Source organism: Tamandua tetradactyla, chromosome 22 (assembly GCF_023851605.1).
Source record: "Tamandua tetradactyla isolate mTamTet1 chromosome 22, mTamTet1.pri, whole genome shotgun sequence".
Taxonomy (NCBI): Eukaryota; Metazoa; Chordata; class Mammalia; order Pilosa; family Myrmecophagidae; genus Tamandua; species Tamandua tetradactyla.
The window spans coordinates 41,891,683-41,963,771 of record NC_135348.1 but is presented as its reverse complement, the minus strand read 5'-3'; the positions used below and the strand labels follow the sequence as shown (position 1 = coordinate 41,963,771).

At 37.2% G+C, this 72,089-nt stretch overlaps 1 pseudogene; it reads right to left on the bottom strand.

Annotated features, from left to right (window-relative positions):
• Positions 1 to 28,667: 28,667 nt before the first annotated feature.
• LOC143666145 (peroxisomal membrane protein 11A-like) lies at positions 28,668 to 53,002 on the bottom strand (annotated as a pseudogene).
• Positions 53,003 to 72,089: the final 19,087 nt, after the last annotated feature.

Sequence of the window (72,089 nt, the reverse complement as noted above, 5' to 3'; positions counted from 1 at the left end):
ACCTGATTCTCCTCCTCACTCCTCTTCTGATTTGCTTAACAATTTTGCATTCTTCTCTCATGTCTTTGCCTAGAGGTCCCTTTTGAAATGATTGTTATAAAGATGAATAAGATATTTTCTGCAACGTACTTAGAGGTGGCAAGCAAAAGCTATGAGGAAACACACTACATTATTGCCATCAAAAGTACCAACAAATAAGGCCAGATTTTCTTGTAACATTCCTAACGTCTTGACATACTATTATGCCACACTTTTCACCAGCATAGATGCACACTTGTCTTTTTTTTTTCCTGCAAAAGCACAAGTGTGTATGATTTTGTGTATGTGCACCCTATGTGCTTTGTTCCTTGAATACTTTTTTCTTTTAATTAACTTTCTGTATTCTATGGAAATATAAAATAGTGGTGGCAAAGTGACTTTTCTAGGTCACAGAATATGAAATGAAAAATACAACAATAACAAATGCAATGGTGTGTACCCAGATGGGTGTTCTCTTCAAGAATATTATACAAATTTTACCATTAGCCATTCTTAACTGACATGACGTACATCTACCTCCCACACAGGGAAATTTACCTCTAATGGAAGTATAAGGAAAGTATATTCAGTTAAATATTAAACTATGTTTCATTTAGGAAATCATGCATGAATGGAGAAGGAGGTTTTTAATATTGTTTAATAATTCTAAAATATCTGAAGCACATTAGCACATCAGTATAAGAATGAGAAGGATCAACTTGGCAAAAAGCTATGCTACAAATTGCTTGGGGCAGATATGCATGTTGGATTGATGACTTCATCTGCCATATGCTAAGAAAATAATATTTCATAACCTCCTTAGATTTTTACATATTAACATTACTAACATACCAGTCTTTCATAGACTGTCATAGACACCGATATTTCATACCACAGAAAGATCTCATTTTATCACGTTAATATTTAACAATGTGAGTTTTCAAAACCTAATGCCATAAGCAAGCTCCTCTTGTAATTACTATTTGTTAATGGGTATGTAATGGAATCACTGCAAAGAAATTCCAAAATATCTACTGGCAAAAAAATCAAATAAATAAATAAAATGAAAAAGTCATGGACTCGTCGAATGCACACCAACATTTCACAAGATTAAGGAGCCAAACTTAATTTCCATTCCAATACATGGAACAGATGCCGCAACATATATTTATGGTACAAGGGTCAGGCTCTGCTTTAAACCATGTCCACAATAACTCATCATGTTGACAGTTTTCGAGAGATACAAGTGGCTAAGCTTCACTCGAAGTTAGTTGTCAACTGATTAATCAGTTAATTATTGTGTGTCAACCAACTAAATAAAATACACTTAAACATGCTGCAGAGAAGTCTGAAGGGAGAAAGGCTGTTTCAAACATTTTCAAGAGTTAAGTGAAAATTATCTCCTTCAGCATGATGAAAACCTCATTAATGTTTTTTTTCATTTCAGGAAAAGCACATCCTGCAAAGCTGCATCTTCACTTTTTCTTCAGTTTGAAGAAAAGCCAAAGAAAACCTAGAAGCAGGGAACTAAATATAAGACTTTATTACTTTTTTCTCTTTCTTCAGATTTTGGGCATAATTTAGTCAGAGAGACACCAGAAAATGGAAATCATGGCTATTGAGAAAACTAAATTTGTTTCAGCAAGTTTATTTTGTGCCAGACACTGTTTCAGATGAGCCTGAAATGTTCAGTGACATCCCGTCCTCTGAGCTGCTATGGAATAAAGGCACACGCAGTCTAAAGAACAGTTTTGCCCATCCACCTTGAAATCAGAAATGCTACTGCTGCTACAAGCTGCAAGAAGATTTGATTCTTTAGTTAGCTCGATGATGTAGAAAGTCAAGTGTTATATCCAAAGAACAAGGAGAGATATTAAAGAGAATACAGAGAAATCTAAATGTAAAGATTGCATTAGTCCCCTCCACACTTTGTCCACTACACAGCTTCATTTTGAAATGACATAGGTTCTATAAAACCGTCATTAATCTTGTGACCATTGAGTCCTTATAATGTTTTCTACCAAGTGGTTTAAGAACTGCCAGGGGCTTCCAAAATTGTCCCCCTGGCTTGGGCACTCAAAGATAGTAAAGGCATCAATTTCAATATCATGTTTTTAATAAATAAAATAAATGTCTTCAATGTTATTTCCATGTGTGCATGCATTTGATGGCACCCAAGTGTATTTAGAGCACACCAGCGTGTGTTCTGTGTTCAGTCAGGTTTACTGATCACTCACTCACAATGAACACTATTAACAGTTAGTCATTAATTGGTATAATTATTTCATTCTTATGCATATACCGCAGAATTTAATTTCGTAGCCATTCAAAATTTACATGCTTAAAGATCGAAAGCATAGGAAACAGTAATTGCTACTTATAAGTTAATAATGAAAATGAAAAATATTTTGCAAACTCACCTAAAGTTCCTTTCCACTTCAAATTGTGTTCACTTGATGAAAAAAGTATATAGCACATTAAGATGTGTCTAGTACTTCAAAATGCACATTCTAAAGAGAGAAAGCAATGTGACTTTATTTCCCGTGGGGCCTACTTCCAATGGAACAACCATGAGCAGTGGGGAAGCTGCAGTGTTGCATGTCATTACATAGAAATGGCAGGCATATTTCAAATATAAACCTCTTTTTGCTTGAAACATGCAAAACAACTGAATATAAGGTTAAAAAAAAAGTTGATTTTTCTTCACCTTTAGTTATAGCATGATTAAATTTCAATGTTTTAGGATACATACTTGTCCACACAACTTAACTCAACATATACCAATTATTTAAAAATTTCTTGCAACCGTCTGTCTTTTTTGTGCAATTCTAAGCAAATTAAAAGTGCCTGTCTATTATACGTTAAAGAAGTCTTTATATTTTTATACGCATTATATAAAATTATATTTTAAATTAAATTTACAGTACAATTCCATTCATTCGACTCTTGAATGTAAATATATTCCACTTACACTTTTTCATCAGATGATGTGCATACATGATAAAATCAGATGGAACTAACCTGAAGAAAACAATCATTTGACTGGTTTTACTCAACAATAACTAAGAAAACTGAAATAGCAAGATCATTACTTGCAGGCAATAAATAAATCAATGTCTAAAACAATTAATTTCCTCTTGTTGGACATCTGAGCTGGTGGCTTGAGCTCCAGCTGGAGTGGTCAGGCAGAATCAGCCTCACTGAGCTCCCCGGTTCCTTCTTTTACTGTATCCTTCCTTTTCCTTTCCCCCTCAGACTGGGAAAAGGTGGGGCAGAGGGATCAGAGATTCTAACCCTTCTCTGGAAGCTCATGAGTGGATTCCTGCAGTGCTCTTCTATAACACACAAAATTTAGGTAATTTTCAACCTCTTGCCCCTCAACCAGTGCAGGTACATCAATAGCCCCAATCCTTCCCTAGATAATCTCCACAAAAAGCACCTGTCAGCCTCCTTTTCCCGTTTGATGCATCTGTGTGAAGGTCTTGATTCACCATTTTATAAGATGAGGAAAATAGTGCTTTCATGCCTCACATTGATTATTTTTTTTTTTGGGGGGGGGGGGAGTGCATGGTCTGGGAATGAGACCGGGTCTCCTGCATGGAAGGTGAGCATTCTACCACTGAACCACATGTGCACTCCTTACATTGAATTTTATTACCACTTTCCAAGTTCCAGCAGCTATATCCTAAATTTTATTTTGTAAAAGTTGATGTGTTTACATTAATTTTATCAGAATTAAGCATCTTTGAGTTTTCTAGTACAGTTTCAGTGTTTTTCTGCATACATGAGTGTGAGTGCATGAAAGCAGATGGAGTGTCTGAACACATGCCATTCTTTATGGATCTAACTCTACAAACTACAAGCCACCAAAAGCAAAGTCACAGGCTAATTGCTACTTGTTACACTTCACTGAATCTTCAAACTCACATCTTCCACTTTTCTAAGGTCTCAGTGATTGTTCCTATTCTCTATCAACTCCATTTCCCCTCAGATCCGTCTCCTCTATGAAGCCCTATCCGACAAGCACTGAGTTGTTTTCCCTGACCCCAAGTCTTGCTGTGCAGATTATTGAATAAAAACACAACACTGCACCCTAGGTTGGATCCACTGTTTCCCAAATTGTTTGACTTTATTGTGTTGATTTACTCCTTTATATTACTGAAGCTTACCTTGAAATAGTTTCCTTAAAACGAGTATTTGAAAAATGTAAGCTGAAAATGCCTAATTCTCTCCTTACATTTAATTGACAAGTTGCTTAGGTAGAGGATTCTAGACTACAAATCAGTTTCTGTCTGAAATTTGAAATTATGAGACCGTTTTTTAAAGCACTTAATCTTGCTACTGGGAAGACAGATGCCTAAACAGTTCAGTACCCTGAAATATGACTTCCTTTGGTTGTCCACTTTCCTCTCCACTGTTCACTCTCACCTCTTACATGGTGTCACTTCCTGTTTCACTTTCTTCTTGTTGTTTTGAACATTCAGAATGGTGTATTGAAATGACAAAAATACTCAAGTTTTTACTTTGGAAAATTAGTTTGTATTAGCAATTTCTTTTAATTTTCTTTCTTCTGTCATGTTGGACAAAACTCCTCTTATTTTAATGGAGGACCTCTTGAAATGAATTGATCCTTATCTGAGTTTTATATTTTCTTCATAATTACCGCATTCGTCTTTTTGTTCTACTTTTTGTGACGTCTCTGATTTGATCTCTCTCCCTCTTTGTTGTCATAATTATTGTTGCTTAATATTTATTTGTACATTTGTTTTAATTCCAGTATTTACACCTTTAGTTTTCATGAAACGTCTCCTATTCTGATATTCTTTTCATAAGATTTTATTATTTTAAAAATGAATTCTCTGATAATGCTGATATTACATAACATTTAACTTATTTGTTAGACTTTGTGTTACTGTTGTTTCTGCTATTACTTTAAGTCATATCTCACTCACATATCTATTTCCTCTAGTAACATTTTCATTTGTATTGATCATTCTCTCTTTTGTTCCTGTTTTCTTCAAACTAATGGTTGTCCTAGGTTGTTCATTCTTATTTAATAATATGGCGATCAAAATACTTTCGTGAGTTTTTATATGTGACTGTAGCTTGTTTACTGGTGGGCAGTTATACTCCAGTAGGTATTTAAGAATCAGGCCTTAATTTTGCCTAAGTTAGAAGGAACTGTTACTTTGGACATCCAACATTCATACTAGGTCTCATCAGAATGTCCATTTATTTGGAGAAGCATCTCAGTTTTGGGTCAGCCTGCGAGCAAAGACAAGTGTGAACAATTCATACAGAGTTTCCAAACACTCGGTGCCTTTCTCTTCAGTCTCATGAACTGTATCTGCTCTTCATACGGGACAATGCTGACACCTGGCAAGGTTCATAGATTCTTTGGGACAGGTCGCCTCCTTGTGGGAACACACAACATCACTAGACTACCCTTTTCACTGTGGATTCCAATTTTCTCTTCAGCCATCCCTCCATTACTTTCATGCATTACCTGGAATCTGGCTGATATTTTGGCTCCATGTGTTTTAAAACTCTAGAAATTTTTACGCTGCCAAATTAAAAAAAAAAAATTCCCAAAGCCTAAGTCTTTAAGCACCCCACCCCCATCTCTTGGTTAGAATGTATCTTACAGGTAACTCAATAAAGCAAAATATCACTGTACAATGCATTCACTATGAGTGCAGCTTTCTGAATCCATATGGAATGGCTCTAAGTGCAAGAATGGAAATGATCTCTTTGCTATTAGTATATCACCTGGGTTCACACGATTTGCTATGAGAGATCATCCCTCCTGGCCCCGCCTCCTACACCTTGGAAAGTAAAATAGCAGTGCCTATATAGTATGAGGGTATGCCCCTCTGCTTCATTTCTCAGTGGGTCACTTGGTTAAGCCACATGGTTTTTCTTAATACATCAGGTATTTATCTTACATTCTATGCTGGTGTGGCCAATTATCATGGCCAATTAAAAATAGGGGTTATTTGCCTTGAGTATCATTTTCCCGCTGAAGATTTCTAAAACATAATATGTTGTTCCTGTACTGATTACTTCTAGTATCTTTATTTACTCATTTATTATGTAATATTTTATTTTAGCTCATGAACTAAAACAAGTTTCTATGATTCTTGTAGTAGTATGCTTGTGCTTTGAAAGGAAACTTTCACCTTCATTACCAGAAAGGATATGTTTTTTTCTGAGATTAGCCTCCAGTTTAAATATTCTGACTATGTTCCAAAATGCTTTCCTACCTCCTCTCTGTGGAGCAAAGATGAATTTAGGGCTACATAATTCTTGCCTGCTATGCACACAGCCTCTCAGCCTAGCCTCAGATTCCACTCTTAGCACGTCCTTGCCTCCAGAGAGGGCATTTGTACATCTGTATTTCATCCCACACGTCTTACACCCTTCATAGAAAGGGGTCAGTGCCTGGTGAGGTGGGACTTCCCAAAGAACATCTCAGCTGCTTTATTATGATCACTCTATACTGAAACTTTAGTTACTAAAGAGACTTTTATATATTCACTCTAGTTTCAGCAAAGATATGGTGAGAGCCTTTTATCAGTCTACATTCTTTTTGAACTTCAGTCATGTTAGGATTTCCTAAGTGTTAGAGATTCAGTGGAACATCAGACAAAGCCCCTGTCCCTGCAGGCTTACGTTCTTGTGGTGCAGACAGAAAATGTAAAACAAATAAAAAATAAAATGATCTAGCTGTAGTATATGCTATTTAAAAAGTAAAATAAAGCAGGGTAATGGATAGAAAGTGATGGAAAACATATTACATTGGTTCATCAGTAAACAGGATGTTGAGACAAAATCCTGCATGAAATGGGAAGTGAACATTTTGAAGATTGTGAGATCGAGCACGCCAGGCAGAGAAAGTAGCAAGGACAAAGTTCTGAGATGAGAACAAATTTGGCATTTTCAGATGAATTAGAAGGTAAGTACAACTCAAGCAGAATGAGTGAGGTAACTGTGGTGAGAGGTATGGAAAAACCCTAGGGCAGTTAAGATCTTATTCTGAATGATACACTAAGCCAACTAGAAGTGCTTCCCTCCCTAAGGGAGTGACACATCTACTGTATGTTTTAAAGGAAAAAATCCATCTAAGATGCTTTGAGAAAAATTGTCCAAGGGATGCTAAAGTAGAAGCAGGAAATTAATGATGGCTTTGACTAGAGCGATAAAACATTAAATCTATGATGAACTGTCATCATTTATGGAACATATTTTGAAGATAGTGGTGATAGAACTTGCTGGTACATTTTAAATAGTTACGATAGAATGAGAGGAAGCAAGGGTGTTTTTTGCTTGTTTGTTTGTTTGTTTTTGTCCAGAGCAAATGGGTGGTGCCACATTTGGTAAAGAGTGGAAGGCTTGGAGAGCAAGAGGGTTATTAGTAGAGCATAAAGAATTCTGGTTTGACTTGTTGAACATTTATTAAATATCTAAATGAAGGTGCAGGTTGGGAAATGGGGTGTCTGATAGGACCAGAAGATGAACTCAAGATTCCCTGACATGATGATGAGGTGAAGTCTTCCCCATCATTAAAATAGTGTTTGTGAATTCCGGAGAAGATGGCGGCTTAGTAAGACGCACGGATCTTAGTTCCTCCTCCAGAACAGCTACTAGGGGAGTAGAAACGATACAGAACAGCTCCCGGAGCCACGACAGAGATCAAAAAGACAGCGTACAACATCCTGGAACGGCTGACTGGCTGAGAGAACCTGCTCCGGTGAGATCGCCGAGGGGCGTGGGCTTCCCCGGGCCGGGGCAGCAAGTGGCCGGAGTCCCTCCCTTCCTCCTAACCGGGCCAGCTGGGACAATTGGACAGGCGGTCCCCTCAAGTTGCGGTGGCTGGCGCCCCCCCACATGTGGCCCCCCGGACCAACTGAGAGAATTGGATTGGAAATCCCCAGGCCGTGGAGAACGGTGACGGGGGGTCCCTTCCAAACACGTGAATCCCTAGGCCGGCTAGCACTCTTCCAAGACGCTTCGGTTGGTGAACCTCCCCCATGGCGAGAGTTTTCCAAAGTTAAAGGACCCACAGCACCTTTTACTGGTGGGAACCGCAGACAAACGTGTGCCACGAGCGCCACCTACTGGGCAGGATAAGAAAAACAGAACCCAGAGATTTCACAGAAAAATCTTTCAACCTGTTGGGTCCAACACCCAGGGAAATCTGACTAAATGCCCAGATGCCAGCAGAAGATAATGGATCAGGCTCAGAAAATTGAAAGTATGGCCCAGTCAAAGGAACAAACCAATAGTTCAAATGAGATACAGGAGCTGAGACAACTAATGCTGAATATACTAACAGAAATGGAAAACCTCTTCAAAAATGAAATCGATAAATTGAGGGAGGACATGAAGAAGACATGGGCTGAACAAAAAGAAGAAATAGAAAAACTGAAAAAACAAATCACAGAACTTATGGAAGTGAAGGATAAAGTAGAAAAGATGGAAAAAACAATGGATACCTACAATGATAGATTTAAAGAGACAGAAGATAGAATTAGTGATTTGGAGGGTGGAACATCTAAATTCCAAAAAGAAACAGAAACTATCAGGAAAAGAATGGAAAAATTTGAACAGGGTATCAAGGAACTCAAGGACAATATGAACCGAACAAATATATGTGTTGTGGGTGTCCCAGAAGGAGAAGAGAAGGGAAAAGGAGGAGAAAAACTAATGGAAGAAATTATCACTGAAAATTTCCCAACTCTTATGAAAGACCTAAAATTAGAGATCCAAGAAGTGCAGCGCACCACAAAGAGATTAGACCCAAATAGGCATTCTCCAAGATACTTACTAGTTAGAATGTCAGAGGTGAAAGAGAGGATCTTGAAAGCAGCAAGAGAAAAACAATCCATCACATACAAGGGAAACCCAATAAGACTATGTGTAGATTTCTTAGCAGAAACCATGGAGGCTAGAAGACAGTGGGATGATATATTTAAAATACTAAAAGAGAAAAACTGCCAACCAAGACTCCTATATCCAGCAAAATTGTCCTTCAAAAATGAGGGAGAAATTAAAACATTCTCAGACAAAAAGTCACTGAGAGAATTTCTGACCAAGAGACCAGCTCTGCAAGAAATACTAAAGGGAGCACTAGAGTCAGATATGAAAAGACAGAAGAGAGAGGTATGGAGAAGAGTGTAGAAAGAAGGAAAGTCAGATATGATATATATAATACAAAAGACAAAATGGTAGAGGAAAATATTATCCAAACAGTAATAACACTAAATGTTAATGGACTGAATTCCCCAATCAAAAGACATAGATTGGCAGAATGGATTAAAAAACAGGATCCTTCTATATGCTGTCTACAGGAAACACACCTAGGACCCAAAGATAAACATAGGTTGAAAGTGAAAGGTTGGGAAAAGATATTTCATGCAAATAACAACCAGAAAGAGCAGGAGTAGCTATACTACTATCCAACAAATTAGACTTCAAATGTAAAACAGTTGAAAAAGACAAAGAAGGACACTATCTACTAATAAAAGGAACAATTAAACAAGAAGACATAACAATCATAAATATTTATGCACCGAACCAGAATCCCCGATAATACGTGAGGAATACACTGCAAACACTGAAAAGGAAAATAGACACATATACCATAATAGTTAGAGACTTTAATTCACCACTCTCATCGATGGACAGAACATCTAGACAGAGGAATAATAAAGAAATAGAGAATTTGAATATTACTATAAATGAGCTAGACTTAACAGACATTTATAGGACATTACATCCCACAACAGCGGGATACACCTTTTTTTCAAGTGCTCATGGATCATTCTCAAAGATAGACCAAATGCTGGGTCACAAAGCAAGTCTTAACAAATTTTAAAAGATTGAAATCATACACAACACTTTCTCGGATCATAAAGGAATGAAGTTGAAATCAATAAGAGGCAGAGTGCCAGAAAATTCACAAATACGTGGAGGCTCAACAACACACTCTTAAACAACGAGTGGGTCAAAGAAGAAATTGCAAGAGAAATTAGTAAATACCTCGAGGTGAATGAAAACGAAAACACAATATATCAAAACTTATGGGACGCAGCAAAGGCAGTGCTAAGAGGGAAATTTATTGCCCTAAATGCCTATATCAGAAAAGAAGAAAAGGCAAAAATTCAGGAATTAACTGTCCACTTGGAAGAACTGGAGAAAGAACAGCAAACTAATCCCAAAGCAAGCAAAAGGAAAGAAATAACAAAGATTAGAGCAGAAATAAATGAAATTGAAAACATGAAAACTATAGAGAAAATCAATAAGACCAGAAGTTGGTTCTATGAGAAAATCAATAAGATTGATGGGCCCTTATCAAGATTGACAAAAAGAAGAAGAGAGAGGATGCAAATAAATAAGATCAGAAATGGAAGAGGAGACATAACTACTGACCTCACAGAAATAAAGGAGGTAATAACAGGATACTATGAACAACTTTATGCTAATAAATACAACAATTTAGATGAAATTGACAGGTTCCTGGAAAGACATGAACAACCAACTTTGACTCAAGAAGAAATAGATGACCTCAACAAACCAATCACAAGTAAAGAAATTGAATTAGTCATTCAAAAGCTTCCTAAAAAGAAAAGTACAGAACCAGACGGCTTCACATATGATTTCTAACAAACATTCCAGAAAGAATTAGTACCAACTCTCCTCAAACTCTTCAAAAAAATCAAAGTGGAGGGAAAACTACCTAATTCATTCTATGAAGCCAACATCACCCTCATACCAAAACCAGGCAAAGATATTACAAAAAAAGAAAACTATAGACCAATCTCTCTAATGAACATAGATGCAAAAATCCTCAATAAAATTCTAGCAAATCGTATCCAACAACACATTAAAAGAATTATACATCATGACCAAGTAGGATTCATCCCAGGTATGCAAGGATGGTTCAACATAAGAAAATCAATTAATGTAATACACCATATCAACAAATCAAAGCAGAAAAATCACATGATAATCTCAATTGATGCAGAGAAGGCATTTGACAAGATTCAACATCCTTTCCTGTGGAAAATACTTCAAAAGATAAGAATACAAGGGAACTGCCTTAAAATGATAGAGGGAATATATGAAAAACCCACAGCTAATATCATCCTCAATGGGGAAAAATTGAAAACTTTCCCCCTAAGATCAGGAACAAGACAACGATGTCTATTATCACCACTGTTATTCAACATTGTGTTGGAGGTTCTAGCCAGAGCAATTAGACAAGAAAAAGAAATACAAGGCATCAAAATTGGAAAGGAAGAAGTAAAACGATCACTGTTTGCAGACGATATGATACTATATGTCGAAAACCTGGAAAAATCCACAACAAAACTACTAGAGCGAATAAATGAGTACAGCAATGTAGCAGGTTACAAGATCAACATTCAAAAATCTGTATCATTTCTATACACTAGTAATGAACAAGCTGAGGGGGAAATCAAGAAACGAATCGCATTTACAATTGCAACTAAAAGAATAAAATACCTAGGAATAAATTTAACTAAAGAGACAAAAAACCTATATAAAGAAAACTACAAAAAACTGCTAAAAGAAATCACAGAAGACCTAAATAGATGGAAGGGCATACTGTGTTCATGGATTGGAAGACTAAATATAGTTAAGATGTCAATCCTACCTAAATTGATCTACAGATTCAATGCAATACCAATCAAAATCCCAATAAGCAAATTTATCTGGAAGGGAAGGGTGTTCTGAATTGCTAAAAACATCTTGAGGAAAAAAAACGAACCTGGAGGTCTCGCGCTGCCTGACTTTAAGGCATATTATGAAGCCACAGTGGTCAAAACAGCATGGTATTGGCATAAAGATAGATATATCGACCAATGGAATCGAATAGAGTGCTCAGATATAGACCCTCTCATCTATGGACATTTGATCTTTGATAAGGCAGTCAAGCCAACTCACCTGGGACAGAACAGTCTCTTCAATAAATGGTGCCTAGAGAACTGGATATCCATATGCAAAAGAATGAAAGAAGACCCGTATCTCACACCCTATACAAAAGTTAAATCAAAATGGATCAAAGATCTAAACATTAGGTCTAAGACCATAAAACAGTTAGAGGAAAATGTAGGGAGATATCTTATGAAACTTACAATTGGAGGCGATTTTATGGACCTTAAACCTAAAGCAAGAGCACTGAAGAAGGAAATAAATAAATGGGAGCTCCTCAAAATTAAACACTTCTGTGCATCAAAGAACTTCATCAAGAAAGTAGAAAGACAGCCTACACAATGGGAGACAATATTTGGAAACGACATATCAGATAAAGGTCTAGTATCCAGAAGTTATAAAGAGATTGTCCAACTCAACAACAAAAAGACAGCCAACCCAATTACAAAATGGGAAGAAAACTTGAACAGACACCTATCAGAAGAGGAAATACAAATGGCCAAAAGGCACATGAAGAGATGCTCAATGTCCCTGGCCATTAGAGAAATGCAAATCAAAACCACAATGAGATATCATCTCACACCCACCAGAATGGCCATTATCAACAAAACAGAAAATGACAAGTGCTGGAGAGGATGCGGAGAAAGAGGCACACTTATCCACTGTTGGTGGGAATGTCAAATGGTGCAACCACTGTGCAAGGCAGTTTGGCGGTTCCTCAAAAAGCTGAATATAGAATTGCCATACGACCCAGCAATACCATTGCTGGGTATCTACTCAAAGGACTTAAGGGCAAAGACACAAATGGACATTTACACACCAATGTTTATAGCAGCATTATTTACAATTGGAAAGAGATGGAAACAGCCAAAATGTCCATCAACAGACGAGCAGCTAAACAAGCTGTGGTATATACATACGATGGAATATTATGCAGCTTTAAGACAGAATAAACTTATGAAGCATGTAATAACATGGATGGACCTAGAGAACATTATGCTGAGTGAGTCTAGCCAAAAACTAAAGGACAAATACTGTATGGTCCCACTGATGTGAACCGACATTCGAGAATAAACTTGGAATATGTCATTGGTAACAGAGTTCAGCAGGAGTTAGAAACAGGGTAAGATAATGGGTGATTGGAGCTGAAGGGGTACAGACTGTGCAACAGGACTAGATACAAAAACTAAAAAATGGACAGCACAATAATACCTAATTGTAAAGTAATCATGTTAAAACACTGAATGAAGCTGCATCTGAGCTATAGGGTTTTTTTTTTTGTCTGTCTGTTTGTCTTTTTTTTTGTACTATTATTATTATTTTTATTTTTTTCTCTATATTAACATTCTATACCTTTTTCTGTTGTTTTGCTAGTTCTTCTTCTAAATCGATGCAAATGTACTAAGAAATGATGATCATGCATCTATGTGATGATATTAAGAATTACTGATTGCATATGTAGAATGGAATGATTTCTAAATGTTGGGTTTATTTCTTTTTTTTCTTTAATTAATAAAAAACAAAAGTAGTGTTTGTAAAGGCCAGCGTCAAGACCCTGAAACACTCTACTGTCTAGAGGTGAAGAAGAGAAGGAACCAGTGAAAAATATCAAGAAGTCATATCTAGGAAATGTACCTATCAAGTCCTATCTTCAAGATGAAACTCAAGTTTCTAAAAGGAGTCTACAGCTTCTTTTTCGGATAAATTCTGACGAGACCAGGGCTCTATCTTTCACAGAATTCTAGTGGAATCTTATGGCCCTTAAGACTTCCCTATTGGGGTCACTGAGTAATATAAAGCATCTGTAGGAATTTGCAAAAATTACTGTAGGAACAGTTACAAGCAGGGTCCCAAGGTTTTTCTAACTTTTTAAATTAAGGCTTATTCTATACACATTAAATATATGAAGTGCACTTGTCTTTAGTATGAAACATGGTGATCGTTTGCACATGATATACTTGTGTGAAGCAAATCTCAGCTCTGGATAGAGAATGTTTTGGAAATGAACTCATCCCATAAAGAGATGCCTCTTTTAGGTCTATTTCATCCAATCCCCAACCTCAACAACCCCAGAAAGCCTACACTCTTTTGCATACCCAAGGATTCTTCTGGCAAAGCCAAACTTAGATTCTAGTGACTTCTCAAAAGGAGAAGAGGTTTGGTCCATCAAATTTTCTGTAATACATGTGAAATCACCAAAAGGTCATTACTTCTCTACAGTAGGAAGGCCAGAGAAGACAAGGAGAGAGTTTTCTGAATCAGTTTACCTTATGTTCGGAGATCATCTATTCCACGTAAAAATCACAGCACTACAAGACAGCACCTGCCCACCAAAGATTCCAACCTTATATCATTAAGGAAAATTATCAATTTAAGTGCATTTTTATAGTTTTGTTAAGTTCTCTAGAATATTGTTCAAATATGCCAAGACTCCCACTTCTATCATACCCCCAACTACTTTGTTTATTTTCCATAAGGATGACCAAAGAAAAGATTATTCTCTACCCAACATTATATGGTAATACTCTCTCCCTAACCCCGACTGTGCCTGAGGAAACTAAGAATTATTAGGTCGTTTGAGGCTGCTTGAATTTGAAGCACACTCTTTGTCCCATTTTCTCTATTACTGTAACTATTACTATCTGTTTTTCTCCTTATTTATTATCCACCCTTTTTTTGCCCTGCTCTGTGGCTTGAAGTGGGGAGGGGTGTAACTTTAAAGACTATATTTCCCCAGCTTCATTGCTTTTTCTTTTTTTACTTTCAGTGGATCAACAAATGAAGGTTTAGGTACAACAGCAGAAGGGAGAAGAGTCAGCAGTGGCATAAGTGCCCACAGTAACTCAGTGTCCTTGTATTGTCACATTAGCCCTAGCTTTAGCAATGGTTTTCCACTGTTGCTAGTGCCTAGGTGTCTTAGCATCCCTTATTGTCCCCAAGTCCTGCCCATATCTTTTCAAATAAGGCTAAATATATTTTCTTTTACCTATTAGGGTTCTAACTAGTAGAGTTGTATCGGTTTGAGGCTTTTACGTACCCCAGAAAAGCCATGTCTTAATCCTGACCCATTCTTCTGGTGGCAGATCTATTGTTTAGGGTGGAAACCTTTGATTGGATTGTTTCCATGGCAATTGACCTACTCAATTGTGAGTGTGAGTTTTTGGCTGTATTAAGTTCATGAAGATGTGACTTCACCCATTCAGGATGGGTCTTACTTGGTTGATTGGAGTCCTTTGAAAGAGGAAACATTTTGGAGAAACCTCAGATGCGTGGCTTAGACAAAAGAAGCAACAGAGCCAACACAAGACCCAGGCTTTTGGAGATGCAGAAAGTAAATGCCCTGGAGTAGCTGTTTGAAACAAGAAGCCAAAGGGTCCAACAGATACCAGCATCATGTCTTCCCAGCTGACTGAGGTGTTCTGGATCCATTGCCCTTTCTTGAGTCAAGGTATTTTCTCTGGATGTCTTAGTTTGGACATTTTTATAGTCTTAGAACTGTAAACTTATAACTTAATAAATTCCCTTTATAAAAGCCAATCCAGGATGGTGCAATGGAGGCCCAGTGATAGAATTCTTGCCTGCCATGCCAGAGACACAGGTTTGATTCCTGGAGCCTCCCCATGTGGAAAAAAAAAAAAAAAAGCTGAAAAGCCAATCCATTTCTGGCATATTGCATTCTGGCCCTATTAACAAACCAAAACAAGAATCTTTTAGCCTACATTTAACCACAAAACCAGAAATGCTAATGGGCATGAGGACCAAATAAATTGTCACTGATTAACAGTTTCTTAATATTGTCCCTTACATCACTGTATCTCAGGGAGTTCCATATAGGACACTGCCTAAAGATTCTTGGGTCTTCTAAATCTATTTGGGCTACTCCTTATTTTCACAATCTATGTCCCACTGATGAGTAGAGAAAATTTTCCTCCTTTTGTATAGATTTGCTTTTAACTTATCATTCCTTGACCCTGGACCCTTCTGCATATTTCCCTAGTAAGTGAACAAAACCCTGTAGCTGACCTGGGCTTCATAATTTCCATCCCATAGGAAGCATAACCATAGAGGAAGTTGCTGTCAAGTAGTGAATCTACTATGGAGAACTGTCCTTTGGTCCAGTACACTGATCCTGACAACCCCTTAGAAATTTCATTTTTTGTGCTCATTTAACATTTGAATTTTTTTACCTCCTCACAGGTTCCACATTCTCGCATAAGATTTGAGGGGTTAAATCTGTTTCCTAGGGTTGTTGTAGCAAAGTAGCACAAAATCAATAAAACAACAAAGTTTTCCTCTCACATTTCTAGAAGCTAAAAGTCTGAAATCAAGGTTTCAGCAAGACCATGCTCTCTCTGGAATCTCTAGAGAAGAACACTGCATTGCTTCTTCCTAGTTTCTGCTTCGGTCCAGCAATCCTTGGTGGTTCATGGCTAGTAGTTCTGTAAGTTGAGCCTCTGCCTCCATTTTCACATGACCTTCTCCCCCGTGTGTCTCCTTCTCTCTTCTACAGTGACCCTATTTCCAAATAAGGTCCCAATCTGAAGTATAGGGATCAGGTTACAATGTCTATTTTCCAAGGACATAACCCACAATAGTATGTGAAAAATCAAAACAGGTAGACTTACATGTGTGTCCAATTGATGCTTCATATCTTTACTTGGTTCAGTGGATTTGAATGTAGGCAGAGATCCTTCTAACAATTGATGATATGCCTCACAGAATTTCAAAAAGCTGGAGTAATCCAATCTTATTTTAAAAATCTAGGTTTTTCAATATAATGACAATGACCTTTATTCACAGACAATAGTCCTTGGATAAATTCCACTATAAATTTACTATGGGGCTCATTATTACAAATTCAAGCAGCAAAATATAGGCCAAACCCTGGGTTAAAACATACTTTTAAGCTTATCTTTTCAAACCCTAAACCCTTATCCCACTCCTTTAAGGGTTTAGTATGTCCAATACATCCTTCTCCATGGTACATTTCTCCCCATGAGAGGTTATTCCTCCTCCAAGACTGCTTACCTTGGACTGACTCCTAGTTCTGGAAATCATCCCAATGACACTTTGTTGATAGGATGCAGGATATTTAGCTTGTTTCTACAGTGGACATTGATTTAGCCATGCCAGACAATCATGCTAACGCTAAGAACCTTCAATGGCAGTCCCCAAAATATCACCCATCCATTATGAACAATAAATTCTGGAAACATATGCAGGTACAGTTCTTTCCAGGGGGGAAATAAGAATATGCAGGGATCACAAACATATGCAGAGCCAGGGGAAGGTCCAAACTTTTCTCTCCCACCTATATCGAATTAACTTTCATATATAAATGGAAGCATTCATTAAATAAATAGGTTTAACTTTTCCCTTTGATCTGCCTCCTTCTTGTGTAGAGTCAAGTCCAAGCAGAGCTGAGTGATGCTCCTTCCTGGGAAGACAATGATGGATATTTACAGTAAGTTAAAGAATACCATATTTATGTCTTCAGAAGAGAGACAAGAACAAACATTCTATTGTACTTAAAGTGTCCATTCATTCACCAAAGCAGAAGGACCAAAGGGTATAGGCAGAAGAGAAAATCCAGTGCTGCAGCATATGATTAAGGCAGGAATAATATTGTGAAAGAATTAAAAGATTGTTAGCTCATTCCCCATTAACGATAATTTTATTGTTATTCCAAAATTGAATATTTAGTATGTGGTTTGTTAATAGGTCAAAATATACTTAAAAAAACTTAAATAATGAAAACTTGGCTAATCCCTCAAATGTAGAATCAATGGCATGACTTTAATATTGCATCATGTCCAAATTTTAAGATCAGTTTAAAGAATGAATAAGGCAATTTAATGAATTTTCAGTCACAGACTCACCCAGATGTTATTACATAGATGTATGGTACTAGGAATAGAAGATGTGGATTAATCAAAGAAGATTGCTAATATTGTTCTATAATGATTATTGTATCCTTTTCTTTTTATTTATGGATAAAAGTACTAGGTACTCTCTAACGGTTATTCTGGAAAAGGAACAAACATGTGGAAGAGTATTGACAAAGCTGTTTACTGTACCTTGGCAGTACAGCTATTGAGGACAAAGGTCCAGAAAGGAGAGGAAGCACAGGGAGCTGTGTCCTGCAATCGCTGCTGCTTAGTGCATGAGAAACGCGTTCTTTCCATAAATGATTCTGAGTGTAAAAAAGCTTTCTGTGGACTTAAAATACGTAGAAAGATAAACACTGGAATCCCAGACCTGGCAAGAAAGAGAGGGCCGGGAGGGCATCTTAAGGTTTCGGTTGAGATGCTAAAAGGCGACATGTCAGAAGGCAGACTTCTCGACCCCGTGACGCAGCCCTTCAGACCACGTGTTGCCAGGTTCATCGGGGATGGTGGTTTCTCTAAATGCCCAGACAATACCCCACAGCCAGATCCCCTTACTTACCTGTTCACTGGATGGAAGTCCATAGAGCCTAAATGGCTTATATACAGATAGAGTTCACATACGAGGAGACTCCGTGTTCCCAGGGGCACCAGTCAGCCCTAAGAATATGAAAGATGTGGAAGATAGAAAATGCTAGCCGAAGCATCTATCATCCAGATAAATCAACGAAAACGTTAGCTCTACAGTGGGCCTAATTTCAATGATTCCGTGAGTCAAAGTTTGAGTTTCTTCAGTCTTCTTTATGGTTTTTTTCCAAAGAGACTCTGAAAGGCAGCTGTCTTTTTCTGTTTATGAAATGGTTATGTATGAGCACTTGCTTATTGATGAGGTATGTTGTAGTATTTCATATAGATGGTGGCATTCAGAAAAGAGGGTAATATTAAGAGACTCTATCATGAGGACAAGAATTTTACCTGGAAAAATATACTGATAATTGTTGGATCTCAGCAAGTAAGATGAGCTTGTGTTTAGATAATATATGTCTTTTTCTATAAAAAGTCCATGCCTTATAAAATCAGCATAAACAGTATCATATATTTGAGAAGAATGTAATCACCATATTTTCATGCTAAAATGGACTGTAAGAATTTTTATTTCACTCATTATTTACCAGTAGTTGTTTCCTCTTTTAGAATACCATTGATTTTCTTTTCATCATTTCTCCAGTTCTGCAGAGTGCCTCGGAAACCAAGAGACAAAGAAAATTTAGATATTGTAAAAGAAATCATGAAATTAAAACTCTGTCCATATGTAGTCAGCCACCAATGTCATGGAGAGGTCTTGGAATTCTTTTAAAAAGTTGTGCTTTATAACTCCTTTGTCGAATCCTTGAAACAACTTGAAACTGAATTAGGTTTTTTTTAATTCATTTCCCAAGATCTCTTGTTTCTTTCAATGCAGTATTTCACATTATTAAAAATATGCATTAGAATCAGAATTCTGGATCTGTTTCATGTTCTGTTGATCTCTGAATATGTGAAAATTTTATCATGTTTATCAATTTTTTTCAGTGGTAAGCTTAGATTTAATACCTGCACAACATTTATTGAGCTATGTGTTAGGGTCTGCTATAGGTACTTACTTAATCCTGAAAACAATTCTAGGAGATTGATACTATTATGATACCCATTTTACAGGTAAGAAAACAGTAGAATAGAGAGGTTCTTAGCTAGTAAGTCCTAGAGACAAGACCTCCATGCAAGCAACCTATTTCTAGGGTTCTTAACCACATCCCTAGTATATGAGATTCTATAGAAATAGAATTATTGTACCTAAGATTTTCTGTGATTTTCAAGTAAAAGTAATTAATGTGAAAAGATAAGTTTTATAGCTTATTTTTGTTCCTGACAAAGGATGAGTCATTTCCTTTAATTATCTTTTTTATATTACTTAATCCCAGATGGAGAAGCATGCATTTTAGTGTAACAACACATTCAGAAATACAATAAGTAGAATTATTTAACCACATTGTATTCAGAATAGACTAAAGCATTTAAAGGCCAAGAAAGTTCCTTCATACAGCTTGGTTTATACCAGTTTTTACAAGCGGTCCCATCCATTGAAAATATTTGTGATAGTGCATGGTGAATAGGAAATATTTTTGCAGATGTTCACTGGTATTCATAAGTTCCCACAAACACCCACAAATTTCCCCTAGAGTCTTAGCTGATTTTCACTTCATAGTACTGTAAAATATTTATGTAAAGAAGTATGTTAGGAAATTTTTGGTTGCCTGGTTCCTTCCTTCTTGGCTGCTGGTATTTTATCATTTATCCTGTTTTGCCATATTTTTCCTATGCAGGAAACATGAATTCCAACAATTTTTTTTCAATATTTCTTATGAAAAAAATTCAAATATACTATACAGTTCAAATAATTTTTCAGTGGACATTCACATCCGCCACATGCTCTGCCATATATTTTACTGTATTTGTTTCATCGTAGATCTAGTCACCTAAAACTCTATCAACCCATCTTTTTCTTTGATGCATTTCAAAATACTTTGCAGGAATCTGTAGCTTGCCCTTAATCATTTCTTAATACACATTCTTAACTGTAGTTCAGTATTGTTTAGAGTATGTTTCATTTTTCTGTAAAATTTGCATACAATAAATGCACACCTCTGAATGGCACACTTGCCGAGTTTTTAATAAATATCTCTCTATATATATAAATCTGTGTGTCCCAAACTTCTATCAAGAGAGAGAATATTACTATCACCCTATATTCATTAATTTCAAAAAATTTTTCAATGTATATTCTCTTCTGTCTGCCTTTTATGGACTATAACCAAGAACTTTTAAATATTTACCATCCTCCGAATTTAGAACTATCCTCAGAAGTCTATTTTTCCTCACACAGAAAATTACTCAAGTGAACATGTTGAACATGAGATTTCATTTTGCAAAATTACCTCCATAAAACTTTATAATGCAAGAACTGCAATGTTCTTTGCTCAGTTACTATGTTTACTTATATATTTCTTCCCCAATCTTATATTTCCTCCTACTGTTATATGCACATACCTCCCTCCAAACACACACAAAATTTTGTATGAAAAAGTGCAAACATTCTAGACCTACTTTTTTTACTTGCTGGTTGTTGGTCAGCAGCAACAGTCAGAGCCAATCTAAAGAGCTCAAGGGAGCAGCAGTGGAATCATTCATTTATTTTTTCAATCTTTATTATTTCTCTATGTTAAAAGGTTAACAGAAGAAGTATGATGGCTTAGGTCTTGACATATTTGCAGCACAGTTTCCTAAGATTCCAAGAGTAGAAATTGGAGGGAAGAATACACAGTGTTGCAGGAACTCTGGTGAGCTTCCTTGAAATTGTTAAATTTGAAGGATTCATTCAAATAATCTCCTAAACCTTTCAGTTCTCTTTTTTTTTTTTCAATAAAATAACCATTAAAGAAAGGAAAAATATGGTAAGCAGATTTGGACAACTAATTCTCAGCGTATAATAGAATGATAGTGCAAATTGAAAGAATTCAGCTTCATTAAATATAAAAATGTTATAAATCTAAGTTCTATTTCATAAAGTAATCAAAATGAACTCATGCTTAGGAGTAAACATAATTAAAGAAATGATACCTATAATTGTGCTACTATTGATTCCTCTCCAAAGACATTAGAATGAATTTCTGAGAATGTCAGTTATTTTTAGTGATTAAGTATTTTCAAAAAAAAATTATTTCAAGCATGAAGTTAACTGAAAACTTCTTTCTTTAAAATTCAGAACATGTTCTATTATTGGCATGAATGGAATAAAAGAATATATACTTGTCATATCAGTTTGACTATTTGTTGAATGACTGTACAAGAAACATTTTACCTCTGCAATTGTATCAGAAATTTTATTTTATAAGTAGGAAACATTTCAATTTAAAATCACTCCAGTAATTTTACTGCCTTTAGCAGAAAAGTTTATGCTGCAGTAATAAAATTGAAGGTTTAGATGCTAAGAGCAAAGCAGCCTCATTGATTACTTACGTCCCATGTCGAATGCTAGTTGGCAAAGGGTTCTACTCCAGTGGTTTCCACTCCAGAACTCAGCCTGATGGAGCTGCCATTGTCTAATGCTACAGGTGTCCGCTGGCCCCATGGAGCCCCCAAGGACCTTGAGGGAGAAAACCCAGCTGTATTTCGCAAACATGACCAAGTCGCTCACCTCATACCTCCCGTCGTTATCTAATAGAATTCAGATGAATATCTGCAAATAATTGAAAAATGCTACTTATGACAGGAGTCTAAACTGTGAATTTTGAAATCAGTTGTATCTTTTAAATCCCTGCACTTGTGATCCCGGGGTTACATCAAACACTCTGCTGCTGTTTTCCATAGCCACAAAAGGGGCAAATAAAATAATCCTTACTAAGAAGTTATGGAGATATATATAGACATTTCGGACTCTAGCCATGTTGGAGCAAAAAGATCTGGATTTTACAAGAATAGTGAGTATATGACATGGTTTTCATATGTTGGCCAATAGGTAGTGCAAGACAGCGGTTGGTAATGTACGGGGAGAAAATGAAGTGATCCCCATGGTTGCCTCAGGGTAGGTGTGCTGCTTGAAGGTGATTTTCAGGCTGCAGAAGAGGAAGGAAGGCTCCAAGTCCAGCCTGGTGGTCTCACTGAAGGGAGGAAACTGATCAGATGTACCGGGATCAAAGTGACAAGGATTTACGTAGCAAGAGAGGAGGAACGTTGCAGAGAGAGTGCTCCAGGAACCTGCCTAGGGGTCCTACAACATCTGGCTGAGTGCTGATCTGCACATGTATATAAAACTACCCAAGGCTGGTGAAAAAACTTTGGAAAACTGTAAAATGAATAAATTTAGGAGGTTTGTACAGGTTACAGAATAACTTGCATTTCCACCAGCCAGAGTGGACAACCTTTAGAAGCCTGAGGCTTGAAGGAGGGTCCCCCGAAGGCTATCACCTTACTAGCCCACCAAATTAGCCCCAGATGAAAGGCCGCCGGCGGATCACACTAACAAAGCTAAGAGGCAAGTCTTCAAAGAATCAGACAGATGCCAGATAATTAACTGCATGCCAGAAAAAACAAATCTGAAACTTCTTATTTTTTTTTTAAATCCAATGTCCAACAACCTAGTTTTATAATGTTTGATACCCAGTGAAAAATTGCCATGCAGGCAACAGACAGAAAACTATGACTCATAACCTAAAGATCACACCTCCATCAGTAGAAGCAAAATCAGAAATTATAAGGATGGTGAAATTAACAGGCAAGGATGTTAAAAGAGGTATTATAAATATGCTCCCTATGCTGAAGAAGATTGAAGAAATTAAGAGCACAATGCTAAAAGAAATGAAAGATATAAAAGCTTGAATGAAATGTGAACATATGAAAAAGACAATACAGGATATGAAAATGTGATTAATAGCAGATTAGACACTGCAGAGAGAAAGATATGTGAGCTCAAAGATATAGCAATAGTTACTACTCAAAACTAAATGTCCAGAGAATATCAGGAGAAAAAGAACAGTACATCACTGAGTTCTTGGATGATATCACCTGGTCTAATATATGTTAGTGCACTTCCAGAGAATTATGGGAGTGCAAAATAATTGAAATGAAGACCAAAAGTTTTCCTACTATGAAGAAAATTTTAAATCTGAAGATTCAAAAGATATCACAAAACCCTGCCAAAATAATATTATTAAAAAGCTCACAAGAATATCATAATCAAATTACTGATAATTAATGATATTGAAAACATCTGAGAAGTCACAGCATAAAGATATGTTAGATACATAGGAATAAATATTAATATTACAGAGGACTTTTTGCCAGACAAGTATAAAAATAGAGCCCCATCTTTAAAGGAAAAAGCTGTCAAATTAGAAATCTATACTCAGCAAAAAGCGAATCATTTTATACTGAAAGTTAAAAAAAAAACTTCCAGACCAACAAAAGTTGAGAGAATCTTTCCCTAGGAGACCTGCATTACAAATGTAAAAGATGGTTTTAGGCAGAAGGGGTATATCACATGGAAATTTGGAATTATGCAAAGAAATGAAGACTGCCTCAAATGGCAAATATATGGATAAATATAAAGGACTCGTTCTTAAATGCTTAAATCCCTATAAAAGATTATATATGTTTTCCAGTAAAGTTTAGCAAGAATATAGTATATGTTTTTTAACATATGAGAAGTAAAATGTATGGCAACCTCAGTACAAAGGACAGAAAGGGAGAAATGAAGTATATAGTTACAAGGTTCTTGGGCCACATGGGAAGTGGTTTTTGAAGGTAGGCTGTGATAAGTTTCAATATAGATTGGAAACTTAAAACAACTAGTAAAATAAAATAAAACGCTATGAACTAAATTGAAGAAGAGGGCTGTGAGTACATAGAAGGTTTTTTCCTTGGGACTGAGTCTAGACACGAGATGCGGGAAGCGTGTGGTTGAAATCTGGAATATTCCGCATGAAAAGTTTGGAATGGTTTGTTTAAGCCAGCAGTAGACGTGCTGGTTTGAATCTGTTCCGCACCCCAGAAAAGCCTGTGTTCACTTAATCCATTCCTGTGGGTGCAGACCTGTATTGGGTGGGACCTACTGATTAGGTTGTTTTCATGGAGATGTGACCCAGTCCATTCAATGGGCTTAATTCTTTCCTGGAGTCCTTTAAGACGACTCATGGGGACAGACAGCTCAGAAATAAAATGTGCTGGAAGAAGCCGAGAGAGAAAGAAATGACCAGAGACGTTTTGGAGACAGACAATGAAACCAGCACCAGGAGAGAAGGGCTGGCAGACGTTGTCACATGCCTTTCCACGTGGCAGAGGGACCCTGGACGCCAGCAGCCTTTTCTCAGAGAAGGGATCTTACTCTTAATGAAAATTTCATGGTTTTAGGACTTCACATTTGTAATCTGATAAATTTTCATTGAAAATGCCAACCCATTTCTAGTATACTGCTTTCTGGCAGCTTTAGCAAACTGAAACCACGGGGAAAGAGACAAAACAATTATAATGGAGAGAGTTTGTTTGCCTGACTCTTTTCAACTCCTGGAATTGAACATTTGGTTGGTGGTGGCCAAACAATTTTGTAGCCAGTCATCCACAAATGGGATGTCTGTGCCTTTCTTTTTTTTTTATCTTTTTAATTAAAGAAGTTGTAGGTTACAGAAAAATCATGCATAAAATACATATACCACCTTCATATTAACATCTGACATTAGTGTGGCATATTTGCTGCAATTGATGAAAGAACATTCTTATAATTGTACGATTAACTGTAATCTATGGTTTATATTAGCCATTTCTTTTTATTTACTTTTTTTAATTTTAGAAGTTGTAGTTTACAGAAAAATCATGTAAAAAATACAATACCCCCTTAAAGCCCTCTATTGTTGACACTTTGCATTAATGTGATACCTTTGTTAAAATTGATGTAAGAACATTAAAATTATATTAACTATATTATAAAACTGGATTAACTAGTTCATAGTTTACATTAGGTATACTTTTCCCGTATACCACCCTATTCTTAACACTTTGCATTAGTGTGACACTTTTGTAATGATTCATAAAATACTATTTTTATACTTGTACTAATAACTATACTTCATTATTTAAACTTGGGCTCACTGTGTTATACAGTCTTATGTTTTGTCATTTAATTTTTATTCTATTAACATATATATGACCTAAAATCTTCCCCTTTAACCACCTTCACATATATAATGCAGTGCTACCAAATTCACAGTATTGTACTGCCATCATCACCATTCATTTGCACAACTTTACAATGAAACTAAACAGAAATTCTGTACAAATTAAGCATCAACTCCCCATTCTTTACTCCCTAACTAGCCCAACCAGTTTTATAGTCCTGGTTCTTGAGCTAATTTTTCTATATGGTGTGAGGGTTCCTCCTTCATTCTGTTGAATAGAGATATCCTGTTCTCCCAGCACCATTTGTTGAAGAGACTGTGCTTTCCCAATTGAGTGGACTTGGCAGCCTTGTCAAAAGTAAACTGACTATAGATGTGAGTGTTTATTTCTGAACTCTCAATTTGATTCCACTGGTCTATATATCTACCTTGTGCCAGTGTCATGTTATTTTGACCACTGTGGTTTTATAATAAGCTTTAAAGTTAGGTTGAGTCAATCCTCCAACATAATTCTTTCTCAGGATGCTTTTGGCTATTCAGGGCCTATGCCAATTTGAAAATCTTGTGTACCCCCCAAAAAACCATGCTTTCTAATCCTCATTCAATATTGCTGGGTGGGATCTTTTTTTATTGTTTCCATAGAAATATGATCCACTCAATTGAGGGTGGTAACATTTTATTAGATGGTTTCCATGGAGATGTATCTCCACCCATTCAAGGTGGCATTGCACTAAAAGGCTTTAGTGCTGACAGAGCCCAAAAAGCCAGAGACCTTTGGAGATGCAGAAGGAATACACCTCCGGGGAAGCCTTATTAAATGAGGAGAGAAAGCTAGCAGATGTCACCATGTGCTTTCCCAGCTGACGGAGGTGTTCTGCTCCAATCGGTCACTCTTGGAAAAAAAAAAATAAAGAACATCTCTGGATGATTTAGTTTGGACATCTTAATGGTCTTAGAACTGTAAACTCACAACTTAATAAATTCCCAGAAACCATTCCATTTCTGACATATTGCATTCCAGTAGCTTTCAAAAACCAAAACAGGGCCCCATACTTCCAAATAAATTTGATCATTGGCTTTTCTGTTTCTACAAAGTCAGTTGTTGGAATTTTTCTTGGAGTTGCATTGAATATTTAAATCATATTGGGTAGAATTGACATCTTAGCTGTATTTAATCTTCCCATCCATGAACACAGAATGCCCTTCCATTTATTAGGTCTTCTTTGATTTTGTTGTGCAATATTTTGTAGGCTTCTACAAGTCTTTAAGTCTTTACATCCTTGTTTAAACTTATTCCTAGATTTTTTATTCTTTTAGTTACTATAGTAAATGAATATTTTTTCTTGATTTCCTCCTCATATTGTTCATTACTACTTTATAGGAACACTAATGATTTTGTGTGTTGATGTTTTACCCCACCAATATGCTAGTGCATTTACTATCTATAATGGCTTTGCTATAAATTTGGAGAGGGGGGATTCTCTACACATGAGATCATATTATTTGCATATAGTGGAAGTTCTATGTCTACTTTTACAATTTAGATGCCTTTTATTACTTTTTCTTGCCTAACTGCTTTGGCAAGAACTTCTACGTTGAATAACAATGGTGACAGTGGGCATCCCTGTCTTGTTCCAGATCTTAGAGGGATCTTTCCCCATTCAGTAAGATGTTGGCTATGGGTTTTCATTTATGTCCTTTATCATGTGGAGGAAGTATTCCTCTTTTCTTATTTTTCAAATTGTTTTTATTAAGAAAGGAGACTGGACTTTTTTCAATTTTGTTCAGAAATTTATTCGACATAGTTAATCTGCAATACAGTAGAGGATCTAGACAAGGTGAAAAAATAGTTATTTATACTTTTTATTTTCCATGATCTAGCACCTTTCATTTCTCCTAAAATTCCCTAAATGTTCTTTCACAAATAATCCCCAGGTCTTGACAATAGTTTTAAAAATAGAGAAACATGGACCTGAGTCTAGTTTTAAGCACCTCAATCACATTTATGGGAAATATATTTATTTAGTGCACAGTCCTTTTCTCATTTCCATTCAGATAAGTGAGATAGCTTTACCGTCCTATGATGGACATTAGCTGCCTACTAAAAGGATCTGCAATCACAAATACGAACCAAACACCCAAGTCAGGAAGTAGGAACGTGAGTAGATGGCGTTAACTCAATTATTCTGGTATCCTCTTCACTGGCCCCCTACTACTCTGGTTTAACTCTCAACCACCCTATAAATATGAAAATCAGTCTTATAGAAAATTGCGACTCTCCTATACTCACATTCATGAACTCCTTTAACTGTGCAAATTTCTATGCAAATTAACATAGCATTGCCTAAACGATTTTAGCATTTTAAATAAATCAATCTAGTTGGTAAGTCTAGATATGGTTTTCATTTTCATAGAACAGAATGCAAATTACTGACGAGTGGAGGATAAGAGGTGAAAAGCACAGGATTCTGGTGTCTCACTCTTCCCCCCACACACGAGGGTGGTGAGGTATCATGGAAGGAACACTGGATTGAGAGTCTGAGGACGGAAGTTCAAGTCTTTAGTGTAAATCACTTCAATGTTTGCAGCCTCTGCCTCTGATTTTGCAGTCACTGTGCTTCTTTAAGTTCCCTTCTGAGGGACATACTTTATAACATGATGCTGCCAGGTAGGTGCTTTTCTGATTCTGCTTCTGGGCAGAGTGAGGACAAGAGTGCAAGTAAAGAGGCTGCCAGCCCAACTCCCCTCCGTCCCATACTGACATCTGTGCAGGAGGAGGGGCTTCCTGCAGATCAGAGAAAACTGGGGGCCCTGCTGGCTCTGGGCATGCTGTGTATCAGACTTACTGTGGTCAGGGAAAGCCAGTCCTCCACACAACCCCAAGGATACTGTATGTGAGTGTTTGGTTGTTAGTCTGATTGGGTCTCTTTCAGCTTTTATTCATCAAACACTAAACTTTCACTGTGTGCATAAGAGATGCTCAGTAAGTGTTAAATGATGGGGAAATACTCAGAAATCCCTACAGTTTTCAAAAAAAAAATACATAAATCTTCATGCTCCCTTTCTCCTCCCTTCCTGTCCCCACTTCTGTTCACATCACAGGTCACTGAATGCTTATGTGACCAAGTCCATAAGCACACTGTGACATTACTCTGTGAGTAATGCATATGTCCACTTCACTAAGAGTTAACCTTGTAAAGCAGGTGTTAGTTCTCAGCCTAAAAACAGCTTGGCGGGTCCTCAGCCTCATCTGAGGATAGGTCACAGGGATGATGTGCTGGAGAGGACACAAGACATCCAAGGCCAATGACGCCAGGATTGGACTTACACATCCCCAGCTGGTCCAAAGGGGTGAGGAAGTCAGAGACGTCCAGGAGCAAGGGAGGTGCCTCCTCAGGGATCGGATAAGACAAGGGGAAGAGACGGAACCAGTCTGTCTCCTCATCAGCCCCACTGTACCCCAGAGGAATCCAGGATAGAGATGACTGCCTCTTTGCCCCGGCTGTGGGACCTTCTCCATTTGAGGGGAGATTGCATACACATCCCTGCCAGGCTCAGCAGGACAGAATAGGACCCGTGCCGGGCAGCCCAGAATTGCTGTTTATCTTTGTTGGTGCCACAGGCGAGCCCTGTGCTCTTCACCCAGAGGATGGGGTCACATATAAGATAAGTCACCCGGCTCAGGCTGGCAAAGGTTAGATGGAAGCGGGCCACGGGGTCAGGGGCACGAATGCTCTGCTGAGCTGCCCGTACGACATGGACCATATTGCCTAGTCAGAACCATTTACGGCCTGTGCTCACACGGGGCTCCAGTGTGCGCTTCAGAACCACCTTGTCTGTGCCAGCTTTAGGCTCTAACCAATATCTAAGCCACATGCACATGTACTGAGCGACTCTGGAGAGTCATTGCCAGCACTGGGCCTGGTTTGTGGAGCGGGTGCAGGTGTCCATGGCTCCCAGGCCAAGTTGGTGCTTTTCTGCATCAACTGATCATGTGTTTCTTCTTCCATTAATTGTATTAATGTGATTTATTATATTAGTTGGTTTTCTTATGTTGAACCATCCTTGCAAACCTGGAATAAAACCCACTTGGTCATGGTGTATAATTCTTTTAATGCGCTGTTGAATTCAATTTGCAATCATGTGGGTGAGGATTTTTGTATTTATATCATAAGAGAAATCAGTTTGTAGCTTTCGTTTTTTCTTTAACTGCCTTTGGTGTTAGGGTGATGCTGGCCTGTAGGCTGAGTTAGGTAGTGTTCCCTCGTCTTCAGTTTTTCTGGAGGAGTTTGCACATGATCGGTACTAATTCTTCTTGGATTGACTAGTAGAATTCACTGGTCTACTGGTCCTGGCCTCTTTTTTGTTTTTGGCAGGTTTTTGATGACTGATTCGATCTTCTTACGTGTAAATGGTCTGTTGAGGTCTTTGATGTCATTTAGAGTCAGTGTAGTTGTTTGCGTGTTTCTAGGAATTTTTCCAGTTCATCTAACTTGTCTAATTTGTTAGCATACAGTTGTTCGTTGTACACTCATGATCCTTTTTTTGTGTGTGTGGCCGGTAGTAAATACATACTTACTAGTTTGTTTACCTATGTTCTTGCCCTCTGGTTAGGAGCAAATATATTTATAATTATTATTTCTTCTTGATGGATTGCCCCTTTTATTTATATGTATATTGTCCTTCTTTGTCTATTATAAGAGCGTTTGATTTAAAGTTGATTTTGTCCAATATTAGTATAGCTTCCCAACTCTTTTGAGTTACTATTTGCATGGAACATCTTTCTCCATCCTTTCACTTTCAGTCTATTTGTGTATTTGAGTTTAAGGTGAGTTTTTTGTAAGCAAAACAATGTTGGATTAAGTTTTTTTATCCATTATCTCAATCTGTCCTTTGATTGGAGAGTTTAGTCCATAGACATCGAGGGTTATTGCTGTAAAGGCCATTCTTACTTCAGGGTTTTTATATGTTATTTCTTTTTTTGTGTATCTCTCTTTTCCTTTATTATAACCTCCTTTTGTGCATAGTTGATATTTTGTGATGGATCTGACTGATCTTTTTCTTCTTTCTACTTCCATGTATTTTAAAAATATTTTCTTCGTGGTTACCTGAGGTTTATATTACACAGCTTACATCTAAAACCTACCAATTTGAAAAGATACCAACTTAGCTTCAATAGCAAACACAATCTCTGCTCCATTATCCCTCTGTTTTCCCTTTTTATGTTATTTTTGCCCCATTTGGCTCTCTATATTTCATATCCACTATCAGGAAATACTCCTTTTTCTTGTTCACTTGTATTCCGACGCTTATAAGAGTTGTATGCTGGGTATACAGTACTATTGGTTTTTATATTTGCCCTTTTAGTTTTCCTAACTGATAATCTTCATTTCTTCACTTTTGTCCTAGCCATTCCTTCCTGCCTATTTCTTTCAACTTGCAAAATTCCCATTAGGGCTAGTCTCTTGTTGACAAGCTCTCTCAGTTTCTGTTTATCTGTGAAAATTTTAAACTCTCAATTTTGAAGGGCATTTTTGCCAGATAAAGAATTTTTGGCTGGCAGTTTTTCTGTGTCAGTACCTAAAATATATCATACCACTGGCTTCTCACCTACCTGGTTTCTGATGAGAAATCAGCAACTAGTCTGATTTCTGAATCCCCTGTATGTGATGAATCACTTTTCTCTTCTCAGAATTCTCTCTCTCTCTCTAGCATCTGATGTTCTGATTAGAATATTTCTTGGTGAATCCCTATTATGATTTATTCTGTTTGGAATATGCTATACTTCTTGGACATGTATATTTCTGTCTTCCTAAGTGTTGGGGAATTTTCTGCCATTATTTCTCAAATATTCTTTCTGCCCCTTTTCCATTCTCTTGTCCTTCTTTGACATGCATAACACGTTTCTGCAGTTCATGCTGTTACTTAAATCCCTGAGACATTTCTCAATTTTTCTATTCTTTTCTCTATCAGTTCTTCTGACTGTATGATTTTGATTGTACTGTCTTCTAGTTCCCTGATTTTTTCCTTCTGCTTGCTCAAATTAACCGTTTTATGCCTGTAGTGTATATTTAATATCTATTATTGTTACTTTCATCTCCATGGTTTCTGTTCTGCTGCTTTTTAAACTTTTAAATTCTTATTAATGCTCACATATTGTCTTCTTAATAATATTTAACTCTACATCTGTATTTTTCCTTCATCCTCTTGGATTGAGGAGATTTATTTGAACTTTGATTAGTTGTTCCAAATTTTGTTTCTCTTCTAAAGTTTTCACTTGCTCCCTTGACTGAACCATACCTTCTTGTTCCTTAGTATGGTTTTCAGGTTTTTTTCTGCTGATGTCAGGGCGTCTTGATGAGTTAATTCTGAAGGTCAGTTTCATCCTCTTTTCTAGGGTTTAAGTATTGACTGGCTTTGTGTTACGGCTTCTTTGACACTTTGTCCAACTATCCTAGACTTTTAGAGTAGTCTGTGTTTACCACGCAGCTTTTCTCAGCTCTTCACATGACGCTGGCCCTGGATATGTGATACACTTTTTGATCTCACCTTTTGTGCAACTGCTTCACCTCTTAGAGGGAGTTTCCTTTTCTCTGTTCATTCTCTGGGAATCTTGATTCGTTCTGTTTTGTTTGTTGTTGTTATTGTTTGGTTTTGTTTTTTTGTTTTTCAGATAGCAGAGTTTCTTAAATTCTAAATATTAAACATTAACTTAAATACCATTTGATCAGCTATCAAAATTGTGAATGTATCAAGTAGAGAGTTAATACAAATATTAACATTGCTATAGTAACAACAGATGTTACTAAACATTTTCCTGATTTCAGGAAAATATAAAGATGCAAACATTTTTACAATTAATATATGAAAATCCTAACCAACTAAAATGGATATCTTAGCTTACCATAGGCATATTTAAATAAAATATCTAAATAGTCATTGTAAAGCCTGTGTGTATAATATGCTTCATAAACCATTCAAATTAAAGCAAGGAAGGAAAAAAATGCTACAGATACGGATATCAAAGTTTCTTACATTCTGCTTGATTTTGTGCAGAATTTTCTCCTCAGATCCTGTGATTTGTTTACAGTCTCTCCCTTACTCTGTGCCTCCTTTTCTTTACACTTCTCAGTTCTGGGACCCATCCGGTTTTACAGCAGTTCAGTTTTCTCCCCTTTTTCCTTTTTTTTTATGTTTCTATGAGTCTTTTCTGCCTCTTCTTTCTTCTCTATTAGTGTGCTTCACCCAAGAAATCCATTTGGTGTCAGTCCAGAAAGGTGGGTCAATTCAGAAAAGTCCATTTTGCATTTAGGTAGTCCAGCCGACAGAAATTGGACCGAACGTGCACACTTCTTGCCAACAGCTCTGCCAGGATCTCTTTCTCTCTTTTTTAATCTCCGTCTCCTCCCTGCCTTGGGGGGCCCTTTCCTGTGCCTCACACAGCAGGACTCAGTGCCCTGTGCCCCCCCTGGCTTCTGTGGCCTTGCGCCCCTGTGTTGGGCGCGCACAGGTTTCTCACGCGCTGCCGGGAGAGGCTCTATGGTCTGCGCCGGCGGCAAGAGAAGAGACCCAGGCTCTGCAGCCTCTGTACAACTGCCAAGTGCACGGGCCCACTGAGGGACGTGGGTACACATTTCCTGGGATGGAAACTACCTGTTCTCTAAGATTATTTTTCTTTTCCTTTGACTCAGGATTTGCGGCATCCTTCTCCAGTCTCTGTTCCTCCAGAAGTCTAAGCAAGTGGGATTTGTCTTTTTAATAGCTAATTCTGCAGAAAGATTTTTTTCAAGAGTTGTGTTACATTGTCATGTTGTTATCAACCCATCCTCTTCTTGAGGAAGATATTTTCAGATGTATTTAAAAGCAGGTAAAAATCATTAAATTTATCCATTTCTAATACTTTCTTTGTCTTGGTGTTTCACACCATCATTGAGTGAATTTTTTTCTTAAACGTTGAATTAAATGTCTGAGGATAATTATATCAAAATTTCCATAGTTACATCAGTTTCTAAAATGCAAATGAACTGCGTGGCTAACTACTTCTAAGAGTTAATACAGGGTGGATAACAATTTTGTGTCCCACCAGACAGAGCAGAAAACCTTGCAATAATCTGCCAAAACTTCAGCCTTGTTTCTTAGGTAGTGACAGGCGCATCCCATGATCTGCAGGTATCATTTAATTCATATGGTGTGTTAAAAGCCTAAATGTAAAACGTGAAACTTTAAAGCTTCTAGAAGAAAACGTAAGAATTTTCTTTTTCTCTGAGTTAAGCAAATATTTCTTAGACAGATAAAGAAAGCAACACTTATAAGAGAGAAATGGTAAATTAGCCTTCATTAACCTTAAAACTTCTAGCTGTCAAAAGGTACCATTAACAAATAAACAGGAAAGCCACAGAGTGAGAAAAATAATTTGCAAAAATAATATCACAAAAGAGTTGCATGTATAATATACAAAGAAATCTAGCATTTCAATAAGAAGAAGACAACCCAATAAAAATGGACAGGAGACTTGAACTACATTTCACAAGGAATGATATATGACGAGTAATAAGCAAATGAACAAAACAGTAAACATCACTAGTAATTAGATAAATGAACAAAGCACAATGAAACACTCCTATACAACCACTAGGAGGCTAAAATAAAATACTGAAAAAATGACAAACATACCAAGTATTTGTGGGGATGTAGTGCAATGTACTATCATACATTCTTGGTGGGAAGGTAAAGTGATGCATTCACCATGGAAAAGTTTTTTGCCATTTTTCTTACATATATTATTCACCTGTCCTTTACTTAGAAATTCTACTCCTAGCTATTTACCCCCGACCCAAAAATGTGAATCTACAGAAACATTTGTAAGAAGTGTTCATATCAAATGTTTACATAATAACCAAAAATGATAATAAACAATTGTTTCCTACTGTAAACTGTAAACAATCTTACATGTCTGAAAATGGGAAAATACATAAACAAATAGAAAAACTATTATAGTCTATTCATATAATGGCATACTATCTGACAATAAAAAGAAACAAACTACTGTACAGAAAAGGATATAGATGGAACTCATGTACTTTAGGCTAGGAAAATAAAGCTGGACACAAAAGAGTCCATCTGGATGACTCCATTGATATGAAATGTTAGAGCGAGTAATGCTAACAGCCATGGAGGGGAATAAAATGGTATTGACTGGGGAAGGAGATAAGGGAAAATTTGTGGGGCGGTGCAAGTTTTCTGTATTTTGTGGGTTACGTTTCTCCGTGTGTGTGTGTGCGTGCGCGCAGGGTAAATTATAATTAATGCCAACATCAGTGGACTACTGTGAGTACTGATACAGAGTAAACAGGAAGAGCACAATGCAGATGGCTGTTGAAGTTGAGTAAAGCATAGGAAAATAGTAGATCCTTACACTATTTGATTTTTTGGTATGTGCTTAAAATGTGTATAAGCCAAGGGCAGTTCCTTATTCTATGCTGTTTCCCTTGGCTATATATATTTGTGTGTAACAGAATTCTGTTGAGGTTGTGAATCAAATTGATCAAAATTCAAGTCAAGAGCAGAATTCCTTCGCGTCCCGGCTCCATTTAGATCAGGGGTTTTCGACATTACATTTTCATAGCAATCAATAATCACTAATATTGGTATTTTAAATTTATAAAGAGTGAATATGTTTGTTAGAGGTATTTTGACATGATCCCAAAACTGTGGCGGAGCTCGGGTTTTAGAATCAGATGGATTTGAATTTTTAATCCTCATTATCTACTCGGCTTGGACAAAGCATCTCCTATCCCCGAGGATCATTTCCTTGTGGGCAGAACTGAACTGAGAGTTTGATTAATTGCTTCATTTAATCTTTGCAATGACCCCTCGAAAAAAGGAATTGAAATAAAGATTTTGATTGCTGAGAATATCACAGATGTTTAATAAAATGTAGTTTCTTCAAAATTGTTTTCATTGTTTATTGATGCATTTTCACAATTTTAACCACTTGGATTAGGGTCAAATACATTACAATAATGTCCTTTGGCACTGGAAAATTCTTGATGATCTAGAGATTGAAAGTAACACCAGGCTCCCACTCAAAAGTAAGCTTGAGTAAATTCAAAAATTGCTTCAATTATTAACTTTCAGAACATGTATGCGATAATATGAACAAAACCACTAATGTAAATATAGACCATCAATAAACAATACCTTATGCAGAACAGGTCATTTCTGTTTTTAGAATATCAAATTTGAAAAATAAAAAGGGTGTATGAATATCTTCATATATCCTTAAATAAGTGCTCCACTTCAGCTATGGTAGAAACTTTAACTACAGTGTCATATACTGATATTAAAATATTTTAATTAGAGCTAATTGAATTTTAGGTCTCAATCAAGGCATTTTGTTCCATCCACCTTGTAAGTGCTTCCTTCAGTTGTAGACACCAGTCATTCTGCATTGCTCGCACCACACTCTGTGTGTTTAGTACATTTCTGGTGCATTTGTCTTTAAGTGCTAAAGCATATTAACTCCACCACAAATGACGAATGAGGAAAGTTTTTTTTTCGGTGTTACTTTTCTCACACCCTCTCCATCCCTGACAATGTAATTAAATGCCATAATTTCATACAAGAGACCTGAACCCAATGGAGGTACTATTTTCTGGAAGGACTCTTGTTTTGCAAATTGTCAAAACTGATTTTAAAAATCAAAACAAAAGCTGGCAAACAAATTATTGAGGAAAAAATAAAATGTGAAGTGCTTTTAATTTTAAAGCTCTATTTAATATTATTGTATTGTAAAAAAAAAGCAAACAAGTTTTTGCATAATTGCATTTTTTTTTTCCCCTAAGAAATTCTACCAAGCAAATTCCAAGGGAGGCTTCTTTGTATGGGACTGACATCTAGTGGGCAATTTCTTGGAACTAGATAATAACAGTAGCAAATTTGGTTTGGTTTTTGGTATTGATAAGCAAAGGTAGTCCCACAAATATTTACGGAGCACATGCTTTTTTTAAAGGCTCTTTCTTACTAGCTATGGGAGATTTTTAAATGACTAAAAATTTGAGCCATGAGCTCACATATACATTTATTGTTTACTGTGGCATTTTAAACCACAACCAGGCACACAATCACTTTTAATCTCAATGACTTGAAATTATTTCTCTGATATTCAAAAATAATCTCTTACCTTCCAGGCATGATTCCTTCCTCCAACTCTCCAAACATGTTTTAAATTTTAAAAAATTATGGAATAATAAATGAAGAGATGTTTTGAATCAAACCACAGTTTTGGCGAATCAATAGATTCTGTCAATGCCATTAATGTCATTTGTTCTCGTGACTTTAGTCAATGACTAGCAAATGTCCTCAAGAAAATTCAGTTTTCCTTAAGCAGCAAAATCATATGTAACATTGCTTGGTAGGTTCAAAATTCATAATTTTATCTATGGAGCTAAATGATGTTTTAAAGAAAACCTCATAAAATCACCCTGCCTGAAATCTAGGGTAAAATATTAGAGAAAGCATAATCACCAGTGGCTCTAGGAATAGCTTGCTAAAATGAAAAGATGAAAGTTTAAGAGAAGCATAGACAATTAAGAAGAAAAGTGTTCGTGTAATTATGAAAACAGTACAGCAAAACATGGGATCATTTTAGTTGTATTTGTTTTAGAATTTTTGGATTAAGATTACAGACAATTCTCTTAAAGACCAAAAAAAAGTACACCTAGCAAACTTAGAATGAATGACTGAAAACCATTTTTATTTATGAGTATAATGATTTATTTAGAAAAGTTTCATTTCAAATAACTGTCCATATCACAATTAACTAAAGACAGTAGTTTAGTGCTTTGCAGTTCATAAAGTGCTTTCGCATACCTCATTTTATTTGCATGTCTATAGGCAGATTTAGGTTCTGATTTGAATATGAGTTATTTAGACCTCACACAGCTGGCAGACAAGTGCTTCTCCTTCAGCCTACTGACTATTATCAGAAAATATCTTGTGAGATGTGCAGTTTCTAGAAGATGTGATTAATTCTCCTTTTCTAATATAGTCAATGTACATAAGAATCAGGGGAAAATCTAAATCTAATTTTAAGTGCATTTTTCATCTCTATCATATATATGGCAGTAAATTATGCTTTACCATACAAAATTACTACATTGTAGAGAAGAAGAAGACTAGTTTGGGAGAGGAGGGTCATTTACTTTCTTATGCAGATTCTTCTTTCATCTATCTCTATCCAGCACAATGCAAAATAAATTACAAGTACATTTCACCAGAATTTCCTTTTGTAACTCCAAATTTACTGAGTCTTTCCTTTGAATTTATGATCCTTGTTCAGATGCAATTAAATCCAACTCATCATTTAGCATCAATTATAATATGCTCCTTTGTTTTTGTGCATAGATTTACATTAGGTAAAATTGAAATTATTTTGTAGATGCCCATAGTAAAGCATAAAAGAGCATAATAATCTTATCCTTACAAAATAAGTTTGCTATATCACAAATCTTTCGGAAATGTTTTGTATTTATGTAGACACAAAAATAATAACTTCATCATCTCATATGGAGTTTTCAGAAATTTTAAACCAAAACTAAGAAAGGCTACATAATATTTTTGACATGTGCATGGGAATTTGGAAAGGAGATTGGAATTTCCAGGCCTATTGATACGTAGACTTTATTTTGGTCCTTTTGAAGGTTTTTTGTTGTTGTCATTGTTTGGCATGGGCAGGCATCGGAAATTGAACCCGGGTCTCCAGCATGGCAGGCAAGAACTCTGCCATTGAGCCACCGTCACACCACCCTGAAGTATTTTGAAAGTACAACTTCTCAAAAAAGTTTTTCTTCTTAATAACCTACATTCCTCTCTTCTTGCTTAAAAATGATAGTCTACGTTGAAAGTAAAGATTCATCCAGCAGACTCTTCATTTAAACCTTATGTAAAGAAATGCAATCTTTGCGTCCACACATTTTGAGTCCTTACCTTCATGCATTTACAGCGTGTTACATTTCCCAGCTTTCTCATATTTAATGTTTTATGACCTGTTCTCCAGATTCAGGTAGTAAAAGGTTAGAGGGTGCATTTAAATAGACAGAAGGGCTGCAGAAATAGATTTTCATTAGAAATAACTTGGAATAGAATCTTTGCCCAGTTTCAAAATAGGTTGCACCAAAACCTAATGAGCAAATGAGAAATCTGATCTGCTCTCCAATGAAGCCAGTATAGTCTGCATATGGCTGTTGGATATTGGTCTAAAAATGGCTGCTTGAAATTCAGCCAAATTCAGCTAAATGTTGTCTAATCACTGGTTAGCAGTTTTCAATTTACATAAATGAAAAGCAGTAGAAGCAAAAAATAACTCAAACCCATATGTTTGGAGGAAGAAAATAAGTCTGAACACTTAGAATAAGAATTTCTGGGGGGCAAAGTCTTTAGCATACATCATATGTTAAACAAATCCAATCCTTTCCTTTAACATCCCTGTCATCTCAACTTAAATATCTTGTGCGATTTCATAGGTGATTCCACAGACAAATTAGAAATAAATCTTAGAATGGGTGTAGGGTGAATGAGCTTTACCTTAGCCCACATTTACTTGCATTAGGTGCTTAAAAACCTAAATCCTAGTTCCTTAACTGCCCATGCCACAAGCCCACATACCATTCCCCTTCTGGTAAAATATAGTAAGAGGGAGGCTACAACTTTGCAAGAACCATTTAGGATTGTCTAGGATACAAAGAAAATGCAATTAAGTATGAACTAAATCAATGTTTTGGCGATTAGTCCAAATTCCTAAATGACTGTCTCCTGTCCTGCAGATTGGATCGGCGACCCACTCATGGGAAATCGGATAGCAGGCACGTTCAATTGGAATATCAAAGGGGATGGTCCCTCATATCGAGGGGATATAAGAGCTCGGAATTTACAGGCAGCCATTTCGTGCCATGTCAACCAAATAACTGAGTAAGCTTGCCTATTAAAAGAAAAATTATGCAGCATTGAGAGAGGGCATAGAGAAGAGTCAAAGCAGGTACATTTTACATAAAGCATGGATTTTTGTTGGTTCATATTCCTAATTCTGCTTTGTGTAGATAATGCCCAGATGCCTTGAGGCAACTGAGTTCCTCTTAAAATCATACATGAAATCTCTGCATCCTTCAAGTACGTTGTTTCTTTGTCTTTTCAAGCTGATAAGTTAATTTCTTATATTTACAGTTAAGAAAACTTAATATACTAAGTCATAAAATCGAACTATGAGGAGCAGGAGAACAAAATAGTCTGTTTTAGAATTTAAAATACTTTTGCTAGGTAAATCATCTGTAACATAGAATTAACAATATTTTCTCAGTAAATCAATATTGGAATAGAATATATTTCTTCCAAGTATTGCTGAACGTTTTAGTCTACTCTGTAAATGGGTTAGGACCTGTAAAACCACTTTCTTTTTATTATTCCACCAACAATCCAAGACTAACACTTCTAGTTACAGGTAATGCCAATTAAATTATTACATAGATAATATAACCTTAATGAGGTAGTCTTTGGATTCAGTAGAGCACATTCATTCACTTATTTTACTGATAAAAGCTTTAAACATTTAGGCATCTATTTGGCCCATATAGTAGCTACATGGACTCTTGCAAACCCAGGAATATGATCTGACAATGTTGCATGTTGCAATCATTTGTGCAAGGACATTAGGAAGTAACGGGTTTTACATGAACTTAGTGCCCAAGTGAGACGTGAGGCTAGTGTATTTGCTTGAATGTTTACACTGTTTCTTAATCTGAATGAACATCAACTCCACATGAGTCTATGCAGTGCCATCCTTAATTGAAGAATCTACATAATTTATTAATGTCACATTTAGATTTCTCTAATGACCAACATTCCCAATAATATAATTCAATTTTTAAGAAATAAGATAATTTGTTTTATTTTAAAATATTACTACATCCAGCAAGCATAAATTCAGTCTTCTTTATATAAGATAGCATATATTTTTTCAAATAGACAAGAATCCTAGAACACTCTGTCAAACTGTTTTATTGCTTAAGAGTAACTTGCACTAGACAAGAATTTTTTTTCATCATTTTCTTTAGTTATTTCAATTCTGTCTTCATAAATTGCTCTTTATTACTGTCAAAAACTATGCTATAGAAGCTCTGGCTTCAAAATGTGAGTTTAGTAATATATTTTTAGCATTTTTACCATGGGGTGAACCTATACAGAGACACACACAAACTCAGAAAAGCATAAATATTCCTTATTGTTGAAATAAATTTGAGAAAAAAAGAATGATTATTTTGCTTCATATTCAACAAAAAATCATATGCTTCTGGAAAACCATTATTTCTGGAACGTTGGACTTCATATTCAATGTTGAACGCATATTTCATGCAAAAGCAAATGTTTCATTTATGAAATTTCAGTTGATAATTTTTCTTACATAGTGCTATCCAACAAAACTTTCTGTGATGATGTAAATTCTCTATATCTGTATTCTCCAATACAGTGGCTACTAACTAAATGTGGCTACTGAGCATCAGAAATATGTTTTGTGTACGGATAAAGTGAAATCTTAATTTTGCTTAATTTTACTTCATTTAAATGTGAAGTTAAATAGCTGTATTATAATGAGCATGGGGGATACAGAAAGAATGCAGAAAAGATGCTCAAGGTTATTAGACTACTTTTCAGAAAGAATAAAAAGTTTGAAAAGCATGTTGAAAGAAAGGCAAAGTCCATGATTTATTAAAGGAGACAGAGGATAGAAAGGAAAGATGATCATATTTGAAACGTTTGCAGGAAGTGATATGAGGGAATCACTGGAAAGAAATAAAAATACTTAACATATAAGATACCATCCTTCCGATACGGCAAGAACCTAGGCTTACCTGGAAAGAATAGAATTTACAGTCAAATGGAAGATTTGCCCTTGGGATAATATGAGCAATTCTTCCTTAGTGCATGAACAGTGAGGAGTAAAAGGTGAAGGCAGAAGGAACGTAGTGGGTGGAATTCATGTTGGGCTCTTCTAGCTTCTCACCTTCTAAGTGTGAGGAGATGGGGCTGGCATTACATACTTAAGATTTGAATTCAATAAAACAGTTAAGTGTCTAGATTCCTGGACTTTTTATCTGGAAGATGAAGAAAACCTGTTTGTTGTTCTCCAAGGACTCATGGGCCCCGAAATCAGATGGACACACAGGCAGAAGAATAAGTTGAGAACTGCTGTAGTTGGGGCACCTACAAAGGTGTGAGTTGGGCATACAGGGAGATGCAATTTACTCCCTTTGAAGAGAGGAAATTAGGGTGATAATTAGGATTAAGAAGTCTTGGCAGGGGAAGTATCATTTGACCAGGGTCTTAAAAAATAAGGAAAAGCTTCCTCAGATGACAAAACAGGAATAACAATTCTAGTGGTATTAAATACAGCGGACGAAGGCATGGTTTAAAGATCATTAAATTTTAGTGTAATAAGAAATGCCTGTGAAGGTTGCAAAATATGGATTGCAAGTTTTCCTTCAAAAGGTTTAGTTTATTATTTATTGAAAACCGAATTAGCAATTGCTATTGGTACACATTAACTCATTCAGGCTCACAGTATTGTGGTTGGTTCAATTACTGTCCACATTTTCAGATCAGGAAACGACATCTTAGAGGATAAGAAAGGTGCTTAAGTTACCAATGAAAAGGCATCTGAACACAGGTAGGCTGGCTCCAGTCATAGGCTTAACCACCATACATAATGTCTCTCAGGAGGGGTCACGGGAAGCCACCAAAGCACCTCAGGGGATTTTCTTGTGCAAATGGAACATAGAAACTTCATCATGCCCTTAAGAAATGCAAAAATCTTTAAAATTTTTTTTTATATTTTTTGGTTTGTGAGTATGTGAAAAGTTACATGAGGAAAGTGGGAGGAGAGGAGGCAAACCCTACACAGTAGGCTCTTTGTGTGCTAGCAACTCAGGGCGCCCTTTATCCATTGCATAGTGAAAACTTTGGAGGATTTTGAGAAAGCTGATAGAATCTTCATATCTGTTTTTAGAAGGATAAAGTTTAGTGTAAAAGTATAATTGTGGAAGATGAGTAAGAGGCGAAATCCTATGAGGGACACAGGACAGAGGGCTAAAGATTAGCTGGAGAGAGGTAGGTGAGTGAGCAGTATTGAAAGCCTAGCTAAGGGCATTAGAATCACAGTATAAAAATGAATTGCATCAGAAACTTAATAATCTTGTATTTAGCAACTAATGCATGGATAGATTGCATTGGCTGCTGTGAAAAAAAAAGAAATGCAATTCTTATAGTCAGAGGCTAAGAAAATATTGTACACACAAAGTACATGAAATAATTTCATAAATGCCTAAAATAATATATGAAAGAAATGGGTGAAAAGAATGTGATTGTTTGGTCCAGTATTCATCCTATTCTCCAATGTAAACCCTGTATTAAACACAGTGCCTAGAAAATTGTGACTGAAGGAGTCATTGAAAGGCAATATTTTGCAAGTGTTGCATAATATTAATGCATTTTAAAGTAGTGACAAGTGTGTTGAAGTAAATCAACGCATAAAGACTCTGATGATATGTAAAGCACAATAGACATGTTAATTTTCATTCCTTATCAGGAACATTCTCTCTGAGAACACATCTTTAGCCAGATCTTTATTCTAATATGGGTAAAAGCATCTACATCATTGAAACTTCTGATTTAATAGTGTCTGCACTTTGGGATATTATTATATTGTTATGGATTTCACTTCAGCAAAGAAAAGGGGTGTTAAAAATATTTATTATTAAAAAGAATACGGGAGGTGCACAGATAGTTTAGTGGTAGAATTCTCACCTGCCATGTAGGAGACGCGGGTTCAATTCCTGGTCCACCCGCTTCCCAAAAAACAAATAAGCAAAACAAAACAAAACAATAATTCAACAAATGGTGCTGCAATAATACATGGAAAAATAATGAAATGTGACCCCTCCATACAACATTCAAAAAAAAAAGGATACATCTGGGCTGACAAGTTTGAGACCTGCTGCTCTAGAGCATTGGTCCTAAGATTTTCCCTTCTTGTCTTCCTCTTCCTCCTGCTCTTTCTACTCCTTCCCCTCTGCCTCCTTTCCTCCTCCTCCTCCCTCCTCTTCCCTCTCCCTAGTCCTATACACACCCCCTTTTCCTTTTCCCTCTCCTTCTTTTACTCATTCCCCATTTGGGGCTCAAGCCACTCAACGTCCCTTTTCCTATAAAATTTCTGGTCATTACCAGGAGTTTTGAGGTTGGTTGTTTTAGTTTGCTACCTGCCGGAATGCAATACACCAGAAATCGAATGGCTTTTAAAAATGGAATTTAATAAGTTGCTAGTTTACAGTTCTAAGGCAGAGAAAATGTCCCAATTAAAACAAGTCTATAAAAATGTCCAATCAAACGCATCCATCCAGGGAAAGATACCTTGGTTCAGGAAAGCCGATGAAGTTCAACGCTTCTCTCTCAGCTGGAAGTGCACATGGCAAACATGGTGGCATCTGCTGGCTTTCGCGTGGCTCTACCAAAAAGGGACTCTCTCCAAAATGTTTCCTCTTTTAAAGGATTCCAGCAAGAAACTCTACCTTCAGTGGGTAGAAACAGACCTCCATGGAAATCATCTAATCAAAAGTTACCACCCACAATTGGGTGGGTCACATCTTCATGGAAACAATCAAAATGCTTCCACCCAGCAATATTGAATGAGGATCAAAGGGCATGGCTTTTCTGGGGTCCACCACAGATTCAGACCAGCACATTGGCCCTTGACTAAACTTGTCTTCCCTAGCGCAAACAAGATTAGCATGAATAATAGGACAACTTTGGCTTTGACAACTATATGAATGACTAACCCCAAAACCATGAATTTCAGTTCTTTAACTTTTTATCTCACAGGCTGATATGCTCTACTCTACGTTAGTCACTGATTCTCACTCTGGACATTATCAGCTGTTACATAAATCTCCTATGATCTTTGAGATGATTGATTCAGACACCCCATTTATAACTTCTATTTCCTATCTACTTGTAGCAGATATAAATAGCAGGCCAAAAATCCAGCTGCCTAAAATAACTTGGATTAACGTTTACACTCTAAAATCCTAAATTCTAGGTTCAAATTCTGGCTCTAACACATACTAGCTTGAAATAAGGCAAATCATTTAAATTTTCTGTGTCTTAAATTCTTCTGTAGAATGGAAACTTTGTAAAATGGAACAATAAGATTAAGGAAGTTTGAGATTGTTGCTATGTATTGTCTGCTTCTTCCTACTGCAGTTAGGTCAAACAAAAGAAAAAAAATCCTATTTATTTCTAAATTAATTTTATGGATTAGTATAAACTTTTCTTCTTAAATTACTTCCATTTTCTCTGCACTCTTAATCTTTTTCCTATACTTATTTCCAATTTGGGATATTTAATATTTCTTCCTTTAGATATATCTAATGGGATCCCTGTACCATTTGATGTTGGTGATGTTTTACATTTTGCTGAAAACATCACCTCTGAAATTAATATATCTCTGGTATATTAACCCTAATTTTCATTCCTCTGTTTTCTATTTATTTAATTTTGATTTTTTCTTTGTGTTTTCCTTCTGATTAAGAAATTAACAAGTAAATAAATATAACATCTTGAGGTAAAATGCTCCTTCATTTTTTTTCACTCTTTCTTCTTCATTCTTGTTAAATACTATAATCCAAATATCTTGGACTAGTGATGGCTATAAAGAACAAAATTTTATCACGTGAGAGGAGACTGAAAAAGTTACAGCATCAGGGCAGATGTGGAATAGTATCGAGGCATTTAAAGGAGTGCAGATGCCAAGGGCATAGCAAGTGTATAAGGGTCAGTTTACAGTAGTAATTTGTGGTAGCAACTAAAGCAAAGCTTATGGTAGAATTGATGAGACTTTCTGGTTTTCTTTCTCCTTCTTTCTCCTCTTTCAATTCCTCCAAATCTCAGGTCATGCATCTGGTAAGTGGGAGAGCAGGAAGTGCTGCCATCTTGGGAGGAAAACTAATTGAGCTTCTTTTTGTTGGTTTAAATCAATGCTGGCACATTAAAAGCATTGACTGATCAATAACAGGAACAGCTCTGATACAGTTAAGAGTGAATGAATGACAAAGACTGGCCAGGGGGAAATATAAAAGCAATTATCATGCCATACTAGTGAGATTATAGTCTTTTTCTTTTTATTTCTTTTTAATAATACATGAATATTATTATAATAAGGCTTAAAACTACATAAAAATCAAGGTAAAAGAAAATATACAAGCAGGAAAGAAATAAAAAGATTCAAATAAAAAATAATATCAGGAGAGGGAAATTATAAGTTGTAATTTGAAAATCATATATGAAGTTGTGGTAAATATGAACTCTCTAATGCTTAGTAGAATTTGCAATTTTGAAGAAATTGTAAATCTATATTTCAATTAATCAGTAGTCGAGAAGCAAATAATTTTCATTTTTGGTAATTTGGAAATATAAATTAAAATGCAATTTCTTTCAGTTTGACTAAAAACAAATTTTACAAAGTTTTGCATTTAAAACCCTTATTGAGTAAAAACAATTTTACTGCTTTCCTTCTAGTTTTGAAATATGAGTTTTACAGCTCCTATATCAGGGACTTTCACCCTTGGTCCACACTCAGAGAATATGTATGGCTCAGTTCATTTTCTAAAATCTTGATTCAATAGGTCTGGGCAGAGGCCTGGTCAATGTTTCCTTCTAAAAGCCCCCTATTTAACTCTGCTATACAGACATAGCTGGCACCTATTTTCTTAAATTGAAGTAAAAAATATAACGATTAGTCAAGGACATTGGGGAGTTGTTTATGGATCTGGAATTATGAGTATCTCTGGGGTACCTCTAAGGCATGGTTTTCATTTTTTCACTCAATCATTCTGCCCATAAGATCCTGAGCATTCATTGTGGTCACAGAACCAGGAAAGACATTAATAGAAAATCAAAAGAAATAAAATACTATTTTTGGTTTCCATGCATTTGTAATCCATTTGGGAGTTAAAGGTAGTTGATACCACCAGGGGCCTAAATGGATAATAAATTTTAAAAGCATTCAACATTTAGGAAACAAGAGAAGTCACTGTGGGTCTGAATATTCATGAAGGAGAAGATATTTATTCTTTAAATATCAATGGGCCTTGGGTGGTGCAAGAGTGGTTCAGTGGTAGACTTCTCACCTGCCATGCGGGAAACCCGGGTTTGATTCCCAGACCACGCACCTCACCCTGAAAGAAAAAATCAAAGGTCCTAAGTCAGGTAGAAAAAAAAATGGGCAGGTCATTCTATTGAAGATGACAGTGTTTGCAAGGAATGAGAATAACAGCCTTGAAGAAACTAGCTTGGCAAAAATAACAATATTTAAAGCAAATTTATAAAATAATAGGAGATGCTTTTAGACTGGTAGGTTGAATCCCGGTTGTGAGAAGCCTTGAAGCATTTTGACTTTTATTTTTCAGACAAATCCACACAGACACACAGGGCAGAATCATAGACAGTGGTACAGACAGAGCCATGGTCACACCAAAATTGTTCAGCGTGTTAGATAGAAATAACTCTATAATTGGAATGCACAAATATTGCATATTTATACTGAAACTTTAATGGCGGCTCACTGCACCTATCCAGTCTACAGTCCGTCTTACTCGACATACCTCTATCCTCCTATTGAAAGAACATGTGACTCTGAGGGCCTTTGTTTTCCCGGCTGCAGTGCTTGTCCTTACGTGGGGCAGACCATGGTACCTGAGAGCAACCCCCAACCAATTATGGACAAGAATCAGTAGATGAACAGTCCAAGTGAGAAGAACAGCTCTGAGTTGCACTCAGTTCCATCTTGCGGAAGGTTGTTTCCTTGACTTTCCAGTAGGTACCTGACAAATAACGTATCCTGTGTTGGATTTCATCCCAAATGTGTCTCACTTCTCCACTCTCCTACCAATGTCAAACAAAGTACTTTAATTCAAACCCTTGTCATAGGACCAGCTTCTAAGGGAATTTATGACAGTTATTACTAGAAGTAGTTCTAAAAAGCAGACCCTACGGGTGGGATTGTGGAATTGGATCACTTCTCAGTCACGTGGCCACGAGAACCCAGTCGCTGGTGACAAGTGGGGTGGTTACAACAGCTGGTGTGCTGAAGCTACGTTACTGCTCATTTGTACTGGGTTAACATGGCGGGATTAGGATGGAGATGGGTGCAATGGCTTATGTAATGCACTAACACCTGGAAGATTTGGAAGTCATGGGAATGACAAGGATTTGGGACTTGCATTAACTGCTGCTGCAGCCTATTAACAAAGAAACTAACAAACTCAGACAGTGAACTGTCAACTCAGAGCACAGTGGGAAAAAGACAGAGGGCCTGCTTGATAACAGCACCGCAAGACAACATAACCCCCTGTGCCCACGGGCTGGCCATACTGAGAAGCAGGGGCAGGATTTGGTGTAAGGACGAAGGATTTATGAAGAAGGCTAAATTCATACTTTCACAAATATCCTCCATTTAATTCAGATCCTAATGGGAAAATCCAACATGAAAATTCATAACCTAGAACAAGTGACTAAAAAGAAATGCTGTGATAAGGGCATGGAGGCCGGATAGCTACGTTGTCCTTCTCCTAGGAAGTTCCTTAATGTGAACTGCTTGGAAAAATGTGAGAGTTGGTAAAACAGATTACGTTTCCCTCTTTATGCTGTTGTCTAGAAAGTGCAGAGACTACATTTTGAACCACCTCTATTAAGTGATTGGGAATTTCACAACACGGGCTTTTTATACAACCTTATGTGTCATTCAAGTCAGGCTAAATTGTACACTGGTAACAGTCCCAAATCACAGAGACTTCAATCAGCAGACGTGTAATTTTCACTCATACGATAGATACATCTGCCCCAGATTATCTTCAGCCCCGAAACAGGGTCATAGAGAATTCACCATCATAAATGCTGCTGGTCACCATGAAAAAGGGGCAAAAAGACTGAAAAGGTCGTCACTGGTCTCTCAAAAAATAACAGATGTCACATATTCACATTTAATCATCCAAATCCATATACCTGCCCATAACGAACTGCAAGGGAGCAGGCAAGTGCAATCCCTGCGGCATATCCAGGAGGAGAACCAAAACCATCTTCTACATGGCCCCGGGACCGCCATGCTTCTCACCTAATTATGTGTTGTTTTCTGGTGTTTTTAACCCATTTTGCTCCTATTCATTCATCTGTTTTTCCAACTTTAATAATTTTTTATATCTTTAAGGTATTAGTTTCAATATTTTTCTAATTGGGATTAAATCATTCCATAATGGAGCTTGATGGAAATAAATATTAAAAAAGGGGTCAACCATATGACTTATATATCCATTAATTTTTCCATGAGATAAAAAGCAAACAAAGATAATAGAAAGATCCCTTATTCTCCTTCTATATGCATTTCTAACACTGTTTTCAACTCTAGTCTTGAGCAATAAATATAAGAGGTTATTTTTCTCCTAAACAATGACCCTCCAGGTGAGAAAGTGTCAAGTACCAATCCTGGTCCTGTATTTATAGGGTTTGATCACATAATTTGACAATCTCATTACATAATATTATTATATATGTTAACCAGAAACTTTTAGTTTACTTAGTCACTCAATATGGAAACAAAATGTTTAGAGTCATGCTTCAAAGAGTAGTAACGCAATGGTTTGCATCTATGTCAATAATTAATGCATTATTCTAAGAAGAGAATGAGCAACCCCTATATATTTTTGTTTTGTTTTGATTTGTTTACTTAGATTTCATGCTATTCACTCTGCCAATGAAATTCAAATGCAAGTTTTAAATTTCAGGTGTTCTATTGCAAGTTACCTATAACCTATTCCTAGGTGGATGAAATACTTTATTCATAGAAAATAAGCCAAAAATTTGCAGTACTTGCATAATGGGCACTGATTGATTATCTCATTTTAGCCTTGAGACCCATTGAGTTTGGTGCTGGTTAAAGCTGGGGGGAGGCATGAGTCAAACCAATGCTACGGCACCTACTCCTTCCCAGATTCACCTGGTTACTCACCCACCCTCACCCATTTAGACAACTTCCTGTTCAATATGAAACTCATTAGCTTAACATCACTGGTGTAAATCATCATACAATTTTCCACTTTTAAATTAAGCATTTTAAAGAGCAAATAATAATAGGAAGTAAAGCAACAGGGGGATAGAGAAAAGCAAATGTAAATTGCCAAGGTTGTCTCTAATATTCAAGAAAGATTTAAATAAGAATTTAGGAAAGAAAGCTTTTTCTCACCAATGTTTTATAATTTTATTCTTGCTGCTATGCAGACAGGCTGACTAGAGTGACAGCAGTTACCATGCAAATGATAAACTTACACACCAGTGGTGGTGGGGAGCCAGGTGTGCATGACCAGAAAACTCATGTATTATGCAGACAGGAATGGCAAGAATCTAAGATTAAAAATAACACATTTTCCCACAACTTACTAATGAAGAGAAGGGCTAATAGTTACCATTTAGATGATTAAACAATAGCACACAAAGACAAGTGACACAGAAAGGCAGCCCAAAACTCCAACAAGACTCTCAGGTATAAAAAGAAAAGCATTCCGTGAAACTATTTGGAAATTATATTTTTGTCATTTTCCAGTTTTGTTCCCTTAAACACTCTCTGAAAATTGCGTGGGGATATTCAGTTCACCCATGTGCTGGTTTGAGATGATGTGTGTCCCCTAGAAAAGCCACGTTTTAATCCTAATCCCATTCTGTAAAGGCAGCCATTTTTTCTAATCCTTATTCAGCATTGTATGTTTGAATCTGTAATTAGATCATCTCCCTAGAGATGTGATTTTATCAAAAGTGGTTGTTAAATTGGATTAGGTGGAGACTTTTGTCTCCACTCATTCGGGTGGCTCTTGATTAGTTTACTGGAATCCTATTAAAGAGGAAACATTTTGGAGAATGAAGGAGAATCTGAGAAAGCAGAGAATGCCACAGCACCACAAAGCAGAGAGTCCACCAGCCAGCAACTTTCAGAGATGAGGAAGGAAAATGCCTCCCAGGGAGCTAGAGAGGAAGCTAGTGATGATGCCATGTTCACCATGGGCTCTTCCAGCCAAGAGAGAAACCCTGACTGTGTTCAGCATGTGCTTTTCCACTTGACAGAGAAATCCAGAACTTCATCGGCCTTCTTGAACCATGATATCTTTCCATGAATGCCTTAGTTGGATATTTCTATAGACTTGTTTTAATTGGAACATTTTTTCAGCCTTAGAACTGTAAACTAGCTATGCATTAAATTCCCCTTTTTAAATGCCATTCCATTTCTGGTACATTGCATTTCAGCAGCTAAAACAAACTAAAACAACCCACTTTTGGGTAACATTATGTTCAGCTGGATTGCCATGTAAAACACGTGCAAATGACTGCTGGGATTTCACAGACAAACTCAGGTCTGAAGGGAGCCAGCTGTGTAGAAGAACCATCCATATCCTTAAGAGGATGGATTCCCTGCTCCATCTATCTTTCCAAGTAGTATGCGTGCAATTTAACTGAAGGAAGAAACTAAAAAGAAAACACATTAAGCTTAAATTTTCAAGATATTTTATTTTAGGTTGGAGATCTCACAAACCCTTTCATGTCCTCAGAGTAGTTCCATAAAATGTTTCATTGCTGACCAAATAAGTCTTCAGAATAACAACTAATTCATGGAATACACTTTACTTTATTTTAATCTTATGGCTTTTACAACATCCTGTCTTTTCCCTAGTGAACCAGGCACATGCTAGCATAACAAGTGCAAGTAATTATGTAAATATCAACATATACTTTATTCAGTACTTTCTTCTGAACTATTATGCATAAATTCTTGTATAGGCTGATTATACTTCTGTTGGTCTTTTATGCTCACAAGTACTTAATTTCTAGCAAAGAATTCTAGCAAGGAATTTAACACATATGGCAATCTGTCTACAACAACTCAAATGACAACTGTTCCAGTTATTGTAGTTAGAGTCTTTCCAGAAATTTTAATAAGGGTATTTTCAAATTAAAATTCCTATCATAAAATTCTGCGGTGCTTTTAGAAAGTCAGGATATCTGCTGAGTTGGTGGATATACTTCTAAAGTCTAAATAAGGCAATTACATGATTTCTAACAAAGTCAATCAAAATGTCAAGTGCTTGGTTTTATATGTAGTCAGTCAAGCCTACACACACATACACACACGCGCGCGCACACACACAGTTAGTAGAGAATTTTTAATTCATGAATTGAGAGCATTAAACTGGCAAATGACCTCCCTATCTGTATTTCTTCAATGAATTCCCATGAGTTCACATCCTGTACCTTCATATACCTTTAAACACTGGGTGGTGGCAAAGGATTTCTTTATCCACTATGAAAGAAAAAATAAATATGGTAGGCTTTTGTCTACTGAAAAATGATTTCATGGGTGAAGATGAGAACTTCCTCTTTTCATTTCCAAGTTACACATTGGTTTACATGTTACTAAAGTTGAAAAGTAGTTATGAAATGCTTCACTCATAGTAAGCCGTACTTACTATTATTAAAGTAGCTGCACCTAGTTCAAAGAGGTTAATGTTTTGGAAATTAAGATGGCGTATTTCTCATTGTGTACAGTCATTTCCTTTGTGCAAAGATGGCATATTATCTCTACCAAAAGCTGTCTTTGTATTTGTGTACCTGGCACACACCCAGCAGATGCTTGTGGACGGTACCAGTGATCATTTGAAGGAATAATGTGCTACTGTCATTACCAAACAGTGATAAAATGAAGTTCCTGTGCTGCTTTCCAGACTGTCCTAGTTATGGAAAGAGAAATTGATGGGTACTTCCATGAGTTTAGCCCAAAGTGCGTGGTTATATCTGTCAAAATGATCCCTTTGTTTTATGTATGATTCCGTCTATAAAATGCTCAAATGCAGGTAAAACAGAACCATATTCTTTTGTGATGTATACATAGCTGTTAAAATTCTTTTTCTAAAAAGAAAAAGATTTCACCAGAGTCAGTATAGGTTTTGGTATCCCAGAGATTTCTGAGGTTCTTTCAATATGTTATATTGCACTTGAGTGGTAGTTAAATAGGTTTTGCTCTGGAATTATGCCTTTAAGTGTATTTAGTTTGCTAGGGCTTCTATGCCATATGCCACCAAGTGGGCTAGCTTAAACAAGCAGCACTTAGTACCTCACAATTTTGAAGACTCGTTGCTCAATATTGAGGTGTTGGCAAGGCCCCACTTTCTCTTGGATCCTGCAGTGTTCTGGTGATGGCTGTCCTGCCACATAGCCATCACTCTCTCCATGTTTGTTCTGGTCCTGCTGACTTTCGGCTTCTCCTGTTTCTGGTCCCTCTCTGACTGACTGCATCCACATTTCCTCTCTTTCACAGGCCTCCAGTGATATGAATTAAAACTCACCTCTCTTGGTTCAATTTGGCCTCATCTAACACCTTCATAAGTTCCTATTTAACATCTTCCAAAGTTCCTATTTAAAAATGGGTTCAGGGTGCACAAGTGGTTCAGTGACAGAATGCTCGCCCATGCTGGAGACCTGGGTTCAATTCCTTTCCCCCACCCCACCAAAAAAGTGGATTCATACCCATAGGAACACAGATTAAGATTGAACATGCTTTTGTGGGAAACATGATTCAATCGTCAGCAATGTGTTTCCTAAAATCTTCAAATTGTATATTGTGTCTCATTTTATAAAAGAAAATAAAAAGTCATGATGTGGAGGTGAAAAATATCATTCCTTCTTTCTCTATATTCTACGTGTTGGAAAGCTGAACCAACCCTCCCTTGTGTCTAAAATTTCTACCCACACACCCACAAAGGAATTCTCACCTTGTATAAGAATTCATTCTATGTCTCTTTCATTGTACTATGAACTTCTCCTAGGAAATAATGTTTCTTAGGCACCACAGTCACTCTGAAGCTTGGAGTGGAGTCTGACATTAAATAGCCTCTAAAGAAATTATTGTTGTTAAATGAGTCAATGAATGAAGTAATCACTCACTCTGAAGGAAACACAACAGTCATGGGCTATGGAAAGAGATTTTAGAATCAAGATGAACTGTACTCAAATATCATTGCTTTCCTCCATCTCTACCAATACTGACATCAAACCCAGCTTCTGGCAAGTAATTATCTTCTCTGAGGCTTAATTTTCTCATAAGGAAAATACATAAAATACTTTTTAACTTATAAAACTTTTGTTGATATAAAATTATAACACACAGCACTAATCTAATTCTATAATTTAGTGTCCAAACCAGAACACCTTTGAGAGTAAAAGGGAACAATAAATCAAATTATACAATTGAAATATTTGTTGATTAAAAACCTATTTTAATATATATTGTTTTGCCCTTATAAAATAATCCCAATTTAAGATATTATTCTCAAAATAAAAATGAGACATACCCATACTCATTTTAGCAAAATTTCTGAAACATATATTTATTGATTATTTGATTATTGCAACATAACATTTGGAGAATGTATTAGCTAAGGTTCTCTAGAGAAACAGAATCAGCAGGAGATATCCATAGATAAAAAAATTCATAAAAGTGTCTCACATAACCATGGGAATGGAGGAGTTCAAAATCTGTAGGGCAGGCTGTGAAGCTGGTGACTCCGATGGGTGGTTTGGATGAACGCCACAGGAGAGACTCACTGGCTGAAGCAGGAAGAATGACTGTCTCTTCTGAATTCTCCTTAGAAGCCTTCTGGTGATTAGATTAAGCATCACTCATTGGAGAAAACAATCCCCTTAGCTGATTATGAATACAATAAACTGTGGATGCAGCCAACGTAATCATGATTTACGTCCATGAAATGTCATCGCAACAGACAGGCCAGTGCTTGCCGGACCAGGTAACTAGGAACCATCACCTGACCAAGTTGACACATGAACCTGACCATAACAGTCCACCCTTTGTCAACTAGGCAGCTGTACACATCACCATGAATCATACTTAATCTCTATAAAGAAAACAATAACAGACTTATTTTTTCCTCACCTAACAATACTCAACTGTACTCACGTACAACAGGAAATGCATTAAATCTCCCCAAAATAGGGTGCAAGTCCTGGGGTAATATTCACTCTTAAACTTGCCATCCTACAACTTAAATACTATAATATGAACAAAACAGTGTTACGGTGCTCATTTCTGTAACTGACCATGTAGTCATAATTCGTATTTATCACTACCTTCTTCCACTGCCCATTCCATGTTCCCTTTACCCTCAGCAAGCACTTCAGCTGGCCGTGGTTCTTTGCATGGTGGGGTGAACCAAAACTTCACTCGTAAATTTTCAGAGCCATTGGTAATCCTGCCTGGATTAGGTTGTTGTAGTTTTCCATTGATTTTAAACACTGGGCACGGTAGCACTAAGAGATGCCCTAGGGGATCTCCTATGTTCACAAAAACTCTTCTTTACCTCCATTATGTAGCTACAGTTCTATTTCCTCCTGATGGTAAGAGTCAATCACTCTACCCAGTAAAGTAAACTCCTTCTTAGCTTGTTGATTCAGGGGCATGAGTAGCCTAAAGTGACCAGTTGCAGTCTTAGATTCCAGTTCAGTGGAATCATTGTTGTTTCTCCTGGTGAAAGCACTCCCCCTTCTGGAAATAAAACCTGTAGACCAGCAGAGCTCAACATCAAAGGGACAGGAAGCAAAAATTTTCCTAGTGAAACACTAGGGGTAATAGTTAGTGGTTCCACTCCCATTTCTACTCCTTGGTCCCTGGAACCATGGGTTCTGGCTATAGGAGAAACAGCACCATACAGTGGATGCTGATTCAGAGCAAACATAGCCTCTGGGATAACATTACCCGAGCCCTGCAAGGTATTGCCAACTAGTTGGCACTATAATTGAGTTTTCAAAAGACGATTCCACTGTTCTATCAATATGACTGCTTCTGGATGATGGGGAATATGGTAAGACCAGAGAATTCAATGAGCATGTGCCCTTTCCCACACTCCATTTGCTGTGAAATGGGTTCCTTGATCAGAAGCAATTCTGTGTGGAATGTCATGATGATGGATAAGGAATTATGTAAGTCCATGAATGGTAGTTTAGGCAGAAGCATTGTATGCAGAGAAAGCAAACTCATACCCAGAATATGTGTCTATACCAGTTAGAACAAATCACCACCCATCCCATGAAGGGAGTGGTTCAATGTAATCAACCTGCCACCATGTAGCCATCTGGTTACCCCGGGGAATGGTGCCATGTCTCTGCTGCTGACAGATTGAGCACTCAGCAGTGGCTGTAGCTAGGTCAGCCTTGGTGGGTGGAAGTCCATGTTGCTGAGTTGAAAGCAAACAGTTTCTGCTTTGAGCTATTGAGAAAAAAGCATTTGCTAGATCAATGGCAGCATACCAGGTACCAGGGGATGTATTGATTTGCTGAAGCAATGATACCACATCCAGAGCAGCAGCTGCAATTGGAATTACCACCTAGTGAGTTTACGATAATGCACTGTCATCCTCCAAAACCCACCTGTTTTCTGCACAGGTGAAATAGGAGAGATGAATGGAGATGTGTTGGGAACCACCACCCCAGAATTCCTCAAGTCTTGAGAGTGGCAGTAATCACTGCAATCCCTCTAGGAGTCCGTATTACCTATTTTGCTAGGTAGGGAAAGTTCTAGTGGTTTCCACTTGACTTTTCCTACTATAATAGCCCTCACTCTATGAGTTAGGAAGCCAATGGGTGGATTTCCCAGTTACTCAGTATGTCTATTCCAATTTTGCATTCTGGAACTGGGGAAATAACTACAGAATGGGTGCAGGACCCACTGACCCACTGTGAGACAGACCTGAGCTAAAACTACATCAATCACCTGATCTCTATAAGCCCTCACTCTGACTGGTAGACCAGAGTGATATTTTGGGTCCCCTGGAATTAATGTCACTTCTGAAGCAGTATCTAATAATCCCCAATATATTTGATCATTTCCTTTTATCCAATACACAATTACCCTGGGAAAAAGCCATTGGTCTCCTTGGGAAAGGCTTGGAGGAAGATTAACAGTATAAATTTGTGGCAGTATAACAGGGTCCTCTCCCAAAGGGACCTGGCCTCCCACTCATTCAAAAGGCTCTGGGTCTGTAAAGTGTTTCTATTCTTGAAATTGATTAAGGGGCTGTGACTCTCTGTTTTTGTAATTCAAGTTAGACTTCTGTTCACTTAACCTACAACTCTTTTGCTTATACGGCTCAAACAAGAATTTAATAGACTGCCCATCTATTGTACTTACTGCCCATTTATTGTACTTCTAGGTTCCTCATGATCTACTAGCCAGTGCCACAAGTTTCTGTGAGTCAAATTATTTTGACTCCTGTTTTGACTATGCTGTCCATTAACATAGCCACATCCACCTTGTCTTTGGTGATTAAGTGCTGTCACCTGGCTTTTGCCAACTCAGGATCCCATCATCCCTATTGTGTTTAAGGATTCTAGCTCAGTGACAGCAGTTCCCACAGTAATATCTGACCTACAGAGAAGGGCAACTACAAGCACTTCGGAGATGATGGAGCTTGTCTCACAAAGTTATTTCTCACAGCTCTGGTAAAAGGTGAATCCTTCAGACATTTCTGGGGTATATGAGCAAGCTTCCCATGATAAATCCACTCTAACATTCCAATCTCTCTAAGCCATTGGATTCCCTTAGCTACATTCTACCAGGTCAGTTCTTGCATTTCAACCTCAGGTAATGTTGGTCCCCTTTTGATCCATGTTTCAGTCAACCATCCAAACAAACTCTTAATGCCTTTTCTAACTGATCAAGTTATAGCACTGAATGTAGAATCTCTGCTTAGTGGGTCCATATCAAAAAGTTTAGCCTGATCTAATCTTATATTCCTCCCGCCATTATCCTACACCCTTAAAATCCATTGCCACACATATTCCCCTGATTTCTGTCTATATAAATTGTAAAATTTGTGCAGTTCTTTTGGAGTGTAATGTACCTCCTCATGGGTGATATTTTTGTACCTCACCTTTTGGGACCTGTTGGGACTTTAGTCTAGTTATAGGACTGGAAGAAATGGGGATGGGGATGGGGGGTATGTCATGAAAAGAATTAGTGGTCTGTTCCAAGCCAATTGCTTCAGGCACTCTTTTGCAGTTTCATCTGGTGAAGCAGGATTAATCACTCTAGGGTTATTCCCTTCAGGTAGAGGTTGGGTGGCCAGCTCCTCAGAGCAGGCTATTACAGAGTTATCTAGTAAAGACTCAACATGACCTAGGGTTTCAACCTTTCCACCATCATTATCAATCCATATGTTGCCATCCTATTTTTTCAGGGTCTCACTCCTTTCTAATCAATATCCTCACTTTACTGGCAGACATCATGCACGATTGAGGTTTCAGTTTATGTTGTAAAGTTGCTACTCTAACAATAAGATTCTGAGTCTAACTTTCAGAGTTCTCAAGTCTGCAGCTACAGAAATAAGATTATCCTTCAGGGCACTCATAGAAATGTTTACATCTGTCATATGACACACAAGCTTCTCATTTAAAGCCTTCAGCTCATCCATTTCCCTCATCAATGTATATAGCATCTCTAAGAACAACCAGCCAATATCTGTATACCTCCTATTTCCACAAAACTCCATAAAGGCGTCCCTCAGAGCCTGACTTCATACAAGCAAAGCATTAGCAGAATCCAGTGGTGATATTTTGACTATCTCTTTTGCCAACATACCCTATGGGTTGGCAGTTTCATTCTGATTATGGGAAACAGAGTCCTTAGAGCTTTTAGTACAGTCAGAGTAGAAAACCAATTATAAAAGCCCATGTATAAGATTCTGATTCTTAAGAACCACTCCCAGTACCAAGCTATACTAGTTAGGGTTCTCTAGAGAAACAGAATCAGCAGGAAGTATCTGTAGATAAAAAACTTATAAAAGTGTCTCACGTAACTGTGGGAATGTAGAGTCCAAGGGCTGCAGGACAGGCTGCAAGCTGATAACTCTGATGAGGTTCCTCAACAAATTCTCAGGAGAGGCTGGCTGGACAACTGTGGGAATGGAAGAGTCCATCATCTGTGAAGATGGTGATTCTGATGAAGGATCTGGATGAACTCCATAGGAGAGGCTCGCCAGCTGAAATAGGAAGAGTGACTGTCTCTTCTGAATCCTTCTTAAAAGCTTTCTGGTGATTAGATAAAGCATCACTCATTGCAGAATACACTCCCCTTAGCTGATTACAAATTCAATCAGCTGTGGTTGCAGACAACATGATCATGATTTAATTCCATGAAATGTCCTCATAGCAACAGACAGGCCAGTGCTTACCTGACCAGATGTCCAGGCACCACCACCTGGCCAAGTTGACACATGAATCTCACCATGACAGAGAATAATTATTTTTGTATTTTAATAAGTTTTTTAGCCCCTTCGCTCTGTAAAACTGTCCCTGATAATTTTTTTTAACTAATGTATTTTTCCCCAACATATCAAATATACGTTTTACCAGAAAATATGTATGAATTTTTAATATAACAAGTAGCATGCATTAATCATTTATTATCTGTCCTTTTTTATGAGCAATAACTTACATAAAAGATAATGTGCAAGTAAATATTAATTGTAGAGCATAATAGTTTTTTACATAAATATACACTACATGTACCTTCTCTGAGATCAAGATACAGAATATATCATCACCCATTATACCCCTTTCTAGTCAATCTGCCCTCCCCACCTAAGGCAGACTCTCTTCTGATTTCTGTGACCATAGATTAGTGGGTTCTGTTTCTTGAGTTTCATAACAATGGAATCATACACTTTTATGTCTGGATTTTTATATTATTTTCTGTTTGGTGCCCTTCACTCAGGGTTTTATGTGTGATATTCATCTTTATTGTTACTTATATCATCCACTTATTATGCTTTTTATCGATGAATGGAATTTATCTGTATGAATAATCTTTTTTTTACTCATTCTTTTGTTGATGTTTTTTTATAGGATTTCAAGGTTTGGCTCTTAAGAATAAAGCTGATATAAAAATTATGTTGCAAGTCTTTTGGGGACCATATTATATTCACTCATACCCATGTTATTTAATCCTCCTTGAATTGTTATTCCTGGTTTGTCACCTGAAGGAGATTTCCCTTGTTCTTTAAGACTAAATGTCACTTCCTCTGTCAAGCTTCCTTAATCCTAACAATCACCCTAATTTCATCTTCCCAAAGAAAGCAATACATCTTCTTCTCTGCCCACGTAACTACATTATAGCAATTCTCAACTCGTTCTCCTGCTTGTGTGTCTGTCTCAACTCTGGACCATGAGTCCTGAGACCAGTAAGAAGGAGTTCTTCATTTTCACCGCTAGAGTAGAATTGCTGGTGCATAGGGCAAGTGTTTATTTATGATTATTAGAAACTGCAAACAAGTTTTCCAAGGTGGCTAGACTTCACAGCAACATATGAAAGTGCTTATTGCTACACGTTAAACAAAAAACACTAGGCTTACCAAAACTACAGTTACTCTAAGTGTTTACAAAAAATATTTATAAATTTTAACAACTAGAATTTTTTTACTAGTAGAATACTGTAACTTGTTTGACTAAACTTATGAATCATGTGCTCACCAAAACCAATTACAAGTTTTCGAACTTAGTAAGAACATGATTTCTACTACCATGCCATGTTCCATCAGATATTATTTGCAATACCACAACAAAACATATAGTTTTACTTTACTGTGAAATTTTTAATTGAATTTGTAACACACGCAATAACGTCATGTAGTTTACTTACTCTGAGTACAACAGTCATATAAGAGTGAAACACTATTGGAGTTAACTATATTTTTTCTCTTGGAAGCATCTGATGAGGCATATATAAAACTGTTTATGAGTCCTTCTGTTAATGGAAGCATCAGATCCTTGGCTAGTAAATCAATTTTTGTACATCCAAACAGACAAAACAAACCTTGGAATAGTGAGTGAAATTGATTTAGAAAAATAGTCATTTGACTTAAATGTAAAGTCATGCACACAGAGATATACCTCCTACAGCAAAATATGTTAAATTATCACTTCTGGTTACAAACTTTTAAAAATAATTACAAACTTTTAAAATAGAAACTAATACTTCACCAGCAACATCCAGATGTCTAGTCTGTGATATCACTACAGCTCTTTAACTGGTTGACAAGTGTCAACAAACATTTTTTGGCAAGTTGCACCAAGTCATTATCGACTTCCTTGAAAACTTCAAATTTGATTCTTAAGTTTTTCATTAAACATGCACTTTTGACTTTGTGCACATTTTTGTTGACAGGATTTATTGCAATATAAAACCATCACTAAGTAATAAAATACATATATAATTATAGATCTGCATTATACAACATATTATTAAATGAATATAACAGGAATGCTCTGATTATTCTTTGTAAGCTCTGCATCCCTTTCATATAATTTCCCATATTTTCCACTGCCTCGGCTACTGGGGGTCTGATAGCTTAATGATCTCAACTAATGTCACATCACGCAACAGCATCAAATACTCTTCCCACCACCACTCGAGATCAGGAGCTGCTGTCACGAGGCATGTGTAGCTAAGAACATTGCATTTTATAGGCAATTGTTCTGTATCACCTTTGAGAGAGAGAGTTAGTTGTCTTGCACTTGTAAAGGGCTGGGAGAAAGAGACCAGTTGTTATTTTATCTTTACTTGTCAACTTGCACATTTATCTATGCATTTAAAAGGAAATCTGTTCCCTGTGCATGCATCCCACATCCTACTAATTGAAATCATAAAAGTAGCTTAGAACACAATGTGGAAGGTGCTACCCATCCCAGCTTATTTAAATACAAGTGAAGACTTTGTTAAAAGTGAATAATCTAGGGCAAATGATACACTTAACAAAATGCCGGGATAAAGGATATAAACAAGGAATATGAGGGCAAATAAAGTTGTAAGGTCATCTTTTATACGAAGCATCTAATATTTGTCTGGTACAGAGCTAATACTCTCTTTCTGTTTTCATTAGGTGAATAAAATCATCCTAATTTATGAAAACTTATTTCTACTTTGATTCCCTCTTCTTAATACCCCAAAATATTGTGCACTAATATATTAAATAATTTGTTTTAAGATAAGTAATTTGATTCAATGTTGCTACGAAGAGAATACAGGACTAAATCTTCAGTTCAATGCCGGACCATTGTAATGGAGACATGGATGGATGAACAGTTTGAGAGATAGATTAAAAAAGAAATGATAGAATCTAGAACATTCAGGGGAGAAAAGTCTCCCTGGCAATATGGAACATGACTCCCAGCGATGAGCCTGGCTCTGGCACCACAGTGCCATCCAGACCTTGGGGTGAAAAGAAATGTAACAAAATAAGTGTCAGTGGCTAAGAGAGTTCAAATGGAGTCGAGAGGCTACACTGGAAGCTACTCTTATGCAAGCTTAAACTAGATATTGCGAATTGCATGGTTCGCCAAATCCCAACCGACATCATTCCTGTGAACTCTAAAGGACACCCAGGGCTTTATCTGAGATTCTACCAAAGTTTCACATGCTAAATGTACTTTTCAGAAACCTAAAACCTTCAGATGGTTCCTAGGTCAGACGTGCCAGTTTTTCCAAGAACTGCAATCAGTTCCATCCCCCTTTCCCATATTCTTGACACCCCTTTTCAACATGAAAAAGTTAGAATGGGCAAAGGATCAAAGGAGGAGGTGGCATTATAACAGAGAAGTTAGGATTTAAGAAATGAGTATGACTACTGAATCATTATATTGATTTTTTTTCTTTAGTCTCTAGTGTCTCATAGAAGATAGAAGTTATAAACCTGAAACCATGGAACTATAGCCTATACCAAACTTTGAAATCTATACTACAACTACTTGTTAAAATAGACTTTAAAATGTATCACTTTTTTTGCATGCGTATTATATCTCACAGTAAAAAAATTTTAAATAAAAAAAAAAGAAATGATAAATTGGTTGTTGGTTATTTTCAAACTGACCCAGACATCCTGACCAAAAGGGGGGAAAGAAATGTAATTAATAAAGTATCAGTGGCAGGGGAGTTCAAATAGAGTGGAGAAGCTACTCTGGAGGTTGCTCTTACGCAAGCTTCAGGTAGACCTTACTTATCACAAACTGCCAACCCCCAACCAGGACCATTCCAGCCAATCCTAAAGAACACCTAGGGCAATATATAAGATTCCACAAGGGTTCCAGACACTAGAATAACTTTCCAGAAACTTACAACCTCCAGATGGGCCCCTGGTCCAGAGAAGTCCTCTCCAGAACAGCAGATAGTTCCATCTCCCTACCCCATATTAGTGACAGACTTTCCAATATCAAAAATCTAGAATTTCCATAGCCCAAACAACCCCAAAGAGAGGTGTTCTAGTTTTCTAGCTGACTTAATGCAATATCCCAGAAACAGAATGGCTTTTAAAAAGGGAAATTTAATAAGTTGCTAGTTTACAGTTCTAAGGCTGAAAAATTCCCCAATTAAAGCAAGTCTATAGAAATGTCCAATCTAAGGCATCCAAGGAAAGATACCTTGGTTCAAGAAGGCCAATGAAGTTCAGGGTTTTTCTCTCTCTCAAGTGAAAAGGCACATGGTGAACACAGTCAAGGCTTCTCTCTCATCTGGAAGGGCACATGGCAAACACGGCATCATCTGCTAGCTTCTTCTCTTGGCTTCCTGTTTCATGAAGCTCTCCAGGAGGCATTTTCCTTCTTCATTTCCAAAGGTCGCTGGCTGGTGGACTCTGCTTCTCGTGGCTATGTCGTTCTGCTCTGCTCTCTCTGAATCTCTTGCTGTCTCCAAAATGTTTCCTCTTTTATAGGGTTCCAGTAAATAATCAAGACCCACCCAAATGGGTGAAGACATGCTTCCACCTAATCCAGTTTAATAAACACTCTTGATTCAATCACATCTCCAGGGAGATGATCTTATTACAGTTTCAAACATACAGTACTGAATAGGGATTAGAAGAAGTGGCTATCTTTAAAAAATTGGATTAGGATCAAAACATGGCTTTTCTAGGGTACATACATCCTTTCAAACCAGCACAAGAGGTATGGAAAGATCACAGGTGATGGTGGAATTATACATAGAAGATAGGATTTAACAAATGGATATGAATGCTGAGTCATTAAATCGATAACTCTTTTAGTCTCCAGTATTTTAGAGCAGCTAGGAGTACAAACTTAAAATTGTGAGATTGTAAGCCATGTCAAAGTCTGAAATATGTTCCACAACCAATTGTGGTGCTGTGCTTTGAAATTTATAGCTTTTTTAAATATATGTTATTGTTCACAAAAAAAAAGAAGGAAAAAAAGTCGACTGTGATGATAAAAAGTATTTAAGCCCTCTAGCCTCCTATATTCTGGAGCAGCTAGAAGGAAAAATATGAGAGGATCACATGGTAGCCCACGACAAACTCTGGAATCTGTCCTGTAACCACTCTTTGAAGAGTGCTTTGAAAACCATTGTTTTTTTATTTCTTTGCTTTGTGTATATGTTATACTATGCAATAAAACAAGTTTAAAAAAAAAAACTAGCCCAGAAACAAAACATGAGCTGTCCAGAAAGGTGAGTTCTATGAAGACTAGAGGTGGAAGTTCTGGCACTTTTCAACATTAGCAAGAATTGCATAACCCTTTTTGGTTTTACAAAGCCACATAGGATGGTTTGTCATTTGCCAGAGGTTAGATCAACAGAGATTTTCACTTTTAGTGTATTAATGTTCTGAGGAATCTACTGTATTAATAAAAGAAGAGAAGAAGAAGAAAAGAAAGCTATTCGCAACTCATTCTTCTAACCAGCCAAGGAGATCTGTGATGCATCAGCGTTGTGTCATTGTGTTTGGGATGTGCAGACAGCTCTCTGCAAGCCTTTGATAGCAGCCTGTGAATCTGAGCCAAAGGGAGACTGTTTTAAAAGCAGCTTTATCTTTATTCTGTTGTTGTTTCTAAAAACACACAGTTTCCACCCAGCATCTGCTGTCTGAGCTCAAATGGTCCAAGCAGATGTGCCATTACTCCACGGGATGAGCGAGCCCCTGCTCAGAGCGCCGGCTCCTCCTTGGCAGGTAGTCATAGACTCTCTGTTCAAACCCAGATTGTAAAAATAGCTTAAATCCTCCAGGGAATGTGAACTAACGAGAGGCAACTTCTCTGCAAACTTGGTGAGAAGGATAATGGACTCCTTCTGAGTCCCCCATTTTGTAAGTATTTCCATTTCAGCAAAATGTGCTTTTGACAGAGCTTTCAAATTATCACTGAACGTATGAAGGCCATGGTACTTGATGTGGGTGCTCTTTTCGAAGGCGTTCATAAGATGACTCCAACATTTCTAAATGCACAGTGAGTGTGAGGAGCAGGCAGTCCAACTGCATTTGCTTCTGGCTCTGTGTCCTGTTGCGTAATGTAAGTAAGGTAGTGATGCCCAGACACTGCCCTGGTCACAGCAAACAGCTCTGCGCTAAAGATGCTACATAGTTTAGAGAATGCTTCCTCTTATTCTGGAGAAAGTTGCCATAAATGAGTAAAGTGGCTACTTTAATTTGAAGTGCTCTGGAAATAATCTATTTCCACGGTTTTCTCCTATCTGGCTCTAAGACTTTCCTATGGGGATTCTCATTATACTAAGAAGATAAACCAATACATATATTTGTTCTTGCTTTTGGAAGCAGAATAGTTAGATTTAGGCAATACAGGAAAAAGGTCTATTCTCTATTGGCAATATTCTAGGAGAATTCATATAGATGTTCTCACTTAAATATCATATAGATGTTCTCACTTAAATATCATATAGATGTTCTCATTTAAATTTCATGCAACATGTTAGATATTACTCCCTGAACTTTATTAAATAGTACCTGAAGTTCACTGACATTAAATATCACGGTCAAGTTCCCACCTGAAAAGTGGCAGAGAAAACTTCAAATTCATATATATCAAATCAGAAATTTTATTTTTCTATTCTACTAACAGCCAGGCAAATAGCTTTTGACACATTTCTTAAAATCTCTGAGCCTCATTTTTCTATCTGTAAAATGAGGTTATTTTATAGATGGAATAGGGAAACACACATGCATGCATGCACACACACCCACAAACACAAAAACACATGCTCACATGCCTGCAAACACTCCTGTTGGTTTTTACAGAGTCATTGGATGTCAGCTAATTTCATCCAGGTAGTATTTGTAAAGTGTTAATAGTTATTAACAGCTTAATGCTTATCCATCCTAAGGGTTGTGTGGTCTTGAAGCAGGTGGTCTAAACAGAGCATCACATACCCCCCATCAGGACGCTCTCACGATGGTCCTTTCGGCCATTGGGCTATTGGATGGCGGCTCTTTGGCATGGGGGCTGCCCATTGGCACAGCACCGCCAACGCCCGTCAGCACCAAGGCTGATGCTGGACGTGGGAACAGTAGTTGTATCTGTTTGATGTTGTGGTGGATAACTTTTATTTTAGGTTTTATGTTTCTCTATCATGGTGGTTTTGATCATGGGCACTAAGACAATTTAACTGCATTGCAACCTAAAACAAATTATTTCACTATGCTAAACTTCACCTCCTCTTTTTTAAATTAATGGGAAAAAATATCACTTTCCTATATCAAATACCTAGTAAAATAGTACCACACAACCACCCACACAACCAGTATTCAATAAATGTTAGTCATTTTTGATAACCAGCACTACTCTTATCTCTACTTTTTAATGACTACTATAGCTACTACCAACAAAACTATTATTATTTAAATGGCATTTTTTCCTATTACTGCTGTGGAGATTTCAAAATATCTCATATGCTCATAATAATTAAGATTGTCAAAAATAACAAAGAAATGGGTGTTTTTTATTATGGGGAGAACTTTCTGAGAAACAGATTGTTTATGAATTCTTAAAATTCATATAACCTTTGATGGAAGACAAGGTAAAAGGCCTAAACATTGGAAGCTGGAAGCACAGTCAAGCAATTGGAAATGTGGAAGCACATAACCGCACATGTATTCAGCAACAGAAAACTGAAACATTGACGTTACTTAAATGGGGATTTTCCCCTTCAATTAGCCAGTTAAGGAGATCTAGAGAGAAAATAAGGTGGGAAGGAAGGAAGGAGAGGAAGAAAGAGGTAAAGAAGGGAGACAGGGAGGGAAGGGAAGAAAGAAGGAGACAAGCACTAATGAATTCACAAATAATTTTTCTCTTTTTACTCTTATTCCTTTGATGCCTGTTTGACAAAATGCTTTGAATGCTGTTCTACTTATCTTTTAGAACTTTAGAGGTGGAATGTGTCTGAGTAATAATTCAGTTAATACACTCTTTTTATGAAATATAGCACAACTGAAAGTACAAAGTACAAATTGATTTTCCAAAGATATTTGTTTAAGGAAGTGGAAAAACAAAGAAACATTCAGCATGCTGAAGTGCTTTGCAGTAGGTCTAATTTTAAAATTATTTTCAAAGATGTGTGAATATTTGTGTTTCTATTATGAGAGCAATGAGTGACTGACAGGATGGCCAGTTTTAACTGTAAAATGTTATACAGATGCCTCTGAGATCATTGGTGCTAAATTTAGACAGCATAAGGTTTTTCAGATTAAGATAATAACGTACCTATTTTGTTGCCAATAACGCTATTCAGTTCTGAGAACAGTGTGACGCTGTTTCCCTTTCTCTATTTTTAAAAGTCTCCATTGAAGCTGATACCTAGACAGTGGTTAACAGTATGTTCTCACATACAGTAATTAAAAATATTGTCAAAATTTTTTACCTCCAGGTAACTAAGATCATAGCATTCAATGCTCCGCGTGCCATTCTCTCACAGTGTCTTTGAACAAGTCGCAAAACTGGCAATACAATTTTTCTCTGAACTCCAGAAAATAGTTAATGTTTGCAGTAACTGTTTCAGTACCAAATTTTTTTTAAAAAATGAGTAGGAGAAGCTTGTGCCACCATTTTGGCGCTCCCTCACCTCCCCCAGAGTAGTGCGACGACGGCAGCATGGATTTCCGCCACGGGTCCCTGGCCCTGTTCCTAAGAGAGTGGAGAAACCACCACGTCCACACTGCGGTGTCTCTTTATTAACGCCAATCTATCAGGTGGCAGCCGGAGAGACTGAACCAGGAGACTCTTCTTTGACTCAATCTTCCAGAACTTGCCCTGCAAGCAGAAGTACTCTGTGGGCAGCTAAACTAGTGTTAAGACATAATGAAGTCCAAGTGGTCTGGGGCAATGGATTATCTGCTATAGGACATAAAATCAAGCCCCTGGGAGGGGGAGAAACTATTTCGTACAGAATATTGGCAGTTGTTTTGGCTTGCTAAAGCTGCTGGAATTCAACAGACCAGAAATGGGTTGGCTTTTTAAAAAGGAATTTGTAGGTTACAAATGTATAGTTCTAAGGCCATGCAAATGAATAAATTAAGGCATCCAGAGAAAAATACCTTGACTCTGAAGAAAGGCCAATGGCACCTGGTGTTTCTCTTTCACATGGGAAGGCATGTGGCTGGCATCTCTTGCTCTTGTGCTCCTGCACTGCCTTGCTTTCAGCCTCTGATTCCAGTGACTTTCTTTCTGACCGTCTGTGAGTCCTTGCTTGCTCCTCTCTGAGCTCTCTGTGGTCCACTCTTCGCATCGCTGGGAAATGTATCTCTATCTCTGGACTCTACATCAGCTCTCTCCCAGATGTCTCCAGGCATTTCTTTTCTCTCTCAAAATGTCTCTCTACTCTTGTGTCTTTTACATCTTTTCATCTTCTCACAAAGGAGTCCGGTAAAAAGGATTAAGACCCATTTTGAATTAGGTGGGATAAGTCTCCATGGAAAAAACCTAATCAAAAGGTCCTGCCCACAATAAGTCTGCACCCACAAGAAAGGATTAGAAGAACATGGCTTTTCTGGGGTACATAATAGTTTCAAACAAGCACAGGGGCATTTGAAAGCTTGTAAGTGACAGAATTCTTAAGGCCATGAGCAAGTACAAGCCAAGGAAAGTTGCAGGCTCAGAAAAGACAGTGATGTCCCTGCATATCTTTGTTGCCTGAAGCGAATTTTTTTAATAGGGGAACTAAACTCTGAAGGAGAGCACCAGTCTAAACAGAACCAATTTGCAAAGACTGTGGAAGGTATTTTTTTATGTGTTTTTGTTAGCTCATGGCACACAAAGAAATCTCTGTCAAGTCACTATCTGAACACGAATTTATGAAATTGAAAACTCAGGAACCAAACCAAAGAGTTAACACTTTAAGATATTAAACTATACTGCATGCAACAAAAGATTGCAAGACAAATGAGGAAATAAGAAATTAAGAAAGACTTGCTTAATAACTATGCTTTTTTTTTTCAAAGAATCCTAATGTAATAAAGTAGTTCTATCAGTCTCTTTTTCATAATGAACTTGTTTGATTTGATTTTTACATATGAATTGCATCCCTATAGTTAATACTATAGTTATAAAGTTGAAAAAATTGTTATCTCAGAGCATAGGCTATTTTTGTGATGCAGATTGGATTTAGCAGGATTGACAGCCTCTATTTTACTTCATTCTAAGCTTTTAATTCTAACGCAATAACAAAGGCACACTTATTTAAAGTATGCATTTGTGTTTGTATACATACAATACTTTTCCCTCAAAGAATTTTAAAACTCTAATAGTTTGTCATAGATCACATTCATTATGAGTAATATGCAGTATGTGGGAACCCAGGGGTCAGGACCCGGTCCCTTAGGAGAAAGGGAGGAGTATTGGACATTTAGCAGCCTGCTTGATCAGAGCACAGAACCAACTCTCACAAGACTCCATTGTAACCGAATCTCATGGGACTCTGATCCTTATGAGCAGCCCCATTGGCTCCCCTAATGCATTTGGCTTTGGGTGGAGTATAGACTTCCATTCCCCAACTGGCCACCATTGGGAGGAGTTATTCTCCTGTTCGTAAGTCCCTGGTTAAAACCCATGTTTAGTCTTCTGTCTGGCATGTTCTTCAGTCTTAGGGTTGTGCTCCACTGGAATATTTGGCAAGCCAGCCAGGAGACCAAAGAGCCACCAGTCATAGAGATCATGAGTCTGGGGAAAGGGGACTCTGCAGGGGTATTCCTGGGGTGGCTGCTTCTTGAGGTGGTGAAGTGTCGCCCACTTGCTTGACTACACTGCAGTCAGCTGGCCATTGTTTTGTGTAGTACTGCCAGCTGCAGAAGACTGATTCAGAAAGACAGAAGAACTAGGAGTTTGAAGAATGCATTGAATGAGAGGCTACACCATGCATATAAGAGTTTAGAAATATTGGCATGCTGGTATGCTAGAGTAATAGGGCATAGACTGCCAAAAGGGTACATGAGGTACAGCCTGACTTCCCCGAACTGGGATCCAAAGTCTTGGGATCCTGTAGATTCTTTATCTGATGATGAAAAGGAGAAAAAAAGAAGTTTGGGAGGCAAAGTTTGGTAGTGATGCCAACTTTATATGCCATGGTTCCATAGGCTTCCTTTTACTACAAGGAACTAACACTCAGGTCTTTAGTATTCCCTTAAATAGGGCCAGTCAGCCAATTTCACCATCACTTGGGAAGGAGAATAAAGGACTTTCATCATTTTCCAACTAGGCTATTTACATAGCCTGCACATCTGCCACAGGCTAGCAGAAACTGATGATGATGTGTTAGCTAGTAACTCTTTTCAGAACTAAACAAAGCCTCAAGCTCATGGCTAGCCCATCTTAAGAGTCTGGGATAGGCAATTGATCACAATGAACTGCAATACTTTGTCTGCCCCTCAAATTCTTAGATATTGCATGATTGGGAAAGACAAAATTTACTCCTTTTGTATTAATCGATAAGGTACAGTGTCATCTATGTACCTGTGTTCTATGCTGCACATGCCAGAACAGCTAATGGCTTCTTGGGATTATTTGGAGTGTATTGTTCCTCTTACAACCCAAGTGTTCAAACCTGTGTGTATTTTGATTAGGAAAAGCTACCCCTGGGAATAAGATACCTCTCAGCAGGCTGCTTTTGAAAAGTCAGATGGGCCATCAAACTGGGTCAGGCGTTATGGGGGATACACCCAGATGTGCCTTTTGAATTAGATATGGTCAATACCAATGTTAGCTTTGAGTGGGGCTTGTGGCAAAGGCAACAGGCAAAGTGAGTAAATAGCCAAACTGTATTGCAGTCTCTTGAGGAAACAACTGTGTGCTGCCTACAATGCCTTGCTGTAGGTTGAAGGAGTAACTCAGAAATGTCCTGTGAAATTAAGAATATCTATTCCTATATGAATCTGGGACACTGCCACTAAGCCTCACTCTGGCAGTGCACAAGTGAACACACTAACAAAATTAAAAGCTAACCTGCTACAGTGCAGCATTTTCAATAATAGCACCTTAAGTGCAGAAATGCATGATATCCTGAAACCAGTTTCCTATGAGAAAGAATACTTGTCTTTCCCTCCTGACCCTCCCAATGTGCCTATCTCTGTGCCACCATTGGCAGATGTGGCAGTATACCTAAGTCAGGTTGTATACTGTTGGATGAGCATATGGGCAGCCTGCCACCCAGATGGCAGTAGCCATATAGACACTATAGGGTGGGAAACTGAGACTATGCAAAGCATCCAATGAGCTGAATTAAGTGCTATGTGGATGATTATTTTTCACAAATCAAGAGATGCATTAACTATTTGCACTGACAATTAGGCAGTGTACCCAGGCCTGGCAATGTGGATGACCAATGCAGTGTTGTCTGCCACTCCTTTTGGGGAAAAGAAGATATCTGGACTTTCTGTCACAAGTGAAAGGTAGCTATGTTTTATGTCTCTGCCCATAACATTGTTGCTTTGTCTGGCAATATTGAAGCAAATGCTTTAGCAAAAATTTTATAGTCTAAAGCCAACATCACATGAGGCTGCTGTATGGCTGCTGAGAAAGACAGGACACCAAAGGTACCTGACTCTGTGGAGACTGGCACAGCAAATCCAGCTGTCCATCACCAGACAGTGACTGAAAGAAGTTGTGATGCCTGCCCCTCCTGTTCACTGTGATGCCCAAAGATGCTTCCTCATTAACTCAGTCACATCAGCTAGAAGCAGGTTCCAAGGCACCAGGTGGCATGTAAACTATATTAGGCCCCTTCCCTTATCTGAAGGTGCAAAATATGCCTTTAAAGCCATAGATAAAACCACTGGACTGTTGCTGGCCTTCCCATTAGAGAAAGCTAACCAAAGAGCTACAATATGTTGCTTAGAAAAGCTCTGTGCATGCTTCGGGATCCCCACTTATGTGGACAGTGATGGGGGACCCCTTTACTGGACAACTAGCCCAAGCCTGGGCTACTGAACATGACATCTTATGGGCATTTCATTTGCCTTGCAACCCTACAGTAGTGGGGCGAATTGAAAGAATGAATGGGTTTTTAAAAGAGTAGCTAAAAGGTGATAAGCAATCTCTGTAG